Source organism: Cryptomeria japonica, chromosome 1, assembly GCF_030272615.1.
Source record: "Cryptomeria japonica chromosome 1, Sugi_1.0, whole genome shotgun sequence".
Lineage (NCBI taxonomy): Eukaryota > Viridiplantae > Streptophyta > Pinopsida > Cupressales > Cupressaceae > Cryptomeria > Cryptomeria japonica.
The window spans coordinates 104,493,703-104,565,791 of NC_081405.1; positions in this window are offsets into that span (position 1 = coordinate 104,493,703).

Here is a 72,089-nt window from a genome sequence, read left to right on the forward strand (position 1 = left end):
TGTTGCCAACAATTGGTATCAGAGCTAGATCCTCCGGAAGAAGCTTGACCACTTGAGGTGATTCAAGATGGCAATTGGAAGTGTTATTTTTAAGGAGAATCCTAGATTCAATGGAAGTAATTATGCTATATGGAAAAACCATATGGAGGTGCACTTGAGATGTCTTGGAGAGGATTATTGGAAGATTACAAAGGCTGCCTATTCTGTTCCTCAAAATGGATCAGTTATTGCTACTGAGATCAAGGATGCCAAAAATAACATTAGAGATAAGGAAGCATTGCTAGGTTCCCTGACTGATTTCGAGATGACTAATGTGATCGGATTTCAGATTGCACATGAGATCTAGGAGAAGCTTGAGACCTTGTATGAAGGAGACAAACAAGTCAAAGTTGCTAAGTTGCAGAGTTTGAAAGGGAAGTATGAGATGTTGAAGATGGGAGAAGATGAGAACATAAACTCCTTCATGGCTAAGGTGAATGAACTTTTCGTAGGTATCACATGTGCTGGTGGAACCATTGAAGAAGATGAAATTGTTGCTAAGGTGCCAAGATCATTGCCTCCTCCTTACAAACATAAGGTAGATGCTATTGATGAGATCCAGAGTGTGACTACTGTGACAAGAGATATGTTACTTGAAAAGATTGTTGCTTTTGAATTGAGTGAATTTGGCGAATCACATGGAAAGTCAGAGACAACATTTAGAGGATATGTATCCAGAAAGCAGAAGTATGAACCTGATGAATGCATAATATCCTGATATGAAATAGAGAGAAGAGAGATGGAAGAGCAATAAAGAGAATTGGATGAGCTTGAAGCATTGATTTCCAGAGATTGCCTAAAGGAGCTAGTAAGTATGATGGTAAATTGCCTCTGAAATGTTTTTCTTGCAATAAGATAGGACATTTTTCTTCTAGGTGCCTAGAGAGAATGTCTAAGTGTGACATGCATGATAAATTTAATAAGCATGATAGAAATGATAGATATGAGAAGCATGAGAAGTATGATAAGCCCTACAAGTCTAACCAAAATTATAAGCATCAGAAGAATTGTTATTATGTTGTTGATGAAGGTGTTACAGATAAAGAATCAGAAGGAGATGGAATTGTGTTTATTGCTATTAAAGAAGATGTGTCGGTACCTGTTGATTGCACAAGCTTCACTATTAAGGAGAAAAAAATAGTTGGTAAGGTTGAAGAGAAAGATGAATGGGTGATTGATAGCGGTTGTTCACTTCATATGACTGGTGATAAAAGAAAATTTGTGAATATGGAGAGGTATGATGGTGGAATAGTAAGATTTGGAGATGACAAAGCTTGTATGATCCGTGGTAGAGGTTCTATTTCCTTTGATGGTAATCATAACACTGATGATACGTTGTATGTTGAAGGATTAAAGAAAAATCTCTTAAGTGTTGCACAGATGGTGGATAAAGGTTATGATTTGCAATTCAAGAATGAAAAATGCAAGACCCTAAATGCCTCTGGTATAGAGATTGCACTAGGAACTAAGACTGAAGGTAATATCTTTCATTTGAATGTCGGTGAGAAATGTTGCTTAATTGCTCAGATTGATGAAAGTTGGTTATGGCATAAGAGAATGTGTTATGTTAATTTTGACTAAATGATTAAAGATCGGTTCTACTCAATCTGTTAGAGATTTGCCTAAAATTGTTAAGCCTGCTAATCCGATATGTAAGAAATGTCAAATGGGTAAGCAAACAAGAATTTCTTTCAATAGTAAGAAGTGTTCATCTGATGGATTGCTAGATCTTGTGCATACTAACCTATGTGGACCTACTGCAATAAGAAGTGTGTAGGGTGACATATATTTCATGTTATTGATTGATGATTATTCCAAGATGACATGGGTTGCCTTTTTGAGGGAGAAATAAGAAGCATTGGACAAATTTAAGGTATTCAAAGAAAAGGTTGAGACTGAGACATGACTGAAGCTAAAATGTCTGAGATCTGACCGAGGAGGAGAATTCTGTTCTGGTGAATTTGACTCATTATGTGAGAAGTATGGAATTAGAAGACAATTATCTGCTCCTTGTTTCCCACAACAAAATGGAGTTGTTGAAAGGAAGAACATAACTATCTTAGATGCTGCAAGGACTATGTTGATTGAAGGTAATGTTCTGAAGATCTATTGGAGAGAAGTTGTTAGAACTACTGTTTACACATTCAACTGAGTGCATATAAAAGGTGATTTCGGTAAGACTCCTTATGATCTATGGTTTGGTCTGTTGGCAATTGCATGAAGATTGCATTAATGATATGTTATGTTGTCATTGATGGCAATTGAACCGGTAATGGTATTTATGATATTGTTGATATTATTGTTATTATTGGTATTGGCTTGTAATCGACAGGAAGAGCTTTGAGGAAGATGTTGTAAACCGGTATGTTACTTTGTGAGTTGAACCGGTAAACTGGTGTATAAGGTTAAACCCTTTTCTATGCAATGTAACCGATAAACCCTAGCAGTTATTTTTTGTTAAACCCTAACCGATCAAGTTTATTGGTTTAAGATCTAATAATGAGTGGTAATGATAGAGACACATGTGATCACTGAATGAGGATTAGTTCAGATTATTTTTGGCGTGTTGTTTGTTTGTTTGATTGTCTAGGGAATGATCAAAGTGGATTGCATCTAATGCATAGTGCATGATGAGTTACAAAGTCCGATGAAGCAGTGATCATAAAGCGGTTGGAATTTTCTTGAAGAATGTGAAAAGATTGTTATGATTTCTAACGGTCAAGATTGAACCAACTTGTTTCTAATCTCTATGAGAGAATTAGGTTTTTGTTGTGTTACCAACCTAATTGATTTGTATTTAAGGTTGATGAAGTTTTTTGTAAAAGTGTTGGCTGAAAACTAGTTGAGTTTGTGGTTGCCTAACTAGAGAATGGATCTGTAGTTTGTGTAGAAGCAGATTGAAGCTTAAAAGGATCTGATCAAGCAAATGTAGTGTTATTTAGATAGATCAAGAAAACATGTTGTTTTCTAACAATTACAACAAAATTGAAATCCCCTAACCAGGTAAGATCTAACGAGCTTGGTTACTTATTAAATCCTCTAACAAGGTAGCCCATTAGCTTGGATTTTCAAACCCTCTATCGAGGTTACTCCTAATAGGGTATTTTACTTTTTCATCAAGGCATTTTGAAAATCCCTTAACCGAGTGATTCCTAACAGAATCAGTTCTTAACAGGACTTATTGTAAAAGTTTTAATAGGATTGGTTCCTAACAGGGTGAACTTCAGAAGAGTTTAGATAGCTATCCTTGTGAGTCTCATCTCACCGTGGTTTTTACCTATTTGGGTTTTCCACATATAAACATTTGTGTCAAGTGGTGATTTTTTTGTGGTTATGATATTATTTGATTGATTACTTAACTATTCTGATAAGTATGATAACTAGAAGCATTGAGAGATTAAATATGTTGAGATATGATTATGCATTTTGATGTTTACAAGATTGAAGTTGTTTACTATTACGTTGTTATAATAGTTAACCGGTTGATGTTGAGTATTGATCTTGATAAGTGAAAGTTTACTTTGTGAGTTTGAATTTGAGATTGGGAAGTTTGTATTAGTTTTTTAGTATACTGATTCACCCCCCTCTCAGTATTCTACCAGATACTTATTCTTTAATCATACCATCAATTGGTATCAGAGCCTCTTAGGTCCTCTTTAACCTAAAAGCCTAACAACTTGAGGAAAAGATCTTGTAGATCTTGATGAAGAAAGAAGGTCCGAAGTTCAACAAAGATAACTATAGGATATGGAGTGATAGAATAAAGATTTACATTAAGAGTCTTGGAAGTCAGTATTGGGATCATGTAGAAACTAAGTCTATTGCACCTACTGGAACCTCGACTGATGATCAAAAGAAAGAACATCAAGAAAATCATCAAGCATTGGAGGCTATTATTAGTTCCCTGTTTGATGTTGAATATGTAGATGTTCATGGTCTTGAAACTGCATATGAAGTATGAAAAAAACTTCAAGAGATCGATAGCGGTGATGAGCATGTTAAGATCGCTAAAGAGGAGAGCCTAAGAGGAAAGTTTGATGACATGAGAATGCCTGAAGGTGAGAATATCGAGCAGTATCATCAAAGCTCTTCCTGTCAGTGACAAGCCAATATGAATAATAACAACAATATCATAAATACCATTACCGGTTCAATTGACATCAATGACAACATAACATATCATTAATGCAATCTTAATGCAAATGCCAACAATATCCCCCTTTGGCATTGATGGCAATACAAATATCAATGCCTCTGATTACTGTTGTGATTGGTGAATAGGAATCCTAGTTTATATTACCAAATATTCACCATTCTTTGTCTGTCATCGGCCTGTCGTTGGTTTCCCTTTGTCAGTCACATAATTCTTCTCCTCAATCACATAATTCTTCTCCCCCTTTAGCAACAATGCCAAAGTGAAAGTAAAACATGTATTGTCAAATTTTCACTGTGCATCAACAACATACAACAACTTGATGCTCCCCCTGTGAAAGACATCCACTTCTTCATCAATCCATGTAAAATTTTGCAAGTAATTCAGGGACTGATGCAATCAACATCATGCTCAACTAACTTCATGAAGAGGGAAAACCCCCAACTGACTTCTAAGATACTCAAAAGTAGTCTTAGGCGGAGGTTTGGTAAAGATATTTGCAAGTTGCTCCTGGGTAGAAACATGCTCTAAGATAACATCTTTACTTTGAACTTTTTCCCTCAAAAAGTGATACTTCAATTCAATGTGCTTGGTGCAAGTGTGCAAAATAGGATTCTTAGAAATATTAATGGCACTTGTATTATCACATAAAATCTTTATAGGTTCTGAGATCTTGATCTTAAAACCTTCCAAAAAGAGCCTCATCCAAATAGCTTATGTGCAATTCATATAAGCTACAACATACTCAGCTTCAACAATAGATTGTGAAGTACAACTCTGCTTCTTACTACTCCATGAAACTAGCCTTCCTCCTAGAAAGAATGCTCCACCGGTAGTACTTTTCCGATCATCAATATTTCCTGCCCAATCAGCATTAGCATATGCCTTCAAATCAAAGTTTCCTCCATTTGGATACCATAATCCATAGTCAAATGTACCTTTCAGATATCTAAAAATTCTCTTTGTTGCTATCAGGTGTGCTTCCTTTGGATTCTTCTAAAATCTTGCAACTATACCAACCGCATGGGCAATATCCGGTCTTCTGTGAACAACATAGTGTAATTTGCCAATCATTGACCTATATTCCTTTTCATCAACAGACTTAGATGCATCCTCCTTGGACAACTTACAACCTGTAATCATTGGTGTTAACTGGTTTATAGTCACTCATGCCAAAATTCTTCAAAACCTCTTTCACATACTTAGATTGAGTAATGAAAATACCATTCTTCATTTGTTGTATCTGCAAGCCTATGAAATTTTTTATTTCCCCTACTAAAGACATTTCAAATTCATTTTTCATTTCATCTGCAAAACTATTGCTCATGACATCATTACCTCCAAAAATAATATCATTAACAAATACTTCACTGACCAGTATTTCATCTCCTTCAGACTTGAGATAAATATTACTATCATCATTGGTTCTTGCAAAGCCTATCTTTATCATATGTGTATGAATCTGTTCATACCATGCTCTAAATGCCTGCTTCAATCCATACAAAGCTTTACGCAATCTGCATACCATGTCTTTCTCATATATCAATGTATAACCATTAGGCTACTCTATGTATACCTCTTCTTCCAATATCCCATAAAAAATGTAGACTTAACATCCATCTGGTATACCTTGAACTTCTTATGGGCTGCAAATGCAAGTAAAGTTCTAACACCTTCTAGTCTTGCCACTGTGCAAAAGTTTCTCCATAATCTTCTCCTTCTTCTTGAGCACAACCCTTGCAGACTAATCTTGCCTTGTTGCGAACTACAACACCATCTTCATTTAACTTGTTTCTTAATACCCATTTAGTACCTATAACATTCTTGTTTACCGGTCGGGGTACCAGGGTCCAATTGTTGTTCTTCTCAATTTGATCCAATTCCTCTTCAGCTTCAACCCAATGATCATCACCAAATGCCTCCTTAGCACTTCTAGGTTCAATGGTGGAGATCATGCAAGAGTTCTCTCTTATTCTTCTTCTAGTTAGTACTCCAGCATCCTTATCCCCAATAATCTGCTCAGGACTGTGGTTCAGTCTCACATACCTAGGAATAACATGATCATTCTCTTCAGGTTCAACTTCTTCATTGTCATCTTCTTCTGAACTTATTTGTTCCAGTTGAACAAGTACATCAGGATTTGCTTTACCGGTTTCTGATTTAACAAGTTCAGGTTCCAAAAGAAAAATTCAAGGATCTTCATCCTTCTTCTCTGAACTGGTTCCATCCGAGACTTTAGGAAATTCATCTACACGAACATCAACACTCTCAACAATTCTCTGTGTCTGGTTGTTGAAGCATTTATAGGCCTTACTCTTGGTGGAATAGCCAAGAAATATGCCTTCATCACTCTTAGCTTCAAACTTGCTAATGTAATCACCTCTTTTAATAAAACATTTGCTACCAAATATCTTGAAATAACTAACATCGGGTGATCTCCCATACCAATATTCATAAGGGGTCTTGTCCTTACCTCTTTTCATCAGAACTCGATTCATTGTGTAGATAGATGTACTTACAACTTATTTCCAAAATGTTTTCACTACATTTCCTTGTATCAACATTGTCCTAGCAGCTTCAACCACTAATCGGTTGTTCCACTATGCTATACCATTCTGTTGTGGTGTCCTTGGTGTAGATTGCTGCCACTTGATACCATTCTCATCACAATACTTAGTGAATTCCTTAGAAGTAAATTCACCGCCTTGATCTATTCTCAAACATTTTATCTTTTTGCCACTCTCTTTCTCAGCTAAGGCCCTGAATGCCTTGAACTTACCAAAAGCTTCATCTTATCCTTCAAGAATGTGACCCACATCATCCTTGAACAATCATCAGTGAAGATCATGAAATATCTATCAAATTGAATGCTTCTTGTTCTTATTGGTCCACATAGATTTGTATGAACCAAATCTAACAAGTGCTCTGCTGAGAAGGACTTGCTATTGAAATTTGAAGAAGTCATCTTTCCTAACTGACATTCTTTAAAAAGAGCATTAACTATTTTGTCTAGCTGAGGCAAACCTCTTACTATCTTGGAATTGCTCACTTTAACAATGTTATCAAAGTTTATATGACAAAATATCCTATGTCAAAGCCAACTATCATCTATCTTTGCAATCAAACAGTTGCTAACTTTAGGATTAATATGAAATAGATTACCTTTGGTATGTTTCCTAGTTGCAATCAATTCACCTTTGTTGTCAAAGATTTTGCACATACCATTTCTAAACTCTAGTGGGTATCCTTTGTCATTAAGTTGTGCCACTCTCAGAAGATTTTTCTTTAGGCCTTCAACCCAATAGACATCGTCAGTACTGCTCTTTCCATTAAGAGAGATAACTCCCTTACCTTTAACCATATAGGGTGAGTCATTGCCAAATTTGACAACACCGCCATCAAATTCTTTCAAGGAAAGAAATTTGCTCCGATCATTGGTCATGTGATGTGTGTTGGCATTTGCATGAAGATTGCATTAATGATATGGTATGTTGTCATTGATGTCAATTGAATAGGTAATGGTATTTATGATATTGCTGATATTGTTTTTATTATTGATATTGGCTTGTAACTAACAGGAAGAGGTTTGAGGAAGATGTTGTAAACTGGTATGTTAGTTTGTGAGTGGAATTGGTAAACCGGTGTATAAGGTTAAACCCTTTTCTATGCAATGTAACTGGTAAACCCTACCAGTTGCTTTTTTTGTTAAACTCTAACCGATCAGTTTGTTGGTTTAAGATCTAATGATGAGCAGTAATGATGGAGACACATGTGATCACTGAATGAGGATGAGTTCAGATTGTTTTGGCGTGTTTGTTTGTTGTCTAGGGAATGAGCAAAGTGGATTGCATCTAATGCATGGCGTGTGATGAGTTACTTTATAGTGTGTTCTTAGTCCCATAATAAATAATAGGTACTCATTGCCATCAAGTGTTGGTTCCATATTCAAGAGCATACGAACATTAGTGTTTGATGTAGACATATACACAAGGGCCATAACACAACTCCTACACTCAAAGATTGTATCAATCATGTATAGATGAGGATATATCTCATACACATCACAAGTACCCAAGATGTCCCTAGTTTGAGCATACATTGAACATATGTATGGTGAGTGGATCACCCATACATCACATAAAACTTAGTGATTTCCTCATACAGGCATTACAGATGACAGTGACTTTCTCATATATATGCATCTCAAGATAAGGGTTTGTCCCATTTACAAGCTTCATGGATAAGTGATTGGTCCATATTCATGCATCACAAGTTAATAGTGAGATAATAGTGATTGACTCAAGTACAAGCATCACATGTAATAGCGATTGGCTCATATAGGCATTGCAAAAGCAACATGACTGACTCATCCTCAATGGCTAACTCTCTCCTATCCATAGTGCATCCTAGATAGAGAAGGAATGTCGGTTCACTGCGCACTACATCGTGGGTCCCATTCTTCTCCCTAGTCATTTGAACCAACAGATTTGGGTAGAGGATTCAGTGCATCCCATACTACATCGTGGGTCCATCCTCAACCCAACAGGGTCAAGTATACCATCCACAACCGAGAAGAGGATTTGGTGCATCCCATACTACACTACAAGTCCATCCTCAGTCCCAAGGATTTCCACAAGCAGTGAACCAACCCATCCCAATGGATTCTGACTTCAATCACCTATAGGCCACTGATGACACGTCTGTCCATCCAGGAAGAAGTAGCTTTCAACATATACCACTTAGTGACCTTAGCGATATTGTCAGCTATCTTCTTCACAATTTCGGGTAACACCTGCCATCGATCACCCACATGCTAGGTGACTACCAGTGAACCCTCCTGATACAACGGTTAGCTCTGGTTATTGCTACCCGCATGGTAAGGCAACTACCCATGCAACCGTTACCGTATCAAATTCTGGATAGCTCTTAGCAATCCTTCACCTCCGTGAACCCGGTGAGTGTTGGCTAATCCTACATTACAACAGTAGCTCTAGCCTCCGCCATTGGCATGGTCCAATTAATCGACCTACTAACTGTTACTGTATCATGTCCAGGGTAGTCTAGGAAACATCACCTTTGTGAACCGAGTGATTGCCGACTAATCCCTTGCAGTAGCCTAGACATCGATCATTGGCATAGTCCAACGATTGTCTGTCTCTGCATAAATATCTTGGTGGTTCACTCTTGTGGGGTTCATACACATCAAGATTCACAATACCATACAAATAGATAAGTTCAACCCAATCAAGTAATTTAGGATCCTATAAGTCTAGGGTTTAACTTCACAAAAATATGATACAATTATACATAATCAACACAAGATGACCTCATCTCATCCTATACCCTTAAGCCATTATTGACTATATGGTAGTTAACCCATGCTCTCTTCCTATAACTTGCCATTCGATGACACATTAGATAATATCATGCTTATTTGATTTTCTTAAATCCTTCATAATATTTTAATGCCTAATCAGCCTCATCTGATGTCTACTAGGGAGGTAAGGTCAAAACATTAGGAACAACTCTGAACCTTAGAGTTATTCCCCCCTAGACCCTACCCCTACGGACTTGAGGTCACATGGGCATCCTTCACCCAAGGACCCCCTACGTTCCTGCTTCCAAACGGGTCAAAGTCACACATAGTTCTCCTCACTAGGTCTCTCAAAGGACCTACACACAACTTCCCAATTTAGTAATCCTACAACACATCACTTCTATTCACATATGTCGAGATCTCCAATTAGACCTCACCATAATTATTCAACAAAATATTCTGAAACCTCTTATAGGTTCACCTCTTTGACACACATGTTCTCAATAAATAATGTTTCATTAATTAATAACACATACCCATAGTTGGGAAATCATAGCCAATTTCATACTTTACCCCTCTATGCAAATACCATTCTAAAGTTACAAGGCATGCATTATTATTATTGCACTAATCAAGGAGGATAAAATGGCATTAAGGAACTTAATTCTTCTATTTCCACTGCATTATAATTACCCCAACAGTTCATAATTATGGGCATCTTGTTATATTCTCCATGTAACACCACTTCAAATATTTCCAATATCACAATTGTCTAAAATCTTATAGGTATTACAACATAGGTTACCGTAACCTCAACTAAGATTCCTTTATGAGCATACTATCATCCAACTTAGCCATCATATCCTTCCTTAGATTTTATGGTATCTCTCCTATCAAGGTTATGGTACATAAAAGGTCAATAAACATAATAAAATCATAATATCAAAATGATGCCAATATTATCTTAAAGTCTCAATAATTCTCACAATTGGTCCTACTTCAATATGGTTCAACGACACCAAGAATCATATTAACATCATCATAACAAAGCCACATAAAATCGATGTATACCAATGCTTACCACTAGCCTGAAGGATGATTAATGCTCAAGTTTAACTTGAGACAATTGCAACATTGTGCTCATCCTATCTTCATATAGAGAGATATACACTCCCTAATATTTATAGCGATAATATTCTTAACATTCTAGTTCCCTTTCCTTAAATTGTGACCCATTATTCTTGTAGTATCTTGGTTTCCCAACTACTCAGTTTTGCACTTACCACTCATGTCTAAATTATTCTTGTAATTAAAGGAACCCACCTTGTCATACTGTGTTCTTTGGCATAACTTCACAATATAAGAAAAATCATGTTTAAAACTTATACTTAGATGTACTAAATAAAACTTCATATCATATACCATTATCGCAATATTCAAGACTATTATCTTTAATATAAATACACTATGTGAATTATAGAATTTTATTCAACTATATGAAGACATACAACCATAATTATTAACTTGCTTAAGCCCAATTTTCACCCATACTCAAGGTAGTGGGTCACCCGCCCTTGCATGCCATTCAACCCATCAAATTCCTTCCTTCATGTGATTCCCACTCCTCACATCCTCTCCAATTAATGCTTATGCTTGCAGAACAATCTCATGCATAGCCCATACTCTAATTATTAAGGGCTTTGACTATTTCATTTTACTTTTTTTTTTTTTTTAATTTCCTAATCACTGACTTTGTGGGATGTGACACATATATTCTCATTTATATATAGTTATATCAATTATAGTGAAACTATAAATAATGGTATTAGTATTTATATAAAAAATTAATATCAAAATGATTGCATGGTTAGAGTTAATTATTAAAAAATAATTGTAAAAATCATTTCTCAAATTTAATAAAAGTTGTATTACACTTCAAGTTCCTCTTAAATGTTATTAAATCAATATGTTTAAAATAAGCTAGAAGAGTATATAGTTTATAAAGTTTAAATGTATACTATATAAGTTTTGATAAACTTTGAGCAAATAATTGAACTTGATGTTAGAGTGAATATTTTAATCTTTATTTAAGAAATTTGTGATTAATTATCGTCAATAATGATTTTGACAATTGACTTGTAAGTCATAGATCTTCTAGTTATAAGAAACTGATATTAATTATAAAAAAAATTAACAAAATATATTTTAATCTTTAAACAACTGAATAGAATAAAGGCATTTCTACGGCTGGATCGTATCCTCACTTATAAGTTATTAGGGAAACTTGTATTAACTACATGATATTTCTAATTTTAAATTTTGTATATCAAAATGCTATTTTTACTTAATTTTGTGAATGATTCTAAAATAAATAGTATTAAAATTGTTAGAATATATTTAATAAAATTTATTAATTATTTTAATTATATCTGAAAATAAAATTATTTTACACTAATTTGATTACATTGAGAAAACAATATCAAACTATACAAACAAGTCTAGATATAAAGACTTTATAAAATCAACATAATAATTGGACCTCCATTAGAATCTTGGTATAACATTCATAGAGCACCTAAAAATCAAGATTGTATTTGAAAACTGTATACACGAAAAATAAGCTTCTATACATAAGGTATTGTAAATTAAATTAATGTATCTTTTATGCACATCTAAATTATACAGTCTACTATATTAACTTATTACCCCATAGGTTATTCCTTGTGGGAGGCACTCCCAGGGGAAGCCCAATTTTTTGGATTTATTGAATATATATATATATATATATATATATTAAAATAAATAAATATTATACTTTTTATTTAAAATATATTCTATACATATATACATATATATAAACTTTAAATATTTACAAAACATATTCTAGACTATATAATGAATTAAAAGTATATATACATATATATAAATAATTTTTAATCTAAAATATTGTATATATATTATTAAAAAATATATTATTTATAAAAATATATATTATATATAAATAGATTATTTATAAGCGTGGATTTTCCCTAGCCCTTTCTGAGGTCGGCTGATCACCGTGTGTTTAGTGTATGTAAGCAACATATATATAAGAGTGTGAGGTGATCGAGTGTTTTTTTAGTGTAAGCAAGCAACATCAACATCAACATTGTCTGTTCAACAAGTCGTGAGATGGGGAAAAGAAGGCTTCCCACAGGCAAGAGGAGCCCTGCTTCTGCTTTGTTGAAGAAAAAGAAAGCTTCATTTTCCTGTAAAACTGTTGATTCTGAATTCATTACAGCTGCATTCCAAAAGTTCAACTTACAGTCAGATGAAGAAGATTCCAACAAGACCTGTCATGGATTGAAAGAGGAGGATGATGAAGAGATGATGAGTAATAAACAGTCTTTAGTGTTAAGGGAATCAAGCAACATGGTCTGTTTAAAAATGGGAAAGAAAAGGCTGCTTAGAATTCATTTTCAAAACAGGGGAAATAATAGGCTTAGACTTCATTTTCAAAAGACAAGGAGCCCTGCTCTGTTCAAGAAAGCTTCATATTGTTGTAAAACTGTTGATTCTGAATTCATTACATCTGCATTCCAAAACCTCAACTTATCAGGTGAAAGTTTACAATCCCCCAACACTAATAGGACCTCCTCTCATCATAGGCTTCAACTTGTCCATGGATTGAAAGAGGATGATCAGCAGATTAGTGAAAACTACTCTTTATCTGCAGCTCTTCATGACAGCAAGGAATCACAACCACATGGTAATAGAATTTTCAATCTGCATATCCAGGGAGTGAAGATCAAATATTCTCTGCAGAATGGCTTCTAAGGATTCTTTTTCCTGAAGTCCCTCTGTGCCTATTGGAAATTAACAAATGGCAACAACAAAGGTGTAGCAAGGTTGTTGAGAGGTGATGCATGAGCCTCACCGTCATGTATATACTTCACTCCAAGTTCTGGACTGTCATCACCGTTCAGTTGTTGCCATGTGCAGTTTAACGTTCAGTTGGCATTTATTTTGCATTAGTTTATTTTTATAAACTGCTAGTTCAGAGAGTTGTCCAAATAATGCATGATAGTTGCATGGACCAAAGAAAAGTATAGTTTCTGTCTATTTTTAGGGGCTAGTATCTCTATATAGAGATCCCTATTTTCGAGTCCGTTAAATCTGATTTTGTATTGAGTTGAGAAAAAAAACCTCTTTGTTTGGCACAATGTAATAAGTTTTAGAGATTGAATAAATGATTTATTTGTGTGTTAATTGTGTTTACCGTGTTAATGGGGCCATAATTCTTACCAAGTTGATGAAGATCATGATGGGAAACTTTCTCAGGTGGTTTAAATTTTCTATAATAGGTAATGCAAATGGACCTGGGGCAATCTCAATCCCAATGTATTCTTCGTTTGCACTCAAAATCTGCTCAAAATTTGTGTAGAAATAAGTAGTATGATGTAGAAAGTGTGAAGTAGAATCTACAGAGAATTTGGCATCTATTGGTGCTCATAGGATTCAATATTGGTGGTCTATGTTTCTGTTTGTTCTTATAATCCATGTAATTGAACATAAAAGAATTTTCTTGTTACTGATTCCCCTCTTTCAAACGCTCAGTGATAGAAAAATGGCTCACGCTTCCTACTATTGTTTGTGCTCTCATTCCCAATAAGATTCTCAATATGTTATCGATAAACTGGTCACAATGGAAGATATGAGGCAAGGTGTAGGCTTCCCTAAGACTAACAAGTTTTTTCTTAAATGTGTACTCATTATTGTAGATTTGTTTTGGGGAACGTTGTTCTGTAATATGACAAATTCCTAACTGATTTTTACTGTTATATTACAGATTCCTTATTGCACAAGTTTGACCTGGAGTGCAGATGGAAGTATATTGTTCACTGGTTACATAGATGGAAAACTAGGGTCTGGGGAATTGGGCATATTTGAATTTAAAGGAGCAGTTAAAATTGTATGTGAGATTGAACTTCTGTGACAACGATATTTTCTTTTAAAGCTCAAATTGTTTTTGGCTGAAGTAGGAAAAATTGTTTGGCATTTGAATTTTGATAGTTGTACCAAAGTTTTCTTTGATTGTGATTTTGGATTCATCTTATCCTTTCTCTTTGTTAATAATGTATACTGGTTCTGAGGTTTACTATTGAGTCCAAAGATCAATGGTTAAACATTGATTTTTCTTAGTGAACATTATGTTTCATTGTCATTCATTTTTTCCTTTCGGATATCCAAATCTTTCTGGAACATTTTTGTAGTCCAACTGGGACAAAACATTTGTGGCATTAATTTAGGACATGACTGCTTCTTCTTCAGAATATCAATATGTATTGAGGGTTATTTTGGGAGTTTTGGATGATTGAATCAACTATATCAAATGTTGTAGTCTGTAAATTGGATTTGATGGGAAATAAATTCTGTTATTACTTTCTAATTGTTTGATCTGTATGGCACATTTGCATCCATTTTTTTTCATCTATGAATTTATCTTTCTATGTTTCCATGAACAAGAAATGTCAACAAGGAAATTTTGCAATATGAGGGTTTCTACATTGCTGAATTTTATTTTATATAGGCAAATCATAAACATTTGCCATCAATATTATACATTGCATGTTATGTCATCATGATGATGTACCATTGAAAAATGTAATCCAATGTTAAATTTTGAGTAAGCAAATGCCTGATTTATACCTTTTGTGAGGGAATGTACCATTGAAAAATGTAATCCAATGTTAAATTTTGAGTAAGCAAATGTCTGATTTATACTTCTTGTGAGGGAAGGTTCAATTTTTATGAACCAATAATTAAAAAAAAAAAAAAATTTAACTTTTTGTTTGTATTTTTGTTTAAATCTAATAATAGAAAAATTAAAAATGGATATTAAAAAAGAAATGAAACTTTATAGATTGTTTTGTAGTTATTTATAAGGGCAAGTAGCTCCAATTTACCTAGTTTTATACAGGTCCAAGGTCAATTCTACTAACAATGTGAGTAAAGTAGCTCCGTGCAATGTGACAGGTGTTGACATAGACTTAAAGACTTAAAGAGATGTCACCGTTTTTGCATTTTTACAACTATATTTCATAACATTTTGGTCAGAAAATTTACCTATAGCATTTAAAAAGTTGTTCTCTTGATTAGGTATTTCAGTTTAAAATACACTATCTCTTTAGTGTTTAGACTACCTTTGTTGAATTCCTTTATCTGGGGTAATTAGAAGTTCACTATAGCAAATGAATTCTTGTGAAGGAAATTAATGTCCACTAGGGATCAAGCATGGTCAATGGAACTGACAAGCTGTACCAAAGTAAAGTTAAAATAAAACCTAGACAAAAGCTGTAAAAAAGTAATCCTAATATTTAACTGCAGCTAAGATGTACTATGTTTGAGTGATGATGGTTACCTGACCAGGAATTGGAAGTTTGAGATGACATTTTTGTGAAACATTTTGTCAAACAAGTCACAAGTTATGACTCTTTCCATACATGCCTTTGCTTGTTGGATATCCATACTCTACTCTTAAAGTTCTCAATTTAGTGTAGCTCATGGCAAATGCTGATAGAATCATTTAATTTGACGTTTTACCTAATCACTACATTTGCTTGAAGTTTATAAACCTTTTCAATAGATGCAGGACTTGAGGACTGCTCAAAAAGGTTATGGAATTTGGGTGTACACCCAAGGTAGTTGTATTTACTTAGAAATTTCAAGATCTCCTTTGTGACAAATCAATTCTGTATATATCTCCAGTTATTGCATTCTATGAAATAATGTCTCGATCAAGCAATACATTGAAAAGATCATGCACATCCTCCTCCTTTGACATCTGTAAGTGGTAATGTTGCCAACGTTCTCTCTCATATATTCCTTGCCAAAATATCTCTTTAGTAGGGGGCCATAACCATCATTTACATGGGCACCTTGTAGAGCAGGAACATGAGCTATCTCTGTGACAATTCCACTTGAAGAACCTGCGACAATTATTGTTAAGCCTGTTGCAACTATTCCCCATGTGACTTGTTCTGCTGTTGAAGGAACAGAGAAGACAGGGGAGCCTGCTCTGCTTCGCCCAAATTATTGTCTATATTCCAATCTCTGCATGCTAGCTTTAAAACATCTGATAAATGTTTGTTCTGTAAATAGTTTTAGTAGTATTTACAATATTAAGACATATAAACTTTGCATTTGGGGTTTTGAATTAACCATTATGACACTTCAGAACAGGAGAGAAGTTCAAAACTCATATGTTTGTAAACATGTTTTCTGATCTTTGATTTTGATGAAATGAGAGCTAAATTTTAATTTTATTGTCTTTTAAACATTATAGAATAATAATAAAAAAAATTAAATAATGGATTTCTTATTTGTTTCAATGCATTTGAATGCCAGGATTTTAGAAGAGGAGCTTAAAAAAGATAAGACAGATGTGTATAATCTTCATTCATCCAAATTAGATTCTAATAGTTCAAAGGAATCTAATTCTATCAAACCAATGAAGAAATTTACAAAAATATGTATCCAGTTTTATTGCACAATGATACATGTGTATATACCTATATGTTAATATAATTCATTATTTAATATCAAATTTCATTTATGTCTTCCCTTATTTACCTATCGGCTTATCCCTTGCACCTCCTACGACTGCAAGTGCTAGTTTTTAACCCTTGCACCTCCTTTTGGTACAAGTGATAGTTAATAGCACCATGAGGTAGGATGTGGGCATTTAAATTTGTATTGTAAGTCTATTTTATAGTATTGTAATCTACCACTACCATCCTCGATAAAGTTGCTTTATCATTATGTTAATATTGGAATATGTAATATTATATTTGTTTTAAATAAAATCTATTAAATATAATTACAATATAATATGTATTTTATATAAATACATACAATTATTTATTATTATATAATATTATAAATTAAATTATTATATTTTGTAATAAAAATAACTAAATATAAAATTATTATAATTAATACTTAATATTTGCAATATTGTGTACAAATTAAATTTGTATGCCAAAAATGTGGTCTTCAACCTGCAAGAAGAAAAAACACTTAAAACACACCAATGAAACATTGCATTAGAGTTAGAAATCATAAACAATTTAGTGGATTTAAAACTCCTAAATCGCCTCATTGTCCTCTATCTCTAAAGATCTTCAAGATTCAAGGTGGCCCTCACTTGGAAGAGCACTTGATCTCTTAGATGACAACCTGGAGAACAAGATTTTAGTGATGTGCTAAGATCAAAATGGATGCAGCTAAGATCTTAGTTAAGATGAGATGATGGATGAAGATAGTATATAAGATGCAAGACTAGATGATTAAGATGTTAAATGTATTCCAAATTGAAGATTAGATGATGCTAGATGAGTTAATTAAACTAGATGAGTATAAAATATTATGAGATGATATGCAATTAACTAGATGATATGCTAAAATGAAGCTAAAATGCTAATGCTAATGCTAAATGGCTTGGATGCTTGAAGATGGCTTGAATGCTTGAAGATGACAAGATGAGCTCCTTAACCTGCAAAATGATTATAATTTAGATGCACAAGATTGAGATATGAATTGAAGGAGAAATGGGCTCTATTTATTGAAGAATTGGAGAATTGGATGGTTAGGATTGAATTGGCTTAAGGAGGGTCAAGATTGAAAGTTATCAATCCATGTGAGATTTTCAACCCAATCCCATGTTGACAAGTGTCGCCATGAGATTGCTTGAGAGGAGAGGGAGGAGGCATTAAATGCTTTAAAAGACTTAATGGTTAATCCCATGTGGGCAAATTCATGGAATAAAGCTTTTATCCAATGAATAAAGATATTGTTTAATGGACAAAATCTTGTGCAAAGCTCAATGTGTTGAAAATGTGGAGTTTTGTAAGAGCATTAAAAGCTCTATGGAGACTTTGGAGGTTCTCTTGTTGGAAGTTAGATAACCTTCAAGACTTTTGTGAGAGTCCTACAAATTTGGGGAACTCAACAAAGTTAGCTTATTGAAAATATAAAACTTTAAATGCATTTAGAAGACTTTCTTCCAAAATTAGAAGTGACTTCCCCAAAATTTAGGGATGTGACCATGATAGAAGAATTAGACTAATTAAGTGGGTTTTGAGAGGTTATAGAAGAATGCTTAGGAAGTTAATGGAATATGTAGGAGAATGCAAGTGAGAGAAATAATAATTTTTAATTAAAATAAAAAGATTTTTTTTAACTAAAATGAATGCAACTTGCATTTGGATAGATATTTAAATAAATATTAATTTATTTAAATGTGAATGTGAATTTTAGATTTTATTTAAATAAATCTTAATTTATTTAAATGAGAAAAAGGGGGATAAAGCATTAAATGCTTGAAGACTTTGAGGGAAACCATTAAAGTCTTAAGAAGACTTTAAGGGAAACCATTAAAGGTTTTAGAAGAATCTAGAAGGAAGCCATTAAAGGCTTGAAGACTTTAAGGGAAGTCATTAAAGGTTTCAAGTGGGTGGGGATAAATAGGATTTCAAATAAATAATTTATTTATTTAAAATTGTGGTGCAACTTGCATTTGTAGGAAAATGCAAGTGGGTGGAAGAAAATAAGATTTTTTAGATAAAATAAAAGATTTATTTTAGCCAAAAGGAGATGTAACTTGCATATGTTGTAAAATGCAAGGGGTGAGGGAAATAGGGATTTTTAATTAAATGTTGAATTTAATTAAAATGGAAAGATGATTTTAATTAAATGTTCAATTTGATTAAAATGGCTAGGAGGGGATATTTAATTAAATGTTGAATTTGATTAAAATGGCTAAAGGGGATATTTAATTAAAATGTTGAATTTGATTAAAATGGCTAGAAGTGGATATTTATTTAAATATTGAATTTAATTTAAATGGCTTAGATAGAAGAAAGTAGGAATTAATTAAATCTTTAATTTGATTAATGGTTGATTAGAAGAAAAGGGATATTGATTAAACCTTAGTTTAGTCAATAGGTGGATTGGGGTAATTAAACAAATATAAATTCATTTAATTAGTTGTGCAAGTTTTAGGTTTCTACAAAATTAATTAATGAATATAAAGTTTTTCACATAATTTATTATTTAATTTTTTTTAATAACTATTAAACAGTTGATCATGTTTAAAACATAATTAATTATTATTATAAAATCATAATTTAAAAAATTAATATTATATTTTATATTTTACATAATGTAAAATTATATGATAGTTATATTTATAATTAAATTGTATATTCCATAATAAAAATGATTAAAATATAAATATATTATATTATAGAATATTAGTGTATAATATTCTTTAAGATTGTACATATTAAATTATATAATATAGTTATATTTAATATTACATATAATATTTGCTATAATTTAATTTGAATCATTATTATACATTATATTTATATAGTACAAATTATTAAACTTTTTTAAAAAAAATATTATACTTAAATTTATTGTTAATATTGCCCATAAAAAAACTCTTTGGATTCATTTGATAAATTGTTCAATTCTATTGAGGTGTCAAAGTCAAAACCACTTTGATACCCTCCATTATATTACAAAAATACACATTTTTTAGTGTAATTAGTACCTTCCTATCAACTACACCCTTTGGTTAGCAGTTAGGTCTTATGCTTATCAATGCTCTCATTAGGATTGTACTTGGCTTTGTATACCCACCTTGTCCGAGCTACTTCCTTACTACTAGATAGTTTAGTGAAATCTCTTGTATCATTAATATCGATTATTTCTATCTCAATATTCATTACATCAACATAAGAGTTGATGGTTTATTTTGTTTTGTCTTTTTTGGGTATTTCTAATGTTTTTTTTTCCTCACTAGAAGATTCAAGTTTCTTTTCCCTTCTTGAAGTGAACTTCACCATCCCAATCTATTTTTCATTTATTTCATTTTTCGTTTATTTTGATTTTTCTTAATTTTTTGTTTATTACCAAATTTTGTCTACTAGATCATACAAGTTGTATACTTTATTTTCTTATTCATAATAAAATGCATTTTAGGCCTTTATCATTTAACTAAAACATTTTTTTCTTTGATATGTGTGCACAAACCACACATTCAAATACATTTCAATAATCAACTTATATCTTGATTTCAAACAATATTTATTTAAGAACCAATTTTTAAGCTATTTTTATTAGACTTCTATTTAAAAGATATGCTATTTTATACAATGCTTCTACCAAAAACACTATTCTCCATTTTGTTTCTTTGTTATACTCTTAGACATTTTGACAATGGTATTATTTTTCCTATCAACAACTCCATTTTTTTACCTTATCTTTTATTTCATAATTTTTCTAAAAATTTAGAAATGATTTGACTTATTACTTACCTACATTATTTGACTTTATTAGTTTGATGTATTTATCACTCCATTTTTCAACCAACCTTTTAAACATTACAAAATTTTCAAATACTTTTGATTTTGTGGTTAATTATCTCAAAAAATTGTTGAGCTCCTTTAGATTCACCAACTGAAAAGTTAGCTCTATGTTGTTTGCAAAAAAAAAGGTAAACCTTTAATCATTCCTAATCTCTTGAGAAAAATTAATCCATTAAAACTAAAATGGCCATCTATTTGATGTCAAATTTTACTTTTGTTCATTTCACTAGTCCTTAATATATGGTTTCTTTAGTTGGAATATCGGGTGTCAACTCAAATTCACACAAAATTTTGTGAAACACATTTTTTTGTTTTTTCTCAACAATACCATTGACATAATATATGTAACCACAAGACAACTGTGAAAAAGATAAATAATTGACTATATTTCAAACAATAAAATAAAACAAAACAAATTTAATAAAAATAATAATATATTAGTTATAATTAATAAATATTATTAATAACTATAACAAATGGTATTATTTCCACTACAAATTTATACGACAAGTACTCGCCACTATGTGGCACTTGTTTTAATTGTGATAACCAACTTTTGGTTACCCATTGGTTATGGGCATTGAATTGCCCTCTTTTTTTGAGGGAAAAGGATAATTTAAAAGAGGAAATTTATTTTCCCTTGAGAGGCTATAAATAGAATAGCCTTGAATTTTGGGATTCTTTTTCATTGTGAAGCTTGTAAATGAAATATTTTTGTTTTTAGACAATCTTGAGAGGGAGAGGATTTATCTTTCCTTTTGAGAAGAAAATTTGGAAGAGGGTTCATTCGTGTTTTCCTTACTTGGATAAGTCATGGAAAAGCTAGTGAAGGAGATTTCGAGGAAGGACTCCAAGACTCTAATTCTTTTTCCTTTGTTGATCTCCTAAGTAATCATGCACGTTCTATGTTTGTCTTGTTAGCTCAATTCTTTTACTTGTTATGTCTAGTCTTGGAATGTGAGGTTAGTCATGTTTTCATGAAGTGTTCATGATGGGTAATCTTGTTATAGTTAAGAAATGTAGATATGGGATTGGTGTGAATTCCTAAAATATGTTTCTATTTTTGTTAGTTCATTTTTACATGTATTCTCGATCTTGAAATTAAAACCATTGTAAATAAATTCAGTATGAGTGTTTTCAGTAGGTAGTTGAAAATAGAGATATGAAAAAATTGTAATTTGCATGAGGTTATTAATATACATAAGTATTTATATGAGCAAATATGTTATGGGTATGTAATTGTTCTTTGTTTTGACAAGGGAATGCCAATTTGTAGTTCTAGGAACTCTAGAGAGACCAGTAGTTTGGAGAATCCTAGCCAAGGAATTATTATATTCTTGTAGACTCTATAAGATGTACATAGTTCACGTAAACCTAAAATGAAATTATGATGGACTAGGGGAAGTGAATCTATGTTTCAGGTTGTCATTACATAGGGGAAGTCCATATCATTAAGTATTCGTTATTGCAAGTTATTTTTTATGATTTTCGACTTGATATTTATTCACTACCAAACCCTAGGAAGAGAGTAGTCTCCAAGTCAAGTAAGAGGTGAGTGAACAATGACTTTTATGAAAAATAAAACTTTATCCAAAGTGTCATATTTGTCACTACATGTGACTCGTCAATTCACATAGATCTTCCAGATTGGTCATACTTAGTTAGAAGATAGTCTAAAGTAGTATGGTCAGAATGGGATATGTGGCACACAATACTGGTACTCGAATGGCACCACATTGGTCCCCTTGTCTATAATCCTCATGAAGGGTAGGGCCACTTCCAACATGAAGGTGTGTGAGAGACCATTGGTTTGTGGTTACAGGAGTAGCGTCTGGATGATTCTCTCCCTCCTGCAATTGACTAGTTGAGGCTTGCGAGACAAATATAGTGCTTTCCTACTAGTATATTTGGTAAATTTTATTTATGCCATGTTTTGTATCATGATTTTCAATGCAATGGAAAAATAATTTTTTTTCTTTCATAACGTTTCAGATAAAAATGTTTAAGGATTATAATTTAAAAATATATTTATGTTTTGAAAAAAAAAATGTCATGCTTTTACTATCATTATGAAATTTACCTTGTGCAAGAGTCCCCTTTCATGTTTATAATTATAGTGAATGCATAGGGGATGACTATTAAACAAGAAACAATCTTTAGAACTCTTGAAGGTATATAGGTGATGAGTCAACTACCAACCATCATGCATCAATAGTTTGTTGATGACACTGGTATGCTTTTTGGATATGCTAAGAGAAAGGAAGCTAAGAAATTCAAAAGATTGTTGGTAACATATTCAGTAGCTTCAGGGAAGTTTGTGAATACTAACAAATCAGAGATCTGCTTCTTATTTACAAGAAAAAGGAATAAACAAGAAATAAACAGAGTTCTAGATTTCGAGAAAGGTTCCCTCCCCATTACTTAACTAGGACTACCTTTAGCGAAAGGTTTGAGGACAAATCGACTATGAGATAATTTGTTAGTGAAAATCTCCACTAGGATTTTCTCTTGGAAGGGAATGTGGCTCTCATTTGCTAGTAGGATAACAATGCTCAAGGTTGTTATCTCTATCATTCCCATATATCTACTATCATGCATAGATCTAATAGTCAATGCTCAAAAAAGAATGAACCAACTCATTAGGAGGTATTTTTGGCGAGGATTAAAGGACAAAGAAAAAATTATCTTGTTGGATGGGATAAGGTATATAAGGCAAAGGCAGATAAAAACATGGTGATAAGGAGACAAAAATCCCATAATAAAGCCCTGGGTGTCAAGTTGATATGGTGAATGTATACCCAACCCAATCTCAAATAGGCTAAGATTTTGCAACACGAGTACCTAGATAACAACAATCACAATCCATAGATATATTTTCAAATGGATCCCATCTATGGAACTTTATGAGTAACTGCAATACACTTGTAAATGATTTGCTCACATGGGCTTATTCATAATGGAAGAAAAGAATTATATTAAGAAGATTCTTGGGGATGTTTTCCCATTATTAAAATAATATTTTCTTTCCCTAATGAAAAAAATAGTTCTCTAACAAGCTTGGGGGATTTATGTTATTGATAATTTGCAATACACCAGGAGATTAATGGTGTTAGTAGATGGACATGGAAGGATTTTGACCCTTTAGATATCCCAAAGGAGGATAAAAGTATTCTGAAAAGAATTCTTAGTGAAAGACAACTAACTTTTATAGAGGGTCGAGAAAAAATGGCACGACGTGGATCTAAAATGGATCTTTACAATGCAAGAGATGGCTATAGGGTGATACAAAAGTTCAATGAGAAAATAGAGATTCATATTCATCTCTTTTGGAATAAAAATTTATTTTCCTAAGGCTAGAGTCTTTTTGTGGGTAACACTATAGAAGAATATTCTTATTATAGATCAATTTAAATGGTTAGGATATGTTAGGTCCTCCTAATGCATTTTATGTTGCCAAGTAGAGAAAATGGTGGATCACCTTCTTTTAGGTTGTCCCTTTGCTCAAGCTTGTTGGCAGTGGTTGTGTGCCAAATTGGGATGGGTTATTCCTCATCCTATGATATGATGAATTTATTCAAGGTGTGGGGCATTTCAAATAGATCCACTACTTATTATTGTCAATGGTTGATCACTCCCTTTGTGGTCATTTGTGAACTCGGGAAGGAACATGTAGCATCATAAGGTGTATCTGCATACAATTTCATCCTCCCTTAGGCCTCACTTTGGTGCTTCATTTTTTGATGTTTGACGCTTGTTCTCATTCTACTCACACCACCTATAAACTTGCATTTTCATCACCTTCCCTACATCCTCCCCAAACTTGAGTTCCGATTCTCAGGACCAGGGAATCCAACACCCTAGATCTCTTAATCAAGACCCAAATTTGGTCCTCATAATGGTCACCTCAACTGAGCGAGAAATTTGATCTTGTGTCAGCCTACTCCAAAAATTTAATTAATTTTTAGGAAGTCAAATATAAAAGGGGGTCTACCCCTCTCATTTGAAATCTTAAGTAATCTCCTAAGCCATCTAATGATCCTAATTGCACTATAGCAATTCAATTCAAGTGAGAAAGCAATCAAACATTCATCGAGCATAGGAGGAGAAGTGAAGTCAAGCTCAAGCAATCAAGAGGGCATCCATGATCAACTTTCTATGAAGATATTCTACAAGATATCCTAAAAATCTTATGTGAGGATTCAAGAAAGCTTCAACAAGGTACAAATTTCAATTATAAGCATTTTATTTCAGATCTGGCTTTTCCCTCAAAAGGAAAGCAGCTTGCTGCCATTCCTATTTTAATTTCAATTTCAATTTTAAGGTTTATTTTAAAACCGGGGTTTGACCCAAGACAAACCCCTATCCACAACACTTTTCTCTCTCTTTTTGTGTGCAAGGAATCGACTCAGGATATGTACTTAGAGATTCCGACAGATTTGACAATGACGATTAGATTCAACTTTCAATGAAGCAAAATTCAAAGGACCAAGGTGAATCTGTACTACTTGGTCTCCAAAAATCAGGCCAAACTTCCAAGTATAGATTCTAAACATCTTCTTCTACCCAGATCCTTGTCTATGGCTCTATTGACTATATGTAGCAGGTTTTTTTATTGTTTCCTCTCAATTATCTATTGTTTTGCCCTAAATTTAAAGTATACAATTCCAATTTCATTTTCAACTCAAACAAAAGGGGAAAAAGGACTACAATCAACATTCAACCCTCTTCTTAATAGAATTGAGGTTGGATCTATTTCACATATCCCTCTTTTAATGTAATGAATGTGAAAGTTAGGTCATTTCCTAGTTTACAAAGCATAACTCAAAACCCTAATTTTATTCCCCACATTATAGAACGAAATAGGAGACTCTTTCAATCCAATGTTATGAGTCTTTCCAATTTTTTGAACAAAGTTGAGGCAGTCATGGTAGAGATACCAAACAATAAGTCTTTCAATATGGTAAAGGTAGAAATAACCTTTCTTTTTGGGACAATAAGATATGATTGAATTGGTCTGGTCTGAAGCAACCCCCTATTATTTGTTGGAGTAAATTATTATTTACTCTACGTTTAAGTTCCACCTAGGTATTAGTTGTCATTTAATATTTCCTAAGTGCGTAGGTATTTGTAGCTAGGTATTTGGTTATACCTACTCTCACACCTCATTGGTGCTAGCATCCTCACTCTTGCCTATATAAGCTGAGCTCTTGTACATTATTAAACATCTCAATATCATCACTTAAATTGGTGAATTATTATTTCTCTCGTGTGAAGGTTTATAGCTATTTGTGCTCCTGGGAGGTTGATCACTCCAACATGGTATCAGAGTCGACATTGAGCGACTCCTTTCTCTCTTCGGAATCATCATCAACATTTTGTTTGAGATCAGTTTCAAAAATGTTTTGGTTGCAGTTGAGGCATTTTCCCTGATCAAATTTAGATCCATACTTATTTCTTGGTGATTTTTCGATTCAAGTTGCCCATGTTTGAAATTTAAAAAAAAAAATTCTATTTCACTTTATTTGGTGGCTGTGATATTTATTTTTTTGTATTGTTGTTATACTTGCATGGTGTTGGTAGTTTATGTCTACTTGGCCATATTTTAGATGCATTCTTTATTTTCCCACAATCTCATATTGTTGTGCAGGAGTCTTTTAAGACCAATGACATAGATGTGTTTGTGAATCAATGATTCAAAACTTATTTGGATTGACTTGCCTCATTATTGTTTTATTTCAGCCTAATTTGGAGACTATGATATCATTGTGTTTGATCGACTTTGACTTCTTCTTCATTGATGAGATAGTTTATGTGGTTGCTCTATCTATTGGCATTTCATCACAAGTCATTGGGTGAGTTTGCAGATAGTGATCAGGTATTTTCAACTTTCTCATAAACCTGTGTTCTTCATTTATGTGGTTGTGGGTTGATTAATGGAATGATTTTCCATTATTTAATTGATGTTGTTGCTCATGGGTTCAAGATTTTTTTTGTTAGTCCATCATGATTGCTCGTGTTTGGAGTGCTTTTGACCAGATTTATTATTGAGCATTGGCTTTTGCAATGTAGTTTGCAAATCTCATTGCGAGTTGATCAATTTTATTTTTTTGTTTAACATTTTTTAAGTTTAGAAGTGTATTCTTAATGTGACAACATACATTAAACAATATATTAAGCCTAGAAAATGTCAGTCAACTCTGAGTGTTTAACACTTTTAAGCCTAAAAGTATAAGCTTAATGTGTGTGGTTTAAGTCGTTTCGATCTTATTGATGGCAAACAATTTTTTGATGGCTTAAATATTAATCGACTACGTCGAGTCTTCACTTAGATTTGGTGGCTCGAGATTTGTATTCATGACAGTCTCTGTTCTAGCGAAATCTCACATCGACCCCTACATTTTTTTGAGGTCTACAATTACTAATCTTCCTTTTAGGCATAGGTTTCCTCTCATTGGAAAATTTTCTTTAGAAAACTTTATATATTCCAAAGTCAGATTGCAATTTTTTTTCGCCTTAGGGTTTTCCCTCTTCGCACCATGTATGGAGGATTTGTCTCATTCAATTCATTGTGGAAGTTATAAGGCTTTATATAGTCCAGTGTACTCTTCTCATGTCGTGAGCATATGTGATTTTTTGAACACAATGTGTTGTTGGATGATCTATGTAGGCTTGGCAAATCTTGGCCTCTTGTGGTGAGTTGACTGCTTGGTGAGCATCATGTTTTCCTTATCATCTATCATCAATATATTATCGATCGTAATTTGGCTCTATCTATTTTTTATCGGTAATGGTCAATCTTCACACAAAACAGTACTATAAAAAACCTCCAAATCTGCAAAACAAAGTGTTTTTTTGCCCGGTTTAAATTGTATTTTATAGCAATGGATATGCAGATCATGAAGATTTAGCTACTGAAAATTTCACAAAATTTCGTTGTGTTTTGCAGATTTTAGAAGCTACAAGGAGTGCTATTTTGTGTGGAGATTAGCCGCATCCTTTTTTATTAGCCAGTCATGTTTTGTTTTTGGGGAGTTTTTTTTATTGTGATAGCACTATTTCTATACTCTATTTGAAGAATCATAGAATACGGGATTTTCATTTATTCTAAAGAAATGGAATTACAAGAAATAGAGCGATTTCATAATCATTCATATGAGTGAGCTCCAATTATTGTCATATTTGCATAATGATATTCTAGGTATTCTTAGCACACATGGCGAGATTAATATTTGGAAAGGTTATAGGGCTCAAGTTTTTAGAGTTATTTTTGATAATGTCGATTATGATATTTTGGAGTCACTTATTCATTTTGGGTGTCCACATGCTCTTTAGACACATTTGAGACTTATATAGAGATTATGTACTCTGCCATCTCTTGATTGTTTTCCTTCCTATTCCAATGTACCTCTTCATTATTTAGAGTTGATAACCCATGCTTGTGATCCTTTAGAAGATTTGGAAACTTTAGATGAGGTTACAGATGTTTCAATGGTTCTTGATTCTTTGTCAAAGATAGTTGATCTATCTTTCCTTGATAACCCATGCTTGTGATCCTTTAGAAGATTTGGAAACTTTAGATGAGGTTACAGATGTTTCAATGGTTCTTGATTCTTTGTCAAAGATAGTTGATCTATGTGTTGTTGGATGATCTATGTAGGCTTGGCAAATCTTGGCCTCTTGTGGTGAGTTGACTGCTTGGTGAGCATCATGTTTTCCTTATCATCTATCATCAATATATTATCGATCGTAATTTGGCTCTATCTATTTTTTATCGGTAATGGTCAATCTTCACACAAAACAGTACTATAAAAAACCTCCAAATCTGCAAAACAAAGTGTTTTTTTGCCCGGTTTAAATTGTATTTTATAGCAATGGATATGCAGATCATGAAGATTTAGCTACTGAAAATTTCACAAAATTTCGTTGTGTTTTGCAGATTTTAGAAGCTACAAGGAGTGCTATTTTGTGTGGAGATTAGCCGCATCCTTTTTTATTAGCCAGTCATGTTTTGTTTTTGGGGAGTTTTTTTATTGTGATAGCACTATTTCTATACTCTATTTGAAGAATCATAGAATACGGGATTTTCATTTATTCTAAAGAAATGGAATTACAAGAAATAGAGCGATTTCATAATCATTCATATGAGTGAGCTCCAATTATTGTCATATTTGCATAATGATATTCTAGGTATTCTTAGCACACATGGCGAGATTAATATTTGGAAAGGTTATAGGGCTCAAGTTTTTAGAGTTATTTTTGATAATGTCGATTATGATATTTTGGAGTCACTTATTCATTTTGGGTGTCCACATGCTCTTTAGACACATTTGAGACTTATATAGAGATTATGTACTCTGCCATCTCTTGATTGTTTTCCTTCCTATTCCAATGTACCTCTTCATTATTTAGAGTTGATAACCCATGCTTGTGATCCTTTAGAAGATTTGGAAACTTTAGATGAGGTTACAGATGTTTCAATGGTTCTTGATTCTTTGTCAAAGATAGTTGATCTATCTTTCCTTGAGACTTCCATCATTTTGATCAATGGGTATCTATTTGTGTTCCTAATTGGGATTCCTATTTACCAAATATTGGTTCATTATTTGTGGAGTCTCACATTTCAAATTTGGAACACACATTTGATGGTTTATTACTCCTATTTGATGATAGTCATTGCATCAGTGTTGTCACTTTATCTTTGTCAAATTGGAGCTTGTTTAAAATCAATTTCCATTGGTTCCTTCTTTGTCACCTTCTCTTATGATTGGGCATGTACATGATTGGTTCATGACATCATCTTCCAAGGTCTTGGAAACACATGAGCAGATTTTAGATACATCATCATCCTACATTTGGATTCTACTTCCTAATTCCTATCCAAAATGGGAGGCATTATTGAATTTGTACTTGGTTTATCTTCATTTCAAGGGGAGAAATGTTGTTTCTAGGCATTGGACTATGATTTTTCTTCAAGCACTCACCATTTTTGCAGGACATTATCCATTATGGGGGGCCTATGGAGTCTCTTTCTTTCTTTCCTATGGGGGATAATTTCTTGTATATACATGATGTATGTAGTCCTTGTGGGGTATGATTGAGTACTCCATCGAAGCATCTTGTTTGTTTCTCTCTTTTGGAGAGGATTTTTGTCCCATGTGGTCTCCCTAAGTTGCACTTAAGGAGGGCGAGGGGGGGCAATGGTTGGAGTAAATAATATCCACTTAAGTATTAGTTTTCATTTAATATTTCCTAAGTGCATAGGTATTTATAGTTGGGCAGTTGGTTATACTTGTTACCCCCTATTTTTCCATTCATTGATTTTTCCCTATAATGGAATATCTATGCCGAGAGAATGTGTGTCAACTCTAGCATAGTCTGTTTGTCTCAGCCGATGCGTCTTCATGTCCAAAGTGTTCGTGTTTTTGAACCTTTTGTTTGAACCTCACGTTTAGTTCAATAGTTAATAGGTTCATTGGTTCATCGAGTCTTTGTATATTATGTCTTAGTTGCAGCAAGTCTAACTTGTGTAGAAGGCTTGTGCGGGGAGTGAACTTGAACCGTTGAAACTTCATTGGTTCAAGAGTTCAAGAGTTCAATGGTTCAGCAGTTCCACATTCAAAATGGAAGCTTTGTAAAATTGGAAGCTGATGGAGGAAAGTGATTGGCGTAAAGGGAAATACTTCGAGCATCTCGGTGATTTATTTGAAAAATCCTCACTTAAGGTGGTAAACATTTTCTTGATAAGAGATTGCACGAAGTGTTTTGCAATAAAAGTGGGTGTCAGAAGTGTCATCTCCACCGTCACTCAACACGAGTGAATCAGTTGTGGTAATCATGAAACCAAATTTTTAGCCACTTATATTGATTTTGTACAAAAAATATTTGTATCTTCATGAAGAAGCTAAATTAGGAAATGTGGAGGTTCGACGCTAGAGGTAATTTTCTTAGAATTAACAGACACTCGGTTGCATGAAAGGTGAGTTGAAAATCTTCACCATCTTTGTCATTTTCATGCTTTAAGGAAGAAACTGTTATTTTTTGTTGTAGTAGCCATAGTGGGTGTTATTACAACCTGTTTAGTATTGAAAATGAGACCCGTTCCACCAAAATTATGGTTAGAATCAGGCCTTAGTTGCTCTCTTCCAGAATTTGGGGACATGTTCCTAGCTCATGCCGATTTAGATGAATTTTTAGAAAGAAATAAGAATCCTTTTGGTTCACCCATGATGGGAAGGATTGTCTATAGTGGGCTAATAGAAGCTTCAGTTTTCCCTTCTGCTATACAGTGCCCTGAGTTAGTGCTTGAGTGCACGAACAAGTATGACCCCAAACACAGATGTATCAGAAATGCAAATGGAGGTGTCCTATTGAATGTGGATAGGGAAATTGTTATGGTTGTCTTTAAATTTCTCACTAAAGAGTCGTATGAAGATTGGACAATAACCACCTCGTATAGATTTTTCTCAAACAAGAAAACCCAGTATAGAAGTGTTATAACTAGAAATTGGCTCTTGAAATTTTAGAAGGTTGGTTTTAGATTGCCCAAGCCCTTAACTAGAGAGCATTTGATCAAAGATGTGAGGGACATTGTTATTTTGCTGCATAAGGTGAAAGGGAGCCAATAGGTGTTTTATTGGGAAGACTGGATGTACTTTTTCATCCAGGTCATATTAGATGAGAAGCAATATATAGATTGGGCAGAGTTAATTGCTAAGAGATTGCATGAAGGGCAAGTAATTGCCTCAGAAATAAGAACTTCTATATTTCCTCGTACTTGTTTTATTGTTTGGCGTGTGTTAGAACTTGGCCAGGGCTGCATCATGAGGAATGGGTTGATGGGATGAAAATTTATGATTACCATCCGCACCTTCAGCTACATAAGTGTCATGAGGATTTTTGAAGAGTTCATGTTGTGTTTGCAGGGAGGATGGTATATGAACTTCAAGGAAATGTAAATAAACGATTATCTGATGAAGCTATGCAACAAGTGAGTACCTATGGAAGCTATTTCATTTAGTATCCTCGGTTCACCTACATTAGGGTTGGAGGGTTCAAAGGAGAACCATTTAAATTACCGAGGTTTTCCCTTGATCACTTTGTACTATTTGAACTGTGTAGGCAACTTTCTCACATCGACGATAAGACTCTGGCTAGGAAAGATTCAGACATTTCTTTCCCAGTTGAACTGGGTTATTATATTTGTCACACTGTTTCTGATGCTTTGAACCTGGATGTTGATTTTAAAAAGCTTCACCTTTAACACTATGCAACTTGACCTCATTTCGACAACAAAGGTTAGGCTCAGGCACATTTAGCTCTTAAAGAGGACTTCTCTCATGTTTCACAACTTGAAGATTTTTGGGACAATTGCGGAGATGAATTTGAAGTGAGGAGGAGAAAATTTTCCAAGGTTTAATGTGGATCAAATTATTACTTTTCAGCCCAGAATGAATGTAACAAGGGTTGTGGAAGATGGTGAAGATTTAATTGATCCACAATATGCTGAGAAAGTATAGGGTTCCCCAATCCCTGAGATAGAATGGGATGAGAAGGACGAATATCAGATTCAAATGAGAACATTCCATGTTATCCGCAGAAATGAGAAATGATTAAAAAAGTAGAGATTGGGAAAACTAGTAATCGAAGATTCCCCTGTTCAAAAAGTTTTGTCTAATAAATCTGTTAAATCTTGTGTTGCAGGTGGTGCCAAAGTTAAACTTGAGGTAGATATTGTCAAAGGTTCAAATAAGTCCCTTATTAGCCAACTTCCAACTCGTGTTACCAGATCAAGGACCAAAAATAAGGGCAAAAAGTTGCCAGAAAGTAGAGTAGTTGTTGACTTGGAAGGGTCTCCTGAAGCTGAGAATAAAATGACAGAGAAAAACATTGAGATACCCACCATGGAAGTTGGAGATATTGAAGAGCCTAAAAAAGATGAAGAAAGCACCAAAGGTTCATTTATCTTAGTTAATATAAGTGTTGAGCAATCCCAAGCAAAGAAGGATGCAGGTTCCAGTACTCCTCATTAGCTAGGGACACTGCTCTTAGTAGTAAAAAGAGAAATGTGGTTCCTACCTCAGCTCCTCTTGAAGATATGGTTAGTAAATGCCTGGGTAAAAATCCAAAGTCCAAAAGGTTGAAGACAGATTCCAAAATAGATTTTGATCAGGATACAGGTAATTGGACTGTTGAGATAGCTTGCCCTATTTTAGACAAGGAAGTAGAAAACCCTTCATCAAAGGATTTCAATGTTTAGAGAATTATTTTGGGTGTTGGATCACGTGTGACAGATGTACATCATTTGGAGGCCTCCACCAAAAGAATAATAAGAAGGACATGGAAGGATGAAAGGGATAAATAGGATCTCAAGGAAACGTTGAAGCATATTGTAGAGTACATAGATGTTATTCATAATCCTAATGCCCAGCTGATTTCATAGTTGCCCATGTCATTTGATCCAAAGTCGCATGTTAATCAAAAACTTCTAGGCCAAATTCAAAGAAGTAAGATGGTAACAAAGATTTTCTTGGAATGGTTGGAGGGGATCACTCAATTTGACACATAATACTTTAAGAATCTGAGCAAGGTGTACGAGAATGCCATAACTATAATGAGAGAGCTTGAGATAGAAATTTCCAATTGGAAGAAGGAATAAACCAAGTGGAGAGTTGTGGTAGCTCAAATGGTTGATGTACAAAAATATGGCATCATGAAGTTTCTGTCAAAAAAGTTGGTATAGGGCTTGGATGATAATATCCCAGGTATGTATGCAAGAAAAAGATTGAGTGGCAAAATTCTATAGTAGAACAAGGATATGAAGAATATGCTAAACTACAGGATGAGTTATCTCAACTCGTTCTATCCATGCAGAATGATTTGAAATGCATTGGAATCAAGTGTTTGAAAGAGGACGGGAAAACGATAGAAAGTCTGGAAGTCATTACTCAGTCTTTTAAAGGAAAAATCAATTATGTTAGAGAAGCAAAGACTCTAACAACAAATGACTTCTGAACTGTGGCGAAGTTGAATCCCTCCTTTTCCTATGCATAAAACACTTAGGAAGTCATGCAAATATTGTGGCCCAAGTTCGAAGAGACAAAGAGATGTGGTGTTAGAGGATTGATCACATTGGACTTCCAAATTTTTCCATTATATAAAACTTCTCAGCCGCTCATTTAGATTGGAAACGTGTCACCAGCACAGTGCAAAACCAACCCGAGGATCTCGTTCTGTAGCTGCTATCTCAGTCATGCAGGCCCTTTGGAAATTGTTTAGTGATAAATTATAGGATAGTTTCAAAAAGTATTTTGTCTAGTTATGTTTTAAAAAATTGAATCTTGACTCAGGGGCAAAGTTATGTAACTCTGTGTTTCCCTAAACTATAGTTAGCCAATCGATGGCTATTTATATGCTTTTAAAAGACTATGCGAAGGCTTGAGAATTTTTGGCTTTCAGACTTGATACATTTTATTTTTCAATTACATAATGTTTCAAAAAGAAACTCATTTATCTGTGAATGAATGAAAGTGATTATTTTTGAGTCTCAAATCTATGTGTTTGGTATAGGAAGTTGAATTTTTGTGGGAGTTCATTTATGTCAAAATAGTCTTTGTTTCTTTATGGAATGTTATGCACTTAAGGATTAATTTAGTCTGAAAGTTTCTTTTGAATGAGAGGTGTGAAACATAACAAAGTTTGTGAGCTTTGTCATTTCAGAACTATATTTTAAAAATTGCATTTACAACATAGTTATGTGTAGATGTGAAAAATGCCTTTCGTGCTTTCTGGTTAAAAGTATATGAGTAGTTTATTTTCTTGTTTTCATTCATTGAAAAATCTAAGGAGGGAGTTGTACCTCAGGAAAATTTAGAGGGAAAACTTCACTAGTTTTCCCAACTATTTGGTTAATTTTGTTCTTTTAAGGGGCAATAGAGTGGTATTATATTAGTTTTATCAAAGGACAAATCTGTTAACCAACAATACTGACTTCCTACCTACTCTCGCACCTCATTGGTACTGGCATCCTCACTCTTGCCTATATAAGAAGAGCTCTTGTAAATTTTTAAATATCTCAATATCATCATTTCTTATGGTGAAATATTATTTCTCTGGTGTGAAGGGTTATATTTGTTTGTGCTCTTGGAAGGTTGATCACTCCAACATTAATGGGTTTAGCGACATTAAGGCCCAAGATGCTAGATAAAATACAAGGTGGAAAATGCCACATCATGGATGGTGTAAGCTCAATTTTGATGGAGCTTTTAGGGATAATCCTGGCTAATTAGGTGTTCGATGTCGCATTTGAAATTGGAAAGGTAATGAATTGGCTAATATTTCCAAGCCATTGCCAAGGGGAACAAATAATGTGGTGGAGTTCTAAGTTCTTTTATGGGGTTTACAATTGGCATGACAACTTAAGATTGCCAGATTGGATATTAAGGGTGACTCAACAATATTTATCAATGCTCTTTGCAATCAGACTACTATGAGCTGGCAACTCAACACATTTCAAGTTCTCTTGATCTTTAGAGTGGCATCTCTGACTATGTGGTAAGCCACGTTATTCAAGAGGCCAATGTGTATGTTGATAGATTGGTAAACACGGCTACAAATGGGACAGATGAAAAGATGGTTTATGACTTTTTGGAGATAAACATGACTTGACCTGACCCATGATTACTACACGCATTTCCTTTATAGGGAGAAACTGGCTCACACACAGGCGAGCGATATTGGTTGTTATGAATAGGTGGTCAGATGATACAATAAACTCTATAAGGATGTTATATTTGTAGAGAGGACAAGTTATTAATGTGATTATCCCAAGGCAATGTTACTTGGGTAGATTTTCATTGAATTTCATATATGTACGTTCCGCCTTGGCTCACTTGACACTTGAGATGAGGTTGTCAAGAGGCTTTAAATCCTCTAGCCTAAATAATGAAATGCATTTCAAAATAATGCAGTGCTCGTAGGTGAATATGGTGAAGCTAGATACACCAGTTAGGCTAACTAGCACGAAGAGGTCGATGTATTTCTTGGGGGAGATGACAGGGTAGAGACTAAAGGTGGTCTTTTTGGCCCTTAACAGTCTGATGATGGCAGCCATTATCATAGTTTTGGGAGAATATTTTATGTCTTCAGTAAATAGGCATTGGGTTAATTCTAATATATCTTCTTGGTTTGTTGCTTCATTGTTGGATTTGGAGGAGCTGAAAGTAGTGGTCTTGGCAGTGGCATCAGAGATAGTTCATCCTACTTTTTTGGGTGGTTTGGAGGAGGTTATCTTGGCTACAAGAATTGCGGTGGGAATCCCTAGTCCCACGGACATCACCAAATTTTTGGAGCAAGGCATGGAAATTGTTTAACACCCCTTTGTTGTCAATCTATGTTTGATCTCCATCTAGTAGCATTGGACTAGAGTTGGACTAGAGTTGCGTTGGGTTGCAATATCTTGAATAAATAAACTAGCTTGGAGCTTAGAGCTATCTTGAAGAAATGCGCAAAGAAATAAGATAACATGTTTATGATTACTTCTCTGGCTTATGATTCCCTCTAATATTCTCCTACATTTTTTGTGCATTGTGCTTAAATTTGTGTTCTCATCATGATATTTCTTTCTTATTTAAAGTTGTATGTGTTCACTTAATCCTTTTATTTTATGTCTATGTTATTATCTCATCATCAACCCTATGTACTTATTGCTTTTAATTACATGTTAACTTTTTGCATTTGTCATTCACAACTTAAGTTATCATTTGGCGATGTTATGTAATTAGCAACTAACATCAACCCTTTGATTTACTTGTTCATTCAGTCCTTATTTCCTCTTTGCGCCCTCATAAAGCTTTTGAGTTTGATGACTAATTTTTTGTGTCTTAATTAACCTCAACTCATAAACCAAGTTATTATCAAGCACTTTTGGTATCCTCTTGAGTCACTATGACCCTTAATTTCAAGCACGACAAACCCCATACTATCAAACTCATCGAGGGTTCAATGCGTTTTAGCATAATTTATAACAAAAGAGCAGTTCCAAGTTACATTGATTGTTGATGGTCATGTATTGTAACTACATGAGGTCCATGTGTCATTCTAAGGAAAAAATGAGTTTATTAAACCATGCACAACTTTTTATAGCCATTGAAACCTAGGTTTCCAATATTTTTAAAATCCTTCTAGGCCATTGATTTATAATGTATGGTGAGGGATACTTAAGGTTTAGGTGAATGTGACACCTATGAGAATAAATCATATTTAGTATGTTTTATCCTCATTGGTTACAGGGTTAAGTTTTTGAACATTATGTGGAGCTATTCCACAAAGATTTAATGAATTATCTTCACATGCACTTTTAATGTTGGTTGATGAGAGATTTATTTTATTTGTAGCCACCTTGGGTATAATTTGAGATTGATCTACCTTAAGAGAATGAGTTGATATTGTTTGTGTCAAAGTGGTTATATGGTCATTGTGCAATATTTATTAACTTGTTTCTCCTCAGTATTAATCTTGAGTGTAATAACTATCCATTGGCGATGCTTACATGTACTTAATGAATGAACAAAAAGTTGTTGCCTCCAAGTCCCACTTTATACAATGGTATCTTAATGTGGAAGATTGATCAAATAGAATGAAAATCAAAAGGAAGTGTATCTTATATAGGAGAGAAAGCAATAGTTGAGCACCCCAATTTTACACATCTCAAAATCTTATGTGACAATTTCAAATCGTTCCTAATTTTTTGTTGTAGCTTACTTGGCATGTACCCTACTTATAACTAAGGTTTCAATTCCACATCATTGAATATGATCCCACATCAACATGTTTCGTTGAGGTGTCTAAAATAGGTCCAAAAATGTTAGATCAATAATTGTGCACTCAGTCATGTTTTATTGACCATGCACTAATGTGGTATCACATGATTTATTAATTTTTACATTTAAGGATTACATTTCATTCAATTATCAATACTCATGATAAAAACTAACAAGTTTAAAGTCACAAATACTAGTGCTATAATATTTAATATTAAATCAACAAATGCTATAACAACTATTGGAACATATTCAACTACTAGGTCATGTCCCCTAGTTGATGTGTATCAAATTGAATGTGTTGAGATATTATAAAGAGATGTGACAACTTCTTAGTGGTTATGGATCATTAGTTGAGTAGTTTATAATCACTCTATCCCTTTCTCATTGCCTCGAATATTTTAAAGAAAACAAATCATATTTATTGAATGTGTTTGCTATTTAATATATTAAATGATATAATCAAGCAATTATAGTAAAAAGAATTCAAATTATTTTTCAACTAATAAAATTCTATCAATCATTGTGTCAAATAAAATAGTCTTACTAAGCCTTGAAATAATCTTATTACATTTTAACAATATGCTAAGGAAAGTAGAATTCTTTTTAAAAAAATGCATAAAAACTAAATTTTAAATATTTTTCATAAAAAATAAACATCTTATCTTACCCAAACATTAAAATAGAATAAAAATCTAGTGATGGAAAACTAAAAAGTTATTCACATTCAAAACTAAGCACAAACTAATAAAGACACTCAATGAATCCATGTCTTTGTTGCTATAAACTATATATTTTAGTATTTGTAGACACCTGAATATGGTTAATTAATTTAATCAAATTTAAATCCCTTTCCTCTAATCAATTAATTTAATTAATTAATTTCCCTGTCTCATTCTTCCAATTAATTAATCACCATTCCTATCCTTCTAATTAATTAATTAACCCCCAACCCATTTCTTCCTAATTAATTAACCTAGTTAATTAATTCCCTTGTTGCCATCCCATTTGATTAATTACCTTTAATTAATTAAATGTCCCTTTTCCGAAAACCCCCATGAATTAATTAATTCAATTAATTAATTAGACTCAAATCCTATTTGAGCACATGGCTCCTAATCTTAACCCCCCATCTAACCTAACCCTAGGGTTCTAACCAACCCTATCTATTCTAACCTCCTCCAACCTAGTAATCCTCGAAACCTCCCAACCAACCCTCTCTTATCCCTCCAAACCTCCATATGTGCACATCCTAACCTCTTTTCCCCCTTTTGGGGAAAATATCCTATTTTGGGTGGCTTTGCCCAAAATAGACATGTGTCCTCACTCCTTCCCCTCTAGTTGAGCCAATTGTCCCCTTTGAGGACAAGTGTCTCCTCTTCACACCCCCTCTCCTTCATCTCATCTTCTATTTAAACCCTCCATTTCCTTTGCAAATCCTCTCGGATCCACTTTTCATTCACTTGCATCATTAATCTGCCAAAATCACTACTCACCCTCATTATCACTTTCATAATCATTCATGTTTGCATCCATGGAGCATAATTGAACATCCGTTGACATCATGAACACACATCAAATCCTAGAATAATTGAATCAAAGCGAGGATATTGGTTTGCATTGCTTGTCATTTGTGTTCTTCCTTTTGATTTTAACATTCTTATCTCAAAGTGTTGAGTTTAATAGCTTGTTAGGTTGCTTTCTTTATTATTTCAGTCGTTTAGTTTAGCACGCACATTTTCTCCTCACATATCCTGGCACGCCCGATATGACCCACTTCATGGGCCACTCTAAAGTTTTTTTTGTTGTTTTAGTGCTTTTTCATTGCAGATTTTGAGCACTTGCAGGCAAAAAATTGAATCTACAAGTTGATTTGTGCCACAACGGAAGTCTATTTTCTCAATCCTGTGATTTCACAAAATCACGGGTTTGCACCTTGAAACAACATGTTTGCGCCTTGAAACAGTAGGTTTGCACCCTGAAACCGCAGGTTTGCTATTATCATTTTTATACTACAACGGGATCGCCATCATCAGTTTTGTATGGAAGGTAAAAGTTTCATTCTAAGTTTCAGGATTTTATAAATGATAACTGGCTTCTGTTTGTGAAACAACAAGTTCGCATTCTTGCACCAGCAGGTTCGCTTAAACCAGCAGGGTCGCATCCTTGCACTAGCGAGTTCGCTTTCTTGCCCCAGGTTTGTGCCGTATAGTAGCGAGATCACTAATTATCATTTATATAATTTTCTCAAATGTTATTTTGGTACTAATCAACTAACTTATGTGTTAGCATTTTAGACAAACAACGAGAATGTATTTTAGACAACCAGTGGGTTTGCACCCTGAAACAATGGGTTTGCGCCTTGAAACAAGGGGTTTGCGTCACACAGTAGTGGGATCTCTAATTATCATTTACATGATTTTTCAGAATGTTATTTTAGTACTAATCAACTAATTTGTGTGTTGTTGGATGGTTTTGCTAATGTTTGTGCAACATTTCGATCTATAAGAAGACCCCTAAGCATTTAAACACTAACATTTTGCTTATAGGACCGCTAAAGAAAGTGGGGTTTCGTTGGAACAAATTTGCTCATTTTATTTGTTTTATTTCCTTCTTTATTTTGTGTCTTATTGCATAATTAGGCACACTTCAATTCAATTAAGGGAATGGACATGTTGTGTCTTTTGAGTAACTAGGCACACTTCAATTTAAGTAAAGAAATGAACCCCATGTCTTTCATGTCTTGCACGCTTGTGCATCTGTAGAGGGTCCTACTACTAACACACACTATCTTCTTCCTTCGGCTCTCATGGTCGTAGGTGCAAGAGAAAAGTGTTAGCAATGCTCAACTTTACTTTCTAAGTAGGAGGGCTTGTCCCCTCGAGTAGCCTATAAGGTCGGGTGAGGAGAGAATGACCCAAGCGGTACTTTCTTTTGGTCTGCTATATAAATATTTGTGATTTTAGTGAAAGCTATAAATCAATTGGTTACACTATGTTATATTGATGGTTTCCCTCAGTATCATTATGTAAATACCTTCATGGTCTTGATGCAAGTCAAAATCTCCTAGTGCTTGTGTGGTAGATGTGTAAAATTTGTGGTCTATGGGTTGGGATATCTCTTAAATGAGCTATCCATTGCATGTATGACTACCTGATTCACCCTAAAAGTTCCCTCACTACGAGCCAATTGTTCTTTAGCATCCAAATCCTTCTATGTGTTGACTCGAGTGTTGTGATACACGCATATCGAAGAAACTCCTCATGTACCCCCTAATTCAAGATAGAAAATTCACTAGATAGTGATTACCCAGGAATTCGAAGCTTGGCATGCCCGAGAAGTGTGTGTTGAGGGTGGAGCCAGTGTTGTTAGGATTTTATCTATTCAGTTGGATGTGGTATTTTGGGCAAGGATATTTAACACATACAGTCATTTGACTTTCCATAGGGGTGTATTTAACTGATTTTATCTGTTTAATGGTCATATCTTCATGCTTGATGTGTTTGGTGTCAAGTCTTTTGTCAAAATATCAGTATAGCCGGTTTGAAGTAAGTTCTAGTGGGTATGTAGTCTATTACAATGGGTTTGCAGTCTTGTATTAGTGGGAATGTTGTCAAATTTGATCCGGAATTGACATACTTAGCGCAGTCACTGTCATTTTTCTCAACCAGTGGGTTTGCATCTCAAACCAGCGGATTTGCTCTTTGTTCTAGCAGGTTTTCTCTGACTGTTTTTGAGTCTTGTTTTAGCAAGTTCACTTTTGATATTGTCTATTGTGTTGTTCTAGTGGGTTTGCACCCTGAAACAATGGGTTTGCATTTTTGGTGTCGTTATGCTATCCAAATATTTTTTTAGTCTTGCCTATTTTGTTCTAGCCAGTTTGCACCCTTGTCCTAGCAAGTTTTCTTCGTCTTGTCATCTTTGGTTAGTTTGGTCTCGTTATGCTATCAGATTTTCTCTTAGTTGATTTGTGATCTTACGTGTCCCCAACAGTTAGCATCTATCTTTTATGATCTTGGTCTTAGACGTTGTTACGGTGTCGTTATGTTGTCTGCATTACATTATACACTTCTTGACATCTTGGCAGTTAGCATCTATCTTTTATGATCTTAGTCTTAGACATCTATTGCAATGTCGTTATGTTGTCTACATTACATTATACACTTCTTGACATCTTTGCAGGTAGCATCTATCTTTTATGATCTTAGTCTTAGACGTCTATTGCACTGTCGTTATGTTGTCTGCATTACATTGTACACTTCTTGATATCTTGGCAGTTTGCATATATCTTTTATGAACTTTGTCTTAGACGTTGTTATGATGTCGTTATGTTGTCCACATTGCATTAGACATTTATTGATCTTTCAATAGTTAGGACTTATCTTTCGTGGTATTGTCCTTAGAAGTCATAGTGATATTGTTATGCTATCTGTGTTGTCTTAGAAACTGCTTGATCTACCAGCTTTCAGAATCTATCTTTTATGATCTTGGTCTTTGGATGTTGTTACATTGTCATTATGTTGTTTGCATTGTGGTAGAAATATTTGGATTATCAGCAGTTGATATCTTTATCTGTGCATTTTTCTGGTCCTAGATGTCCTTGGTCTAGGCGTTATGTTGTTTGTGAGTCTCTAGATTCTTGTTCGATTAGTATCCTTTGGTTCTTGTCTTCTCGTGATGTTTGGTCATTATATCCCATTTGCATCCAGATGCTGTTGATTTTCAGTTAGATCACCTTTATGTCTCATATCTCCCAACATCAGGATTATCATACATCATCATATTTTGTCTCCCAATTTGCATCATCATTTTCTTCTTCCTAAGGCAAAGGTTGAATATCAAATATCCAAAATTGAACATCAAAATTCATCCTCTTTCCAATTCCTCCAAGTCAGTCCTTGTCTCATTCTTGATCTTTGGTCTATCATCCATTCTCATCTTTCATCTCTCCAACTCATCAACTAATTGTCATGTCACAATTCTATTATGATGAGTTTGGTCGCCCTTCATTTTATTTCAATTCACCTTATGTTGATGACAATGAGGGTATGGTTGATCAACCTGATGACACATATATCCAAGTCATCCCTCAATCCTACTATGATGAGTATTATCATTCCTCATTCTCTTCCACTTCACCCTATGTCGATGATGACAAGGGTATGGTTGATCAACCTAATAAGATAGATTGCCAAATCATGTCACCATCTTATCTCACTTCTCCATCCAGTTATAATCTTCCATCTTATCTTACTTCTCCATCCAACTCTAATCTTCCATCCTATCTAAATTCTCCATCCGATTATAATCTCCCATCTTATCTCAATTCTCCATCTGGTTCTAATCTTCCATCTTATCTAAATTCTCCATCATGTTCTAATATTCCATCTTATCTAAATTATTCATCTAGTTCTAACCTCCCATCTCATCTCACTTCTCCATCCATTTCTAATCTCCTATCTTATCTCAAGTCTCCATCTAGTTCTAATATTCCATCTTATCTAAATTCTCTATCCAAGTCTAATCTTTCATCCTATCTCAATCCTTCACCTAATCCTAATTTGCCATCATTTGTCCCACAAGCTATGACTAGGGGCATGAATTACACAATGCCATTATCATTTGTTCCCCCACCCATCCAGTCAATGCCCCGCAACATCAACCTCAAGTAGCATCACAACCTACTATTTCACAACCACAATTTAATTATCTATAGGCACCATCTTCACACATTGTTGTGATGAACATTATTTTACAAGCACATGGCACCAGTTACAATCCTTCATCTTACCTTAATCCTCCACCATCCATCGTATCTTATCTCAATCCATCAACTTCCCTTCCAACTCCCACATCTATCATTCCTCTCCCACTTCCTACCACTAATGAAGACCTTTCATCCATTGAGATTATTCCCTCGCAATCCCCATCACCTACTCCTACGATCATTCAAACTCAATCCAAGGAGCCTGTCATCCTTCCATCCACTCCATATTTCCCATTTGAGGAACCTCTCATATCCTTCCATCCACTCCATCTCTCCCAGTTGAGGAACCTCTCATCCTTCCATCCACTCCATCTCTCCCAATCGAAGAACCTATCATCCTTCCATCCACTCCATCTATCCCAGCTGAAGAACCTCTCACCCACTCCATCTCTCGTAGTTGAGAAACCTCTCATCCTTCCATCCCCTCCATCTCTCCTAGTTGAAGAACCTCTCATCCTTCCATCCACTCCATCTATCCTAGCTGAAGAACGTCCCATCCTTCCATCTACCCTAGTTGAGGAACTCCCAATGCTTTCATCTACTTCGTCTATCCCAATTGAAGAATCTCTCATCCTCCCATCCAGTCCATCCACCAAAGTCATTTAATCTTCCATTGTTCCATCCATCCTATCTAAAGAGTCCACTCACTCACCTCTCAGCACACCTTCCATACCAATCCCCTAATGCCAAGATCTTGTTCCAGAGCATGTTGAAAAAATTAATGATCCAAGTCAAGATCCTACCATTCTATGTCCTCCATGTAAAGATCCCTTATCATCCCCTCTTCCACATCAATATCCTACTATTCCATCCCCTTCATCTCAATATCTCCTATCATCCCCTCTTTCAAGTCAAGATCCTCCCATCCCATATACTCCACCTCTTGATTGTCCACACCCTCCTATCCAAACCATCCCACCACCATCACTCTATCCCCTTGGTTCTCTTACATTCATCCATGACAATTCATTCACGATAGAAGAACATCTCATATGCACCACCCATTCACCTCCATCTAATAAAGGAATCACATCTTGTTACCCAGAGAAGAAGTATCCTACTTTAAATAAAATGCTCAAAAAAATGAACAATCAAGGAAAACGCTTAGGTCTACATGAGAAAGGTACTTTGGAGCCCATCCATGTCAAAGCACATCTAAGATCTCATGGTCTTAGTTACATATCCCAAGGCACTTCATCCAAAAATGTTGGTACATCTAATGTAAAATCCAAGTATACTTCCAAACACACCATTACATCTCCCCATCATTCCGCCAAATCATTTATCGACATCCCCCTCCTCCATCATATAAAGCTAAAACAAACATCCATCTTCCTCCTTCATCCTCTAAATCCATTTTGGGTCCCTATATCCCAAAATCCACCTTCATATATTCCCCTCATGCTAAATCCATTTTGGGCCCTTATATCCCAAAATCCCATCCTCCATCTTTTCCTACTCATCCCTCCATACACAAATCCACTATCTCCATCACCCATCATAAACATCCCATTCCTTTCATTCCTAGTCAAGATCAACAAAGGCATATGTCCTCACATTCCATCCAACATCCTACCTCCATTACTACCCCCATATTTCCTCCATCTCCTCCATCTCTGCACACTCCTTCCAAGGCAACTAGTAGAAATTTGGATGCCAAATCAAAAATGCATAAATCTAGACATCCACAACAATATTAAGATGACCATGTCCACTCAAAATGACATGTTCCAATAGCGCAAAAGCTGATACAAAAATGCAATGAATCTCATAGGCCGCAAAGGCCCACTAAAGAAAAAGAAAAAACAATGTGGATTCCAAAGAAAAAAGAAGCAATGCACCCAAAAGAAGAATTTGCAATGGCATCCAAAATTGCTAGTCCACCAGCTAAACATTCTCCCCCACCATCTCCTAAATATGTTTTGAGTCCTTATGTACCAAAGATACCTATCATAATGCCTCCATCATATTCACATGCTACATCCATCTCTCCTCTGCTCATCCCACATCATCCACAAGATGTGCCAATGTTGGTCCTGAAAACATCCCCCCATCACACTCACTTTTCCTCCTTCCATCCAAACACTTTCCACTACTATATCCCTTACATTCCCCATCAAAACCATCTAATCCAAGCCTTTGCATAACCCACTCCTTCCTAATAAATTTGTAGCAACATCTAGTGATCACTCCAAATGGGCTCCTACTACCTTGATCTTGAACTTGATGCTTGAGTCCCCCATCCATCTCCGTTATCACCTATCCTCCAAATCCATTTATCCCCATCTATTTCCATCCATGAGTTTCCTCCCAAAATCAAAAAATAAAAATAAATAAAAATAAAAAGAGAAAAGAGTAAGGAGAAAAAAATTCATCCACTGGTGAAAACTTGGCAAACAAGTACCATGATGAAAACCTGCTAAACAATCATCATGCGTAATTCCCCTCATCCTTTTACTCTCCATGCTTGAAGGAAAGTTCTACTGGAAATCTATCCATTTCATCCTCTTTTTCCACCTGACTACCATACCCTTCATCCTCCCTTGGATCTTGATAGAAAGAAAAGGCCCCCATATATACATGCTTTGGACACCTCTTGGCCTCCATGTCCCTATCAAGTTGGTCATTCATTCATCCTTCCTGCCATCCGTATAATCCTTCCTCATACCTTCATGGTCCTTATTCATTTATCACCATATTTTCCATCCACATTCCTCAAATTCCTATCCTCATATCAGTCATCTTATCATATCCTTTCATCCACCAATCCTTATCTCCTGGTTCCTCCATCCCTTCACTCATAACCTAATCTATCCACCTATCCTTATCTCTCGGTTCCTCCATCCCTTCAGTCATAACCTGATCCATCCACCAATCCTTATCTCCTAGTTCCTCCATATCTTATCTTATTCATCCATCCACCCATCCTTGAACCTAACACATTCTTCTCCCGATCATCCCTTCATCCCTCATCCTTTCATATCCCAACAACTTTCATAGTGCTTCTATCTCCATCTTTTGCACCCTATCCTTCATCCTTTCATTCCTCTTGTCATACCATTCCATCTACCTCTTTCATCACTTGTCATTGGTATCTAGCTCTCGGCTACCTCCCATATGCTTTTTCATCACGTCTACATCTTTTTAGTGTGGTATCCCATGGTACCCCGCATTCCCTCGATCTATCTGCTCCTCACAATCTATCATCTAATGAAAATCCTATCCATCTTCCTTAGTTATCTGATAGCTGCTGGCATTATGGATGAATTGATTATGTGTTGCATTGATGTCAACACTAGCTATTATGGATGGTTACCGATAGACAGGTTTTGGTTACCGCTAGAAGAGCTAGTGTTACTGGTAGAAGAGACTATCTCTTGGACTCTTTTGGCATGTTTGGATCCGTGAAGTATGTTTTATTTCATGAGCATGTTTTGGTCAGTTGGTATTGGCTTGGTAATTGGATGCTATCATACACTCTTGTAAACCCTTACGGGCATTGGTTTAAGGCTTTACCGACAGAGCTTTCATTGAGGAATCGTGACATGATGCATAATTGGTGTTGGTCCAGCTTCTTCATGGATTTTAGGATGCTGAAGATGATCTTCGATCATGCTTCAACTGCTTGAAGACATTTCTTTGGTGTGGTGGACCTAGAATAGGTCTGGTACCTATCATGGTTATGGATTGGTATCATGATAACATGTACTCTACACGTTACTGGGATGTCTCAAGATGATTTATGGATTTTATTGTTGTTTTGGTCTTAAGATGACATGGCATATCATTGTAATATGGAATTATGTAATGATATTATTGTAATATGTTTAGGTGGCCGACCTAATTGTTTTAAGCCTTAGGGTTTGTATAAATAAGAGGTAGAAACTCTTTGTAGTGTATCATGGTTATTAGAAAGGTCATGGTCAAGGAATGTAATGTGCAAATATTTTTAATATCATTCATGTAGAGGAGTTGGTCGATCATTGGTGATCGAATTGGATTTAGAAGAGGATTTAGTCCTTCGGCATTGAGCTTAACCGAGACTGTAATTAGACATGATAGATGCTATTTTGGCAGTTCACTCTATTGGATTGTTGTCCATTTATCTTGAGATGGTTGTAGCATCTCTGTAGTTAGTGAGACTCTTTTGTAATGAGCAGTATGCTCTAGGTAGTGTGCCTTCCTGCAAGTGCAGGCCCCTCATTGTAACACATACTTTGTACAAAAGTATCATCTGACTGTGGGTAGGCTTCCCATCATGGTTTTTCCCTTTTTGGGTTTTCCACGTACAATTCATGGTGTTACATGGTATGGTTGCTTTACATTGATTATCTGGTTAATTGTTAAGTTATATTGCTTACCGGTATTTGTTCCTACTAGCATCTGTATGTGCTTTACTGGTACTTGATTTGTTTAAGGTTTTATTGTGGATTAAAAGTTATAATATGTTAACAATAGATTCACCCCCCCCCCCCCCCAACTCTTAGTTGTTCACTGGTTATCTTAACAATTGGTATCAGAGATTTGGTCCTCTTTTGTAGAAGCTTAACCACTTGAGGTAGATCCTATGGCAACTAACACTTCTAATCCACCGGCAACTATTTTCAGAAGAGAAATCCCTAAGCTTGATGGAACAAATTATGGGATATGAAAAATTTGAATGGAGACTCATTTTAGATGTTTTAGTAAGTATATTTGGGAGATCACTAAGAAAGGTTACACACCTTATGATCTAACATCTAGGAATCCTACTCCTACAGACCTGGATAAGAATATTGGAAATGATTGTAGAGCTAGAGAATCCCTCTTGTGTGCACTTACTGGTCAGCAGATCATGGGATTGATTGACAAATCATCGGCTAAGGTTATGTGGGATAAATTGCAAACTTTGAATGAAGGTGACCCTACTGTCAAAGTTGCTAAACTTGATGGTTACCGGGTAAGCTATGAAAACTTTAAAATGGAAGATAATGAAATAATTGTTGTGTTTATGGAAAGAGTAAATGAGATTGTTATGGGAATTTAATGTTGTGGAGGATTTCTAAGTGAAGAAGAAATATTTTTCAAATTCTTGAGAGCCCTTCCACTGGCTTACAAGATGAAGGCAATTGCAATTAATGAGTTAAGAACAATGACAAACACTTCAGTTAATAGAGACATTCTGATTGGAAAATTATTTGCTTTTGAGCTTGAAGAATTTGGATCCTCTGGAGCTGTAAAGTCTGAACATTCTTTTCATGTATCATCATCAACGTCTACCGGCAAAACTGATTGGAAAGCCCTATATACAAAAGAATTGGAAGACATGAGGAAAGAAGATGAATAACTTGAGAAACTTGAGGTCTTATTTGCTAGAAGAGTACCTAAAGAACCTACTGGAAGTAAGTATGAAGGAAAAGCACCTTTTAAATGTTTTGCATGTAATAAGATTGGTCATTTTGCATCTAGATGTCCTAAAAGGAATGCAAGGTTTGAGGAAAGAGTTAAGAAAACATTCAAGCCTAACCAGAACAAATCTAGATTCAAGAGAAGCAAACAATGGTACATAACAGATGAGGAAGGAGTAACTGATGACTCTGAAGATGAACCAGTAGAAGACTCTGCTAGTGGATCCGGCTATGGAAAGGAATGGGTGTTCTATGCTTTAAAGGAAGATGAACCAAAACCGGCTATCAAGAATGAAGAGAAGGCCCTGGGAGAGAAAGTTGAAGACAAGGATGAATGGGTAACTGATAGCGGATTCTCACATCCTATGACTAGAGATAAAAGGAAATTTATGTCCCTGCAATAATACAATGGCAGTCAAGTCAGATTTGGAGATGACAAGGCATGTATGATCAAAGGTAGAGGTATTATTTCTTTGGATGGCAAGCATAATACTGATAATGTCTATTATGTACAAGGTTTGAAGCATAATCTTTTGAGTGTTGGTCAATTGGTTGATAAGGGTTTTCAACTTCAGTTTAAAGATAGAAAATGCAAAATCATTAACAAGATTGGTTTGGAGATTTCAACCGGTATTCAGAGAGGAAGTAATATCTTTCACTTGAACACTGGTAATAAGACATGCTTGATTGCTCATATTGATGAGAGTTGGCTATGGCATAAGAGGTTGTGTCATGTTAATTTTGATTATATTATTAAGACCAGTTCAACTAAAGCAGTTAGAGATATACCTAATCTTATGAAGCCTCATAATCCGGTATGTAAGGAATGTCAATTGGGTAAGAAGTTAGGAGTTCTTTTAAGAGCATACATGATAAATCTAATGATGTACTTGATTTAATTCACACAGACTTATGTGGTCCAACAAGGACTAGAAGGTTTCAAGGTGATAGGTATTTCATGTTGATTATTGATGACTATTCTAGAATGATGTCGGTGACTTTTCTAAGGGAGAAGTCTAAAGCTTTTGAGAAATTCAAGATCTTTAAAGAAAAGGTTGAAACTGAAATTGGATTAAAAATCAAATGTCTAAGATCAGATCATGGCGGTGAGTTCACTTCTCATGAATTTAACAGTTATTGTGAGACAAATGGAATCAAGAGACAATTATTTGCACCTAGGACTCCTCAACAGAATGGAGTAGTGGAAAGAAAGAACATAACCATTTTGGATGCAACTAGATCTATGATGATGGAAGCCAAACGTCCTGATATATACTGGAGAGAAGCAGTGAATACAACAGTCTAAACATTCAACAGAGTTCACATCAAAGGTGAAACCAGTAAGACCCCTTATGAACTATGGTTTGGACATACACCTACTATTAAGTATTTCAGAATTTTTGAAAGTAATTGTTATATCAAAAGAGATGATTCAATTGGAAAGTTTGATCCTAGATGTGATGAAGGGATATTTCTTGGTTATTCAATTCAAAGCAAAGCATATAGATGTTATAACAAAAGATTGTAGAAAAATGTGGAGAGTGCTAATGTGAAAGTGCATGAACAACATAGAAATCATTCTATATCATATGATAGGGAACGGATAGTGAAAATGATCATAACTGAACTGGCAATGCTTCAACCATTACAGGAAGCTGAGACAGTTACACCAACACAATCAAAAAATTCAACTGTGACTGATGATCAGAGTAGTGAACCTGAAGTTCAAAAGACACCAAGGTATGTAAGATTAAATCATTCTGAAGATTAAATTATGGGAGATAAAAACAAGGGAGTTATGACAAGAAGAAAACTAGCAAATGAAGAGGTATGTCTTATTTCTCAAATTGAACTGACAACTGTTGTTGAAGCTTGTAAGGATAAACATTGGTTAAAGGCTATGGAAGATGAATTAGATCAGATAGAGAAGAATGAAACTTGGTCTTTAGTTCCCCAGCCTAAAAGTAAGAATGTTATTGGAACTAAATGGGTTTTTAGGAATAAACTGAATGAGGATGGTCAAGTTATAAGAAATAAGGCTAGATTGGTTTGTAAAGGATATTCTCAAATGGAAGGAATTGATTATAGTGAGACATTTGCACCTGTAGCTAGAATTGAAGTTGTTAGACTATTTCTTGCCTAAGTAGCTTATAAGAACTATAAGGTTTATCAAATGCATGTTAAATGTGCATTTTTGAATGGTGAGCTTGAGGAAGAAGTTTACATTGAGAAAACTGATGGATTTTCATTGACAGATGATAAAGATATGGTTTGTAGATTGAAGAAAGCTTTATATGGTTTGAAACGGGCTCCTAGAGCTTGGTATGCAAGGTTGGATAAATATCTTTTGAAGCTTGGTTTTACTAAAGGAAGTGCTGATAGTAATCTATATTATAAGATCACTTATAAAGATATTCTGATTATTGAAGTTTTTGTTGATGATATCATTTTTGGAGGAGAAGATAAATTGTGCATGGAATTTGCTAACAACATGAAAAATGAATTTGAAATGTCCATGATTGGTGAGATGAAATTTTTCTTAGGTTTGCAGATTACTCAAACTGACAAAGGGATTTTTGTCAATCAAACTAAGTATTTGAGGGAACTGTTGAAGAAGTTTGATATGGAGAATTCCAAACCGGCACGTACTCCTATGACTACAAGTGAGAAATTATCCATCAAGGATACTTCTACATTGGTAAATCCAACAAGGTATAAGTCTATGATTGGTGGTCTGTTATATCTAACTCAAACTAGACCTAATATTATGAATGTAGTAAGTATTATTTCGAGATATCAAAGTAATCCTAAAGAAAATCATGAATGTGCAGTAAAGAGAATATTCTGGTATTTGCAAGGAACAACAAAATATAGTTTATGGTATTTTAGAAATGATGATTTCACTTTATGTGCATATACTGACTCAGATTGGGCAGGTGACACTGATGATAGGAAGAGCACTTCTCGTGGAGCTTTCTTTCTTGGAAAGAAACTGGTTTCATGGATCAACAAAAAATAGTCATGCATTTCTTTATCTACTGCAGAAGCTAAGTATGTTGCACCAACAACTAATTGCACTCAAGTCTTGTGGATGAAGCAAATGTTGAAGGATATCAAGGTAAATTGTAGTGAATTAGTAGTTATCTACTATGATAACTCTGTAGGTATTAACATGTCTAAGAATCTAATATTTCACTCTAAGACTAAGCATATTTCAATAAAGTATAAATTTCTGAAGGACAAGGTAGAAGCAAAGGAAGTCAAATTGGTTTATATGAACAATAAAGAACATATTGCAGACATATTCACTAAACCACTGTCTAAGGAATCATTTGAGTGTTTGAGAGACAGGTTAGGGGTTTCTGCCCCTCCGACAGAGACTTGATTAATGAATTTTGTCATTAGTCCAACATGCATTATCAAAGACATTATTCATTTCGGCACTGATGAGTGGTGCTACTACTTAGGGGGAGTAGTCAGCTTTGAGATTCAGAGGTTTATATCATTGCTTTGATATTTTTGTCAGATTTTTGGCATTGATGTCAAAGGGGGAGAGATAGTAATGTAAAAAATCATTCAGAACTTTATAGGGATATCATTCATAGGGGGAGAGCTATTGATTGTTGGTTGTTTTCCACAAGGGGAGACTTGTTTGGCACTTCTTGGTACTTAGATGTTTTTCACATTTAGTGTTGCCATCAATGCCAAAGGGGGAGATTGTTGGAATTATGGATGAATTGATTATGTGTTGCATTGATGTTTTCTCATTGATGTCAACACTAGTTGTTATGGATGGTTACCGACAAATAGGTTTTGGTTACCGGTAGAAGATCTAGTGTTACTGGTAGAAAAGACTATCTATTGGACACTTTCGACATATTTGGATTAGTGAAGTATGTTTTATTTCATGAGCATTTTTTAGTCAGTTGGTATTGGCTTGGTAATCTAATGCTATCATACACTCTGGTAAACCCTTACCGGCACTAGTTTAAGGCTTTACCGGTAGAGCTTTCATTGAGGAATCATGACAGGATGCATAATTGGTGTTGTTGCAGCTTCTTCATGGTTTTCAGGATGCTGAAGATGATCTTCGATCATGCTTCAACTGCTTGAAGACATTGCTTTGGCGTGGGTGACCCAAAATAGGTCCGGTACCTATCTAGGTTATGGACCGGTATCATGATAACGTGTACTCTTCACGTTACTGGGATGTCTCAAGATGATTTATGGATTTGTTATAGTTGTTTTGTCTTCAACCGACATGGCATATCACTGTAATATGGAATTATGTAATGATCTTATTGTATTATCTTTAGGTGGGCGACCTAATTGGTTTAAGCCTTAGGGTTTGTATAAATAAGAGGTAGAAACTCTTTATAGGGTATCATGATTATTAGAAAGGTCATGGTCAAGGAATGTAATGTGCGAATATTGTAATATCATTCAGGCAGAGGAGCTGGTCGATCATTGGTGATCAAATTGGATTCAGAAGAGGATTTAGTCCTTCAGCATTGAGCTTAACCGAGATTGTAATTAGGCATGATAGATACTATTTCTGGCAGTTCACTCTATTGGATTGTTGTCCATTTATCTTGAGATGGTTGTAGCCTCTCTATAGTCAGTGAGACTCTTTTGTAATGAGAAGTACGCTCTAGGTAGTGTGCCTTCCTGTAAGTGCACGCCCCTCATTGTAACACATACTTTCTACAGAAGTATCATCTGATTGTGGGTAGGCTTCCCACCGTGGTTTTTCCCTTTCTAGGTTTTCCACGTACAAATCATGGTGTTATATGGTATGGCTTCTTCACATTGATTATCTGGTTAATTGTTAAGTTATATTGTTTACCAGTATCTATTCCTACCAGCATCTGTATGTGCTTTACCAGTACTTGATTTTTTTAAGGTTGTATTGTAGATTAAAAGTTATAGTATGTTAACAATTTATTCACCCCCCCTCTTAGTTGTTCACCGGTTATCCTAACAATAGCATCCATCTGATCATCCAATCGCATACTTGGTCTTGTTCTCAAGCCTTGATCGTAGTCTTCTCGTCATCCTCAGGATGTATCCTACCCCATCATTATCATCATCATCAATCTCTCATCTCTTTTCCTCTTGACTGGGGCAAAATCATGCATGTCCCTAGGTCTTCTTCCATCATCCATATCTCTTGTACATCTTGTATATAGGTGTCATTATACATAGGTGTCTATTAGTTTTGACCTTCGAGACCATATCATATTGGTTGGTTATTCAACAATCATTCTAGAGCATCTTTGTCATCGTGATCGTATCAGATACCTTTTGTCATCCCATCATCAATCTTTTATCCTAGTGTTGTTCTAAGATGTATCCTTCTCACCAACACCCATCATCTGGTTGCATAGGATGTATCCTTCCTCAAGTCAGACATTATCCAATCCTCACCCCATCAATCATCCTTTTGGCAAAAAGACATCTGAGACACTCGTGTTGACTTTGATTCTTTTGTATCTTTGTTTATCTTTTTTAAGCTCCCAAGGGCTTTGTTTCCTCTTGGTCACCACGATCTTCTATATAATGATCTCCTAGGAATAACAAGGCTTAGAACATGATCTTGTTGCTTTTGGTTTTTCTTGGCATGTCTTTCAGATGTGTCCCTTATTGTACCCTCATGAGGTCTTTGTCATCTCATGTTACATTGGGGCATATCTTCTACTTGTGGTCATTCTAGCATCATTTCCTATAGGGTCTCTGTAACTCTGTGTGATGTTGGATTGGCCTGTGTGTCTATGCATACCTATTAGTCCATGCATTAGCTGTGAAATTCCACCATGGTTCCTTATACCTTGGTGACTCATAGACATTTCTAAATCAAAATAAGTGCTCAGTACATGGTGTCCAGTTTTGTGGATGCTCGTGCTCCATGATCATTTCATCCATATCATCCCCATATCCATCACATCTCCTTTTTCATTCGCTCCTTACCTTCCTTATTGGTTTGTTCACACGTTCCCTTGCCATCAACAACTTGCCAGTCCTTTTTCCTTTCCTTTCCTTTCCCCAACCCCTCATTCACCTTTTGTTTGTCCCTTTTGCGGGACCGCGTCTATCCGTGGGAACTCCCTTTGTTTCCTCGCTCCTTTCTTCTTTTTTCCTTTTTTCCCTTCCTTTCTTTCGGTCACTGGGCCCTTCACCCATGGGGCTGAGCCCCCATGCCAGCGAGGTTGCGCCCCCACTTTTCCAGGGCTACACCCTCGTGCTGACGAGGTGGTGCCCCCATGCCCACGGGGTTGCACCCTTGCGTTAGCAGGGTTGCACCCTCGTGTCGCGGAGTGGTACCCCTACCTTTTCGAGCGGCATCCCTGCTCCTGTGGGGCTATGATCCTACTGACCCCTAGTTTCTTCCTGCTGGCCCCCAGTTTCTAGCCCCTGATCCCTTTTATCCCATCATGCCACAAAGATAAATGCTAATAACATGCAATCATCTCGGGCCCACCTAGATAATTTTTGGCATATCTCCTTCCTTGTACCTCCTTTTGAGGTGTCATTTTCACCTATTGGTTCAGTTTTTTGTCCTCTTTCATTCCATTGGCTGGTGTGATGTATTTTTTGAGACTCTATCTAGGCCTCTTTTTCTCATGCACCCTCTTGAGGGGGCACCCCTTCCCTCATCATTCTTTCTCAATTGGGCTTGGGGCTTTTTTTTTGCTTCCTCACTCTCAGGTGTTTTATTTTTCTTCACACTGGTACTATTTTAGTGCTAGAACAAAGAGGGACAAAATGTAGACACCTAAATTTTGTTAATTAATTTAATCAAATTTAAATCCCTTTCCTCTAATTAATTAATTTCCCTACCCCGTTCTTCCAATTAATTAATTCTTAATTAATTAATCCCCAGTCCCATCCTTCTAAATAATTAATTAACCCCCAATCCATTTCCTCCTAATTAATTAACCTAGTTAATTAATTCCCTTGTTGCTATCCCATTTGATTAATTACCTTTAATTAATTAAATGTCCCTTTTCGTAAAACCCCCATGAATTAATTAATAATTAATCAATTAGACTCAAATCCTATTTGAGCACATGGCTCCTAACCTTAACCCCCCATCTAACCTACCCTTGTCCTAACCCTAAGGTTCAAACCAACCCTATCTATTCTAACCTCCCCCAACCTAGTCATCCTCCGAACCTCCCAACCAACCTTATTTGATCCCTCCATACCTCCATTTGTGCACATCCTAACCTCTTTTCCCCCTTTTGGGGAAAATATCCTATTTTGGGTGGCTTTGCCCAAAATAGACATGTGTCCTTAGGGACACATGTCACTCCTTCCCCTCTAGTTGAGCCACTTATCCCCTTTGAGGACAAGTGTCTCCTCTTCACACCCCCTCTCCTTCATCTCATCTTCTATTTAAACCCCCCATTTCCTTTGCAAATCCTCTCAGATCCACTTTTCATTCACTTGCATCGTTACTCTATCGAAATCACTACTCACCGTCATTATCACTTTCATAATCACTCATGTTTGCATCCATGGAGCATAATCAAACATCTGTTGACATCATGAGCACACATCAAATCCTGAAATAATCGAATCAAAGTGGGGATATTGGTTTGCATTTCTTGTCATTTGTGTTCTTCATTTTGATTTTAACATTCTTATCTCGAAGTGTTGAGTTTAATGGCTTATTTGGTTGTTTTCTTCGTTATTTCAATTGTTTAGTTTAGCACACATATTTTCCCCTCACACAGTATCAAAATGGCATAAAATATGGGCCACGAGTAGTTGCTTTACTGTTGTAGAGTTGCTATCTTTCATCATCCAATTGATTCAGTAAAAATGGAATATTCGATAAGACATAAAAGAGTAGCTCCAACTGTATGAGACTAGAACTTTCCATCAACGAGTGATTGATCTAATAATATGGTTCTGAATACCTTATTGTTTACATAAATTACTATTGGTAATTGACACTCAATTGGTTGGTTTCACTATTTTGTCATTGATGGCAACATGGTATCTTGTTCAGGCTTCATGTTTTGGTTCACTTGTGTACCGGTTGGCACTTCACAGACACTACACCGACACCGACACTGACAGGATAGAAGGAATTCTCAGGTTACCGACAATGCAGGCCGACATGGTTTAGAATAAGGTTATTGGTATTGGAGGCCAACATCTCTTGGATCCGACATCAACAATTGTTATTGATATTCATGTATTTATGTTATCTAGCCAACATGTATATTGATATTGTAATTATCCTTGTAAGCCGACATAAGGCATGATAAATTGTATAGGGTATATAGGTCAGTTGGATTAGATCATTTTGAGATAGTAATTATAATTGCATTGGGATATACGTGGATGTGATATAATGAGAATATGTATTAGGAAGGAGATGTGAAATATATTAGAGAGATCATGTATGTGAGGAGATTTATGTAAGGGTTATTTTGGTAAAGGGTTTAGGGTTTCAGAGCGGAACTGATAGAGCTTAACCAGAACTGTATTCAAGCATAGGAGATGTTACCTTTTGTAGTTCAATACTTCTCCGGATTGTAGTCTGGATTTATATGTAATCAGTGAGGCTCCTTCTGTGATTGAGCAGTGTGCTCTAGGCTGCAAGCCTTCCTACAAGTGTAGCCCCCTATATTTGGTAATATCTCTTCATATGGCCAGTGAATTGCTATTGTGGGTCACAAATCTCGTTGTGATTTTTTCTCTTTGAGGTTTTACATGTATAATTTTGTGTGTTATGGTTCTCATTTATGTGATTGGCTTATTGGTTGCTTTACTTCTTTCAATTTTGTATGTACCGGTTGGTGTATGCATGTTTTAATAAGGCTAAAATTGATCATTACAATTTAACACTGATTCCTTCCCCCCCCTCTTAGTGTTATTGGAATCCAACAATTGGTATCAAAGCCTTGTGCATCGGAGGAAGTTTAATAGCTTGAGGAGGAGCCCGAATCCAGAATCCATGGATATGGGTTTGGAAAAGCAACTTGAGATGGCACTTGAAGATTATGATGTTGAAAGGTTGAAGAACTTAAAGCTACAAGTTGAATTTAATTCTACTGAGGAATTCATTCTTGTCCTATAGGAGAGGCTATCATCTATTCAAGCTAGGAGGAAGGAACTTTTGCAAAATCAAGATGATGAAGAGAAAGATGCACTTAAGGAACAATGTTAGAAACTGAGTCAGGAGAACATGGTTATGATAAATGAAATGCAAGCTATAACTATGATAATGTCTAAGGAGATTGAGGACCAAAAGAAGAAGGAAGAAAATCTTGTTGTATACCTGAAGAACAAACTTGAAGAATGTGGTAGGTTGGTTCATGAGAATGATATGTTAAGAACTGATTTAGTATGATCCCAGAGTAATGAACAAGAGCTTGAGAGACAAATGATAATTCTGAGAGATGATCTAACTACTACAAGTGAGTATAAATAAAAATTCAAGATTAGTTCAACACAACTAGATGAGTTATTGAAGAGACAAAGGCAGAATGGATATTCCAGTGGACTTGGATTTGAGGAAGGAAAAAGTTCTGGTACTGGTAACGAAGATCAAAACCATGAGGTATCGGTAAGGCAGTTTAATGCTTATAAATTTAATGGTAGATGTTTTTTTAGCAATAAATTTGGTCGCATGGCTAGGCGATGTAGAAACAGAGAAAATCAGAACCGTGATTCTGCTCTCGGTCAATGTTCTAAATGTAATAAGTATGCTCATAAGAGAAAAGATTGTAGAATGAATGTTAAATGCTATGCACGTGAAGAATTTGGACATATGGCTAATCAGTGTGGGTCAAGCAATTATACCGGTTTTAGCAAAGAAATTCAAAAGAACAATGTTACATGTTATGCATGTAATGAGGTTGGACATATTACTACATTTTGTAGAAGCAGAAATCCACTGGTTGGTAATGGAGGATCAAATGAGAAAGGGAAAGAAAACGTTAGTGAAATCAGCAAGATCATACCCAGAGATAGGTTAGGAAGACTGAAGATCAATCAGCAGATGGAAATGCACCGATTACTTATCCAACAAAAGAGGTTGCTCCTGCACCAGCAGGAAGCTCATTCGGTAACTGAGGCTTATGCATATGCCCCAGAAAGAGGTTCTGGAAGATGTTCTATACATTGGAGATGCTTATTCGGCATAGATATGTTTTGTTCAAGATCCGATATCTTTCACCAAAAGTCATCGATGTCAATGAAAGATTAAGGTTTTTCTTGGAGCATAAAAGGTCGAATTCACTTCATTTTCAATCACCTTGCATTCAGTGTGATTAAGAGTGATTTAAGGCGATTCAGTATGATTTGATATATTCTTGAGTGATTTCATTGGCGACTGAAAAAGTTTGTTAAGGTTTCATCGGAAGCGATTCACAGGTATTTATCTTTAATCATGGAAGCGAGATCATCATCTGTTCCTATCTTTGTTGCAAACCCGACTATTGTTGGGGTCAAGGACCATCCCAGGCCAATTTTCAAGCGATATCCGCATGGGGCTACCCTGGAAGATTCGGTTAGAGCATTTTCCCATGTTCTGGAGGGAGTTGTGTATGTCAAAGATGTTAGGGCGTACATACACTATCACATTGAGGATTTGGGGACATCAGATATAAAGAGCATGTACATGAGCGAGCTTATGGGAGATTCTGGAAAGAGAAAACCTGCATACAAGCACATTGAAGACTTAGGGCTTACTGACATTTTGGACATTCTGGAATTTGAAGATGAAATAGTTAGGTATGTTTTAAGCAGAGCACATGGAGAGTTTATCTGGTTGGATAGACCTTACAAAATCACCAAGTAAGCCATCAGGGCAATCACTGGTTTACCATAGGTTGAGAAATGTACAGATAATAAGGTGTCTAATGATTATGTCAAAAAAATCATTGGTGTAACATCAAACAAGAGATCTATGAGAATAAGCACTATTACCGACATAGACATCAGATTCGGTAGCATGATCATTGGCTATAAGGTAACTTGGTCAAACTGATAGAATTCTGTTTCTAGCTCCTGCATTTTCACAGCTTATAAAATGATGAGAGAATTGAGAAATTGGATCTATGTGGTTGGATGTTAGATGAACTGTTGATAAACCTAAGGAAGATTAAAGGTGAAAAAAAGGAACTTTTCGATATGGCAACTTAATTGTTTGCTTAATGTAATTTTTCATGAATGACACTCCCAGTTTTGGGAAAAGGCAATGAGCATTTGACATCCCAGTATGGAGGCAATTGAAACAGTCAATTGCTACATTAGGTAGTCAGAGGGATGACAAAGTATGGGGATATTTTAAGGGATTCCAGAAGTCTATGAAATCTAGGGAAAGGGTTCCTAAGCATATTATTGAGAAATACTCAACTGACATATGCTTCATGGTAAATAAAGATGAAACACTCGTGGAAGTGGTCAAACCCCAAAAGAATGGGCTATGAAGTTGATGCACACATCCTTGATGCTTATGGAAAGATATTGATTGATGAACCTATTGATGAAGTTGAGAAGCCTTATGGTACTGCTAAATACAAGACACAAGAGGTTGAAACAAAGTTCAAATGGAAGAAAAGAGAGAAGCATGAAGGAAAGGAAAGCAAGTTTGTTGAGAAGGTCTCACAAGACATCAAAGCATTAATTGATGTTGTCCCAAACAAAGGCAGGAAGAGGAAAGAACCAGAAGTGTTCATTGAATCTATTACAGCCGAGTCTAAATTTGAGGATGACACACCCCTGGTTTCAAAAGGGTTATAAGGAAGAAAACAGAGGAAACCAAGGTAGAGTCTAAAAAGCAACCAGTTAGGAGAGTTACATTCAATTTATTGGCACAAAGGCAAGCACCAAAAGTAACACCTTTAGCTCCATTCGGTACTGCAAAGAAGAAGAAGAAGAATGACATTGATATGGCTATTCAATCTGGTAATATAACCATAATTCCACCAAAAACTTGTGCAAAGTTAGTAGATGAAATAACTAAGGATGTCATGTTCAAGAATGTAGAGTTTTACTATGATCGTTTAGATAATGATGAGCAAAGAGAGGTAGAGAAAGCAATATTGTTATATTTGGATATTTATAAGAAAGCCTTGATAGAAATTGAAGATCAAATATCGGGAGAATTGTATGATATGTTAGATGCTAGGAGACTATCAACAATGCAAGAAGACAAGCACATAAAAATTCAAGAGTTGATATCTGTTTGTGTTTCTATTACTCTAGAAGAAATGGATAGGACACTTGAGCTAGCAGATAGGAAAGTCTTTAACAACAAACATAGAATAACTAGTCTGATGCTAGGAAGGGTAAATGAGATAATAAAGGAGACCCACAAGGCATGGGTTAAGTTCTTTGAAGAGAAACGAGGTTTCTTTACTTCATTGGAATAAAAAATAGACACTGCAGACACCCTGGTGGAAGGAAAAGGAAAGGGTATTATGGGTACTTCACCCTCAATTTTGAAAAATATTAAGATAGTGGAAATTAAGCCCTTGATAGATACAAATGTTCAGGCAAATGTTGAGATACCGACAAATACAAAGAATATAAAGTTGATAATGTATAGGATACTAATGTTGAGGATAACAATCCTCCAGATACAGATGTATAGGTTGAGGTTACAATTCCTACAGAGGAACTAACAATTACACAGACTAGTGCAAGTGAGGAAGCTATAAAGGATAAATCATCAAAGGAAAAGAAAGGGGAATTCGGCAAGGAACCGGTAGTAGGTCCATCAGTGTTGTCAATTGACACCTCACAGGTTGTAAAGAAAAACATATCTGAGATGAGTCCTATTGAACTCATGATGATGATTGCACAGAAATTGATGAAGGAGGGATCTATGGACAAAAGGATTATTGATCAGTCAAACAGTGTTTTACATAGACTAGTCCCAAAGTGCAAGATTGATAGGGAAGCGAGCCCATCCGACAATTTGAAGACAATTACTGAGCACATTTCAAAGGATTTTCAATCCTTGCAATAGATTTCAAACCAGAAAGCACTGGAGAGGTTTACCCAGGGTAAAAGAGCTGCATTTGATCATATGATTGAGTTTGAGAGGAAGAAAATTGATGAAAAGTTAAAATTAGTAGACAATTCTTTAAAGTAGTGCACAAATATTTACAGGGTATGTTGTAACACAGATGTACTTATAGTTAATGTGGATAAGAAGATTAAGGAATTTCACGAGAAAATTGCAAAGTATAGGTAATTATTTTGATGGATTGACTTCATTTACTACATCCATTGATGGTCAAATTTTGGTTTTGGAAGCTCAAAGTTATGCTCTTGAGAAAGAAAAAGAAAAAATCATAAGAAGAGCCAGAAGTTTAAGAGGTTTGGTGAGTCCCTGGTTGGATTCACTCGGTGTACATAAGAAGGAGTGTATAGATCTGGTTGGAAAGCCCACACCGATAGAGCTAAAAGAGAAAGATTCATTTGCCCATATGCTAAATGGACTTGTATCTATTTCTAACACTTTCAAATCTGGTTGGGATACTTATCTTGAGCTATTGGAGAAGGCATATCCAAAAAATTTCAAATTTTTAAGCTCCAGTAAGATATTTTGGGATACTCGTTGTATAGTTTTGGATTTTGGTATTCTTTTTGGAAATTTTGATGGCATTGATGTCAAAGGGAGAGTTATATAGATGTGAAAAAGAAAAAGGGAGTTGTATACATTAGGGGGATTGATATAGATGGAAAACTATGGGAGCATGGAGTATTTTGTATTGATGAATGTTTAACTTAGGGGGAGTAGGCAGGACGAAACCGACACATAAAACCATGACCATTTTTCACATGAGTGTTTCCATAAATGCCAAAGGTGGAGATTGTTGGCAATTGACACTCAATTGACTGGTTTCACTATGTTGTCATCGATGGCAACATGCTATCTTGTTTCGGCTTCATGTTTTGGTTCACTTGTGTACCGACAAGCACTTCACAAACACTACACTGACACCAACATCGACAGGATAGAAGGAATTCTCAGGTTACCGATAATGCAGGCCAACATGGTTTAGAATAAGGTTATCAGTATTGGAGGCTGACATCTCTTGGATCTAACATTAGCAATTGTTTTTTATATTCCTGTATTTATGTTATCTAGCCGACATGTATATTGATATTGTAATTATCCTTGTAAGCCGACATAAGGCATGATAAATTGCATAGGGTATATAGGTTAGTTGGATTAGATCATTTTGAGATAGTAATTGTAATTGTATTGGGATATATGTGGATGTGATATAATGTGAATGTATTAGGAAGGAGATGCAAAATATATCAAAGAGATCATGTATGTGACGAGATTTATGTAAGGGTTATTTTGGTAAAGGGTTTAGGGTTTCAGACTAGAAACGACAGAGCTTAACTAAAACTATATTCAAGCATAGGAGATGTTATCTTTTGCAACTCAACACTTCTCCAGATTGTAGTCTGGATTTATATGTAGTCGATGAGGCTCCTTTTGTGATTGAGTAGTGTGCTCTAGGCTGTAAGCCTTCCTGCAAGTGCAGGCCCCTATATTTTATAATATCTCTTCATATGGCCAGTGAATTGATATTGTGGATCACAAATCCCATTGTGGTTTTTCCTCTTTGAGGTTTTCCACATATAATTTTGTGTGTTATGGTTCTTATTTATGTGATTGGCTTATTGGTTGTTTTACTTCTTTCAATTTTGTATGTATCGGTATACCAGTTGGTGTACGCATGTTTTAATAAGGCTAAAATTGATCATTCTAGTATAACACTGATTCCCCCCCCCCCTCTCAATGTTATTTGATTCCAACAATTACATTGTTCATACAGATCTCAGAATCAATAAGAGATTGATTGTTATTATTTTCTCACCTTCCAAATATAATATTTTTAATAGTAAAGCAAAGGTTGCTTGCTGTTATTTTTGGATTTGATACAAAAAATGCAGACACAATCAAATCCAAAAACAACAACAAGAAACATAATGGATTGTGGAAAATTGTTATCTTTAAAGAAAAGGTTGACCAATGAGGTATTGACAAAACTTGAATCAGTCCTTGGATTGATAGTTAATAAATATATCATTTAACCTACAACCCACGAAAATTTGCTTACTAAGATTATTTGAACAAATTAAAGAAATACACATATTGGAGTTATTTGATTAGTATAAGGTGTGGATTCATTTCAAGGGGTACTATGTATAAGTATGCATTGGGTAAATATAGTATATGGCTTCATTTTAGGGGGTTATGAGGAAAAGTAAACATTTGAAAATATAGAAGTTGATTAATTTCAAGGGGTCCTAAGAACCAATATACATTGGTTATATAGGGTATGAATTTATTTCAACAATACTAAGGACATTAAAATATGGCTCCATTTTAGGGGTTCTGAGGACAAGTAAACATTTGAAAATATAGGGGTTGATTCAATTCAAGGGGTCCTAAGAATCAATATACATTTGGTTATATAGGGTATGTATTTGTTTCAACAAGTACTAAGGACATGTATACATTTATCAATATAGGTGATGGGTTCATTTAATGGGGCACTAATGACAAGTATACATTTGGAAATATAGGGGTAATTTCAACGCATACTAAGGAAAATTATACATTTAGAAATGTAACAATTGAATTCATTTCAAGGGGTAATAAAGAAAAGTATGCATTTGGAAATGCAGGTGTAATCACATAAATCTGTCCACTTAATTAAATGAATATTTAATATTTATTTGATTATTTAACCATCAATTAATAATTAATTAAATTAATATTTAATTAATTCATCTTAACCCTCTTCTCTTATTAATTAAATAAATTATTCAATTTATTTGATTTAATTCACTTAACCAAATTCAGACCATTAATTAAATAAATAAATCATATTTATTTAATTAAATCTTCTCTCACATTTAAATAAATTAATATTTATTTAAATTCCCCCAAAATCCCACCTCTCACATTTAAATAAATTAACATTTATTTAAATCACCTTTATCCTCCACCCACTTGTATTTTCCTACAAATGCAAGTTGCACAACTATTTTAAATAAATCATTTATTTAAATCACCTTTATCCTCCACCCACTTGCACTTTCCTACAAATGCAAGTTGCACAACTATTTTAAATAAATCATTTATTTAAATCACCTTTATCCTCCACCTACTTGCATTTTCCTACAAATGCAAGTTGCACAACTATTTTAAATAAATCATTTATTTAAATCACCTTTATCCTCCACCCACTTGCATTTTCCTACAAATGTAAGTTGCACAACTATTTTAAATAAATTATTTATTTAAAATCCCATTTATCCTCACCCACTTGAAACCTTTAATGGTTTCCCTTAAAGTCTTCAAACTTGATGGCTTTAAAGTCTTCAAACTTGATGGCTTCCTTCTATAGTCTTCTTAAGCCTTTAATGGTTTCCCTTAAAGTCTTCAAACTTGATGGCTTTAAAATCTTCAAACTTGATGGCTTCCCTCTATAGTCTTCTTAAACCTTTAATGGTTTCCCTTAAAGTCTTCAAACTTAATGGCTTCCCTTAAAGTCTTCTTAAGACTTTAATTGCTTCCCTTAAAGTCTTCAAGCCTTTAATGGTTTCGCTCAAAGTCTTCAAGCATTTTAATGCTTTATCTTCCTTTTTCTCATTTAAATAAATTAATATTTATTTGAATATTTATCCAAATGCAAATTACACCATTTAATTGAAATAAATGATTTTATTTTAATTGAAAATACCAAAATTCCTCCCACTTGCATTTTCCTACAAAATCCACTTGCATGCCTGAACCCCTTCTAGATTCTTCTAAACCTTTCGTAATTAACCTAATCCATCCCCTAAATATTGTCACATTCCTAAGCAAATTGGAGTCACTCCTCAAAGACTCCAAAGTCTTTGAAAAGCAATTAATGATTTGTGTGTTCAACAAATTAACCTCTAAAGTCTTCCAAACCACTTATGGCTCTTACATGACCATTAATGGTTAATTCCACTTGCACCCATGGTTAAGGACTTTGACCCCTAACTTAACCCTCATGTAACCCATGTGTCTCTTCAAAGCATTTATTTCTTTGACTAGGGTAACCATCATGTCCCCTCAAGCATTTAATGCTCTTTATCTCTCCTCTCAAGCCTCCTCATGGTGACACTTGTCAACATGGGATTAGGTTGAAAGTCTCACATGGATTGAATATCTTTCAATCCTAACCCTTGTTAAGATTACTCAATCTTAACCCTTCATTTCCCCATTTCTTCTATAAATAGAACCCTTCTCCTCAAGCAAAGAGGAAGCATTAGAGTATTGTTGTTATACTGATATTAGCATAGAGCTTTTTCATAGCATCACTATCTACACTTGCATAGCATTTGCTTATCATATTCAACCATCTTGAATCTCCATATGACATCCATGGCTAGTGCTAAAAGCTGAGAGCTACACTCATTTGGGACTTGGAGAGGGGAGAAACAAGGGAGAAGCATCAAAAGGCATCATGGAAGCATCTTAGGGAGGCTCTTCTCCTTTCTTTTATTTTGTTAAACTTCTTTCATGCTTTTTTGAAATCTCTTTTGATATGTTTGGAATGGTTTTTAGTTCTTTGTTTTGTTTTTATGGTTGAAAATAACTTATTAACATTGAACTTTGTTGTTGCCTTGTCCCCATTTCCATGAGCATCATTTGGTGAACCCGACGTGAATCAAAGAGCAATCATTTTGAAGACTACTAACTTTTGAATGTTTTAATTGACACACAGGTCATTCTCTTGCATTTTTGTTCTCAATTTAACTTCTTCGCAAATTGATACTTTAGTGCTATTGTCTATATTGTTGCTCTTTCGTGTTAAATAGCACTTCTGTTTTCACACAGAGTAGAGCTATTGTAACAGAGAGTTGTAAGAAAATTCCCTGTAACTGAAAACCAAAAAATTTAGGCTTGTGGAAGCCCACCAAAACATGCGGATTTTTCTAACTAATTATCTTTTGTGCAGGTTTTAACTAACCCCTACAATAGGATTTTTTAGCAATTTTAGCTTAGGAAATAAATTTGTTCATATTTCTAACTTCGTCTTTCAAGTTAGGATAAAATAAATTCATTTTCCTTTTGGGTTAAAATCAACTACACATTCATTTGGAGTTTTAAAAAGAACCACATCTTTCATTTAGAGCTCTAAAAAGAATCACACTTGTTCAAAGTTAAAAAGAATCACAAAAAAAAACATGCAAATTTATTTTTTTTGCAAAGTTAGGAACAAATTCTTTTGGTGCTTAAAATCAACAAAGCAAATTTTATTTCTTGCATCAAGATAAAACTCACAATCCACACTTCCATTTTTGGTGCAAATAAAATTCACAATCAACTTGTCTCATTTTTAAAGCAATTTTACTTCATGTAAACATGTTTTTCATTAAGTTGACTAGGATTTTCAAATTCTAGTTTACTCAAACAATTGCCTTTGAAAATTAAAAAGAACACCATGATTGTTGGAGCAACATCTCCAAATAGATAGAAAATCATTGCGATGATAAGTTAAAAGGAACAAGTGAATTTTGTGTTTGGCACACTTGTGCAAAAGAGTTGGTCGAGTGGTCCTACTTCTAACACACACTATCCTCTCCCTTGGCTCTCATGGTCCTAGGTGCAAGAGAAAAGTGTTAGTAACACTCAAAAAATTTATCTTTTTAAGAGAGGCCTGCCAAGAGACACATCACTCTTGGGAACGACCTCGTGTGGTAAATCCTTCGAGCCGCTATAGAAATCAGGTGAGAGAGAAAGCTGTAGCTTTGGGTATAGCTGTTCCTACAGTGTAACTGACCGAAAGGACAAATGGGCCCCACCACTAGTTACAAGGTTCTTAAGTGAGTCACTGCAGAATGAACTTATGTCCAAAAATATCGAACATGACTAAACACCTTTAAGTAGTAGCCCACCCGTTCTATTGATTGAGGATATTTGCGATATAATTTAGTGCAAGAGCATAGATGGTTTTGCTCCCAAGATACTCACCATACATATTTCCTTGAGTAGAAACATAGCTTTTTGAAAAGTCATTGGTGGCTTGATAAAAGTGGTGACTCCCCCATCATAGGGATCATCTATTTGTTATGCTCGCACAAGACTTAGTATATCACATCCTTACCTGCCAAGGCGGGATTCATATGGTATGTAGTACCAAAGTCGAAGAAATATCAAGATGTGGGCTAAATTTATCACAACTGACCATTTGACCTTAGGGATAAAAAGTGTTTGAAGTGTGTTCATTTTAAAGACCAAGTGCAAATTGAGCCGACTTCAGGCTTTGAAAATACACCCTACAATATATCTAAAGGAAGGGTCATATACAAGTCCAAGGATTGGGTTGATCTAGACCCATACTCATTTGTGCCTTTGAGGCTACATTCTTGTGTTTGTGTGCTTGCTTTGTTTTCTTGTCAAAGAAACATCAAAAGAAGATCACTTCCAAAAACAAAGTATTCATCCAACCAAACATTTTCTCAAAACAACCAAACACATCAAAAACAAAGAGCAAACAACAAAAGTATCAAAAATTTATGACCATTCTTCACATCTTGCGAAAGAAGAAGCGTCATCAGAATATCAACTTGAAAAGAAGACCATTAAGCTCAAAGGCTTTGATCAAAAGGAGGAAATTCTTCTATATAAATAGACAAATCTTTGTCTCACATAGAATTTTTCTGCGTCACATGCGTCTCTACCTTCAAGGCAAAACAAATGAATTTGATTCAGAGACATTGAACCACAAAGCTTTTATGCAATATAGAGCTCTGAGTTATCACAAAAACCAAAGAGGTAAGATTAATCCCAACTTTTTCCCAAACGTCTGTATCACATACAACGTAGCTCGAGAAATACCACCAAAACCCGAAAGGGAAGAGGTGGAGTTTGTCCCATTTGTGACACAAAGCTTTTATTGAAGTTAAATTTTTTTTCATCCATTATCTTACTCATACATCGTCACTTCATCATCAATCCATTCCAACTCTCAAAACATTAAGAGGTTCTTGCTCCAAGTTCTCTTTTTAGATATTGCTTGAATCAAACACATCACATCACTTTTTAGATTGTTTCTACATCTAGGATAAGCTCATCCTAAGAGACACATCTACGCAGGTTAAAACTAGTTCATGAGTGAATCCTCTCATTACTAGGTAGTTAAATCTGTAACACATCTCAGATTTCTCTACACCTTATCACATCCAACCTTATCAAAACAAACAAGCAATTCAAAGAAGGAATTTTGGTTACATCTACCTTAAAAGTGCTAGAGATCCACATGCAACACAATTCACCAACCATCAATCTTTCATTTCATCAAACAACTCATCATCATCTTCAATCAACTTCAACAAAAGCTTGCAAGCAAAATGGCTCAAACCCGATCATAGTCAAGGCAACGAGAAATAGAAATAGAAGAAGAAGAAGAGGAAAATCTCAATGAATTTCAAGAAGCACTTAGAGGAAATGCGAATGATGAAAACCCAAGTACTCCTACTCTTGCAACAATAGAAAGGGCCTAGCATAACCCTCTCTTTAATAGACTTTTTGACGAAATACTCAGGAGCAATGCGGATGCTCACTTTTTAAAGCTCGCTCAAGAAGGAGCAAAACTCCCCTTTGACTTTGATCTTTCCCAATTAAGACAAGCATCAGAAAGACAAAGTCACCATGAAGAGGAAAGAGGTAGAGATCCCATCAGATATAACATTCCTTGAGGTAACCCACCACTCCTCCAACTGAAATAGAGATGTTGCGGCAACAAGTTGAGAATCTCGCCCAACAACTTCATAGTGGTGTCAAAACTAACCAATTCTCACTCAATGACATCTGTCCCTATCCTTTTGATAGGAATCTTTATATGCCGCCCTTTCCACGAGGATTCGAAACACCCAAATTTGAAAAATATAGAGGAAAGGGAGATCCCTGTGATCATGTCAAAGAATTTCATTCCGCTTGTCTTGAAGTGGCATACGAAGACATATACCTAATGCACCTTTTTCCCCAAAGCTTGGGAGGAACAACCACATCATGGTTTTCTCGACTATCAGGTGGCATTAGAACATTTGAGGAACTCATCTAGAAATTCCTAGCTCATTACTCTCATAACATTGAACACGACATCACCATGGTTGATCTGTACAACACTAAACAAAAACCAGGTGAACTATTCTCAGTATTCCTGCAACGATGGCGTCAAATGTCTAGCAGACATTCTCTTCAGTTACCTAAACGAGAACTAGTGGAAATATTCATTTCCAACTTAAACGAAGAAATGGAATTTCACCTAGATGTCAGAGACACAAACTCTTTTAATGATATGATCACCAAGGGTTTGAAATGTAAGCAGGCCCTCATCAAGAAAGGACTCATCAAAATCTATAATGAACCAAAGGATGGTCCTCGCCCACGCTTCAATAGTGATAAACCAAGCTTCTGGAACAAAAACAAGAATATCATCAACGATGGGGTTGTGGATGCTAGGACTATACAAAGTGCACAACCTGTGGTTCGGTTTGCAGGACAGAATCCTCCACCTTAGAATAACACAAATGTCCCTTCCAATCAAGGTTACATCACATCTCACGATGAACCAAGACCTCGTCAGCAAAAACAAAAACGCACATACACTCCCTTAGGGGAACCCATTGAAATAGTATTGCGACAAATCATTTCTCAAAATTTGGTCACTCTCCCTAAAACATCAAACTATGAACCTCAGGTCAAACCCGCATGGTGGCGAGATACTGAACACTGTGATTTCCACCAAGGGAGAAGACACAAGACAAGTAATTGTCACCGATTGAAAGATCTTATTCAGGATCTTATTGACTGAGGAGAAATTGAAATAGAAGGACATGACCCAAAAACAACAAATAATGATCATCTGATGTTCAAAAATCCACTTCCATCACAAGATCAAAGGGGTCCTTCCACTTCCAGGAGAGGCACTGATACCACTGATTATACACAAGATGCGTATAATTATACTGTAAATCACCTGTATGATGCCAGTGAACAAGTTGCAACTATAACCTTCAAAAATTCCAACTCAAATTGCAATGTTGTTACATGTTGCGGTAAGGTTACCATAAAGGCAGCTCCACAAGGCACCACCTCCATCCCAAAGCAATACAATCTTGTGGAACAATTAGACAAAACCCCTGCGCTTATATCCATTTTAGAGTTATTGCGCCTATCGCCATCCCATAAAACTATCTTGGATCAAGTACTCCAAGAGGCGTCAGTCCCTGCAAATCTAAATACATACCAATTTCAAGCCATGGTTGGAAGTCTCAAGTCATCACCTTGTCTCACTTTTTCTGAAAGTGACAACTCTTCCTTCCAACAACCTCATAACGCTTTGCTACACATTGAAGGCTTTATTAACCAGCATAGGATCAAGCGAGTCTTGATCGATAATGGAGCAGGCCTGAATATTTGTACACTACAGTTGGTCACAGCATTGGGATATGCAGTAGAATTAGTGGATCCTCGTAAGAAGATCACAATCAAAGCCTATGATGATGTAGAGCGTTCATCCAAAGGAGCTGTGGTACTACCAATCCGAGTGGGCCCTGTGGTAAAGCACATCATCTGTTAGGTTCTGGACCTTCCTCTGCCATACAATCTATTGTTAGGAAGACCTTGGATACATGCCATGCAAGCCGTTCCATCTACCTACCATCAATGTATCAAGTTCCCACATAACAGTGTAGAGATCACAATCCTGGGCGATGCAAATCCCTTTGCGTATTGCCATAATATCAGCCATCAACTAGAGATTACCATTCCTAATAATAGATAAGCCATTTCCTCCACATCATATATAAGTCCCGCCTCTCTTGCCAGTTCGAACACCACTATACCAAAGCAAGAAAAGCTTAAGATGAAAGTAGCAGAGGAAGGCCTTGGGGAATACAACTTGAGTCAACTCTTTTGTGTGGGACAAATGCCCACTTCTCCTAGAACACATGGTAAACTACAGCAGTTACTCCAACAACCACTGATGATGCCAGCATGTGCTTTGACACCTTTCATCCCTGGAAAGAGTCAAGAAGAAGAAACCCAAGATGAGGACTTAGCAGAATGGATCTATAAAGATCCCATCACCACTGATATACCGAAAGTTAAACTTCCTACAGAGCAGTATGGCAAAGGCCTCCTCATTATGCAAAGAATG